The sequence below is a fragment of the Pseudochaenichthys georgianus genome, chromosome 17, assembly GCF_902827115.2.
Source record: "Pseudochaenichthys georgianus chromosome 17, fPseGeo1.2, whole genome shotgun sequence".
NCBI lineage: Eukaryota > Metazoa > Chordata > Actinopteri > Perciformes > Channichthyidae > Pseudochaenichthys > Pseudochaenichthys georgianus.
In genome coordinates, this window is record NC_047519.1 from 5,113,261 (window position 1) to 5,185,349 (window position 72,089).

At 42.6% G+C, this 72,089-nt stretch overlaps 1 protein-coding gene across 1 annotated transcript; it reads left to right on the forward strand.

Annotated features, from left to right (window-relative positions):
- The first annotated feature begins 37,817 nt into the window (after window positions 1-37,817).
- cahz (carbonic anhydrase) lies at window positions 37,818-56,019 on the forward strand. Its single transcript, XM_034105340.1, has 7 exons — window positions 37,818-37,935; window positions 39,401-39,598; window positions 43,826-43,944; window positions 44,964-45,056; window positions 45,216-45,278; window positions 46,678-46,833; window positions 55,883-56,019. The coding sequence occupies exons 1-7, from the start codon at window positions 37,902-37,904 to the stop codon at window positions 56,000-56,002; spliced, it is 783 nt and encodes a 260-aa protein (XP_033961231.1). The 5' UTR covers window positions 37,818-37,901; the 3' UTR covers window positions 56,003-56,019.
- The last annotated feature ends 16,070 nt before the right edge of the window (window positions 56,020-72,089 follow it).

The window sequence follows — 72,089 nt, forward strand, 5'->3', positions numbered from 1 at the left end:
GAGTACTTTTTTAGCGTGTCATACAACAGCAAACAGGCCCAGCCTCAGCCTCTCAGCGACTTAGTTTGTTTCCTGCTGTTGCAACAACCAATACAAGATATTCACTAAGAAACTACACTTTTATTATGAACAGAAAGATCTGCACACTGAATAGTGTGTAGTCAAACAGGACCATCATTTGTTTGTGACAGCTGTGCCCAGTATGGGCTCACAGATGCAGTTAGGTGGTTTCTTCATCAGGCCTGGTCCTCCTCCCAGAGAAAGACCGCTCCACCTCAGTCCTCTCCAGCCAATCCAACAGACAGGACACCCGTCACACTGAGGTTTCTCCCAAACTCTCTGCAGCTCTCTGGACTCCACGCTGTCTCAATTGATCCACACTGTGAATATGAGAAGGGAAAATGTGTGTAATAAATGCTTTAGACAAGAAGAAATTGTTACGGTTGAGTGAAGGAAGCAGGACCCAAATGCAGATAACTCAGATTAACCTTTATTTCAAGGATATTGAAAAATAACTTACACAAAACTAGGGCCACCAGGGTGGGTGGAGGGGGTCTGGAGGACGGGTTTTGGGCTGACAGCCCAGGAGCACAGCGGAGGGCCCGGAAGGGATCTCGGGCGGACGGCCTGGGGGCAAGGCAGAAACCGAGAAGGGGGACTCGGGCGGACGGCCCGGGGGCAAGGCAGAGTCCAAGGTGGGGTTCTCGGGCGGACGGCCCGGGGGCAAGGCAGAGTCCATGGTGGGGGTCTCGGGCGGATGGCCCGGGGGAAAGGCAGAGCCCATGGTGGGGGTCTTGGGCGGACGGCCCGGGGGCAAGGCAGAGACCATGGAGAGGCGAAGACCACAGCGGGCAAACTCAGGGGGCCGGGCCCGAGGGCGAGGACCGCGGCTCTCAGGGGACCGGGCTCGAGGGCGAAGACCGCGGCTCTTAGGGGGCCGGGCTCTCAGGGGGCGAAGACCGCGGCTCTCAGGGGGCCGGGCTCGAGGACGAAGACCGCGGCTCTCAGGGGGCCGGGCAGGAAGGCGCTGACGGGACAGCTCCGGAGGCCGGGCAGGACCCGGTGTCGGCCAGACAGGAACCGGAGCCGGTGGGACAGGCTTCGGCAGGATCTCCCACGGAAGAGGACCAGGCGTTGGCGGGACCCCCGGCGAGACAGGTGATGGCGGGACCTCCAATGGAACAAGACATGGGATTGGCAGGACTCTCAGCGGGTCCTCCAACGGAACAGGACATAGGGTTGGCAGGACCCCCGGCAGTAGAGTCGTCGGCGAGACCTCCAACGGCACAGGACATAGGGTTGGCAGGACCCCCGGCAGAAGAGTAGTCGGCGGGACCCCCAACGGGACAGGACACAGGGTTGGCAGGACCCCCGGCAGGAGAGTAGTTGGCGGGACCTCCAACGGGACAGGACATAGAGTTGGCAGGACCCCCAGCGGAACCTCCAACGGCACAGGACATAGGGTTGGCAGGACCCCCGGCAGAAGAGTAGACGGCGGGGCCTCCAACGGCACAGGACACAGGGTTGGCAGGACCCCCGGCAAAAGAGCAGTCGGCGGGGCAGTCGGCGGGACCCCCAACGGGACAGGACATAGAGTTGGCAGGACCCCCAGAGGAACCTCCAACGGCTCTTGAGTAGGGACTTGAGTGGGGACTCGAGAGAGGGCTTGAGAGGAAACTCGAGAGGAAACTTGAGAGTTGACTTGAGAGGGGGCTCCGCCTGTGCTAATATACCGAGGGTTACAATACGTAACCCAAAGTTATATCACTCACAGGCTCCACCCTCTACTGGACTCTATGGGTACAGTCGGTGGAGCCCCGATGCCTGTACGCACTGTCGTCCAACACCATTCCACCCTACTGCCCCTGACCGGCTTTCCTGGTCAGCAGCTGCTGCCCCACATTCTCCCTTAACCCGGTTGTGACCTCGGAGAAATCTGCGCTGTGGCTAACAGAGCACACCCTGCTGCGCTTACCTCGCAGAAAGTGTGCTCAAAAAACAGTGCCGGGGGACCCCCCCCCCCCCTGCCTATAGACGGATGGGGAGAGCCCCCTCGGCCCCGAATGGGCTTACTACATGCCTGCCTCCCTGAATCCCTAAGGATAACAGGGAGAGTGCCAGAGCCCATGTCTCACACTCAAGCACTGACCCCGTGCAGAGTGTGAGAGGACTAATGTCCGGGGAGGGGGGTCAGATGCCAACTGACCCACCCCCCCCCCTACAAATCCTGTGTTGCCTCAGCAAGCACAGACGAGGAGAAAGAGCCAGACATGTCCAAGAGATAAAACCTTATGAAGGGGCCTGGTGTCGACTAAGACGCCGCCGTGCACACATCTTCCACACTCACACCGTTGAATAAGGTTGTTGATACAGCCACAGCCCGTGCAACCTGATCTCACCAGAATGCGTGACTCCACCACGACTCCTTAACACCACAATGCGTGGTGGAATCACGAACTTTGTTACATTTGCGTGTCGGCACCACGCAAACAACCCCAATGTAAAGTGAATGAGGCTCCTTTGTCGTGGTGCACACACGCATTTCTACAACGTCCCGCAGTGAGCTTTTATTCTATACAACGTTTTTTAAATCTACTTTATAGCTTGTAGTAACTCACGGGAGGCTTCTTTTATTTTATTTGTATTCATAATTATTTTTATTTTTCGTCAGAATGTAAAAATTACATTAGTTACGAATGTGTGTTCTCAAAAAACAGTGCATTGTGTGTAATGCAACTGTGATTTTTATTAAATTAGTTTGTTTTTAAGGAAGGCCAGAGCTTCAGCTGTGTCAAATAGATTGTTCCCTTTAGTTAACGTTATTTAAAAGATAATTATCATGTCTTGTATTACGAGCGTCCATTCCCATTGGATAACGGAGAATTTTACACCCGGAAGTAAGTAGCCTATTCTCCTTACTGTCGATTGATTTTACAGTGATATCTGCACTACTCATCGACTAAAAAACACCAAATTGTCCTTGTTAATTACACAACATTGATTGGTTTGAATTGTGTACAATGCTTTTGTATTTTCCCCCTTCGATTCGGAGAAACAAATATTTTTTCGGAGTTTTTGGACGGCAGAAGACACTACACTACCCAGATTCCTCAGCTATCGTTTGGGACTACACCATGAACCCCGTGATCAGCCCTCAAGCTCTTTGATTGGTTGACCTCCAACTGCATTCCATATGAAAAAAAACGTTTCGTAAAAGAGAAAATCATACTTTATTCAGCAGTGCTTGCTTTACTCTTTGATAGTCATCACATGAATGCATTGTAATAAATGGTTTGGCTGCATTACATATTACACATCTGTCTTAGTTCTTTATTTATCTACAGAGATCGGGCATCAGAATAGACCAGAAACTATTCTTTTACCGTTCTGTTTTAATTTCACAATAAAGTTAGTAGTAATATTTTGTTTTGATATTATTGTTTTTTATTAACTACTAGACGACTGGGTCATGTTAATACCATCTTTTTTTGGTTGCTATGGGTTTTTCCCATCGCTTTTGTGTTACAAATATCAAAACAATAACAAAACAGCAGTATATTTTATTTTGTTAACACTGTAAACTTGACAGCCTTTTAACCCAAACCACCTACTGGTTAAAGCACGTTATTACACGTTTAGAGTAATTGCAATGCAGGAAGATTGTGTTTTAATGACTGTTTAAAATGCCTTTTTCTTAATGTCTTTCATTTTTGTAACGCACTTTTGAATGTGTTATATTTTATGAAAACATTCAAATATTAATAGTACATATAAAATAGTGGGAAAGTAGAAGGTCAATTATATAAATATAGAATAGAAAATATCAAGAAGATACTCAAATGATATCTAGAGTAAAACAGTTTCGTGCCTGATAGGAGGATGTGCTAACTAATAAGGCTTTATTTAAAGACATGTGCAGAATACGACAGTGTAATGGTGGAAGTATACACACATTGATAGATGTCTTGTATGCACTGTTGATGAACCTGTGACCCAAGTTTTTCATTCATTGCATAACTACACTGTTGTGTATATGATAAATAAACCTTAGAACATCTTGAAATCTTGAAAGGGATGTGCAAAATAGCAATTATATACAGTCTTTAATGAACTATTAGAGAATAACGAGTAATGAATATGCTTTAAACGGATCTGCAGATAAATATTTAGTCTTCTCAAGCACCAACTATCAAATATCTCGCCTGATTGTTGGCACTTGACAATCACCTCCTTCACTGAATTTCATTCAGGTGTAACTAAAGTCTGATTTAAGGGTTGTTTATATTTCACATCATTAATCAAAATCTGTAAAGTAACTAAAATAAATGTAGTGGAGTAAAAATACCAGGTTAACCTTAAAGAAAGCCCTCAGGATTATAAAAGACCACCATCACCCCAGCCACAAACGGTTCTGTCTGCTGCCGTCTGGCAGGCGGTACCACAGCATTCGGACTAAAACCACCAGACACAGAGACAGCTTCATCCCACAGGCTATACGATTATTAAATACCTGAACTTAGAAACAACATCCATAACATTCATCTGGCTGCTACTTAGAAATGATTTATCTAATATATCATATTCCAATCACTTGTATATAGACTCTTATTGCACTATTTCACTATTTTTTCTGTGTATCTGTTTTATTGCGTAGCACTGTTGGAGGAGCCTGTGACTTAAGGGGGGGAGGGGGGTAGGACACGTTCGATTCCTGTTTTGAATAGTGTGCCGTCGAGCCGTCGATGGGTTTCATTCCATTTCAAAGTCCTTTTGGACGCTCTGTGTAAACGTCGCGCATCCAATCACAGAGGTTGAGGACTGATCACAGGGTTTGTCAAGCTAAGCACATGGTGTAGTCCCAAACGATAGCTGAGGATTCTGGGTAGTGTAGTGTCTTTGGCCATCCTAAAACTCCGAAAAAATATTTGTTTCTCCGAATCGAAGGGGGGAAAATACAAAAGCATTGCACACAATTCAAACCAATCAATGTTGTGTAATCAACTAGGACAATTTGGTGTTTTTTAGTCGATGAGTAGTGCAGATATCACTGTAAAATCAATCGACAGTAAGGAGAATAGGCTACTTACTTCCGGGTGTAGAATTCTCCGTTATCCAACTAATTTAATAAAAATCAAAGTTGCATTACACACAATGCACTGTTTTTTGAGAACACAAATTCGTAACTAATGTAATTTTTACATTCTGACGAAAAATAAAAATAATTATGAATACAAATAAAATAAAAGAAGCCTCCCGTGAGTTACTACAAGCTATAAAGTAGATTTAAAAACCGTTTTATAGAATAAAAGCTCACTGCGGGACGTTGTAGAAATGCGTGTGTGCACCACGACAAAGGAGCCTCATTCACTTTACATTGGGGTTGTTTGCGTGGTGCAGACACGTAAATGTAACAAAGTTCGTGACTCCACCACGCATTGTGGTGTTAAGGAGTCGTGGTGGAGTCACGCATTCTGGTGAGATCAGGTTGGCCCGTGTGGAGTGCGCACGAAAACCTGTGGGGCTGGGGCAGGCTCTCCCTGCCTGTCCGCAGGTATGTGCAATGCACTCGCAGAGCTAGCCTGCCAGGCGTTTCTTGGACAGAGCGTTCCCGATCACACCGCCCCCGAAGCACACGAACAGCTGTTCAGTGCGTCTAAGGGCAGCTGTGCGCTCCACATAACAAGCTAGCACACGCACCGGGCAGAGGAGGTGCAGTTTAGCCTCCCTGGCCCCACCATGGGGGGAGACTAAAACCCCCAACTGAATAGCCCTTGACCTGAACGCACTCCTTAGGTTTTGGGCACAAAGGAGGGGTTCGGTCTAAGTGTCGCGCCGCTCTGGTTACCCCGAATCAATAAACAGCTCAGGTGCACCGACAGAGCAGTTAACTCGGACACTCTTTTGGCTGACGTTAAGGCAAGAAGCAAAGCTGTTTTCCACGACAATGCTTGCAGAGAGGAGAGCTCTAGAGGCTCAAACGGCCCCGAGGCCAGAGCCTCGAGCACTAGGGGCAGGTCCCACTGCGGGGTGGAGACGTGCACCACAGGGCGCAGCCTCCATACCCCCTGTAAAAACCGCAACATCAGTGGTTGACTAAAGGCTGACCTGCCGCCAAATCCCTCATGACAGGACGAGATGGCTGCTGCATACACCTTCACTGTGGAATGTGCCAGCCCTCTGTCCACTAATAACTGTAAGAAGGACAAAATAGAGCCTAGCTCACAAGATAGGGGCTCTATTCTCCGCTCCTCACACCATCGATGGAACCCCAGCCATCTCTCAGAGATAACACCACCTCTGAGGCCCATAACCACAGCTCCTCCGCTGTGGCCAACAGGGCGGCGGAGCGAACTCCGCCCTGCCTGTTGATATAAGCCACTGTGGTGCTTTTGTTGCTCCTGACCATTAGATTTCTCCCCTGAATTAGAGGCATGAAATGCCGGAGGACTAACACTACTGCCCGTAGCTCTAGGAGGTTGCTGTGTCGAGACTCTGTAGCTCAGCGCCCACCTAGCCCTCTTCAGGCAGTTCCCTCCAGTGGCGTAACAAGGTTGTGATTGGCCCCGGTGCAAATATTGTTTTGCCCCCCCATCGACCCAAACACGCTAATGCGCTCACACACGCACGGACATACACAACAACTCAGAAGCACCACATGTATAGGCTATCAACAACAGCCTGTCCTGGCCTCAAACCACCACAGCCTGACAACGGCACAGCAAATTAAGAAGAGGATTAAACCTGTTTCCTTGATGTTTGTCTCTGGGGAATGGGCCTGCGATGTGTAATTCATGGCACAATTCAAACGGGATCAAAAGATACGTTTTCTCTCTCTATTGACTTCAATACATTATTTTTCCGAAATAAGGTCCCATGGACCGGAAGAAGATGGGCGTGACTTCGTCACTCTATGGCCGGCGGTGGCCCAATCCCACATTCCCCTGATACGTGGAGAGTTGGCCATATAGGCGGAGAACCACTTCTGTGACGTAGAAAATAATTCAAATCTGGATCAGTCTGTATCAGATCCATTGCAGCCCCGTTTTTAGAGATTTGGGTATGGAGGAAAAGAGAGAGGGGTGTGTTTTCTGACACTTGGTGAGTTCCCTGGAACACCGGGGACACATATTCATGTATAAAAGACGTACAAACAGGGCCGCCCCTCCCTACAGGCCAATCACGCAGGCTGCATGGGGCCCCGCCTTGTGCAGGGGGCCCCGCCCAGAGGGCCTCAGCTGCTGTGCGCAGTTCTCGCAGTAACCCAACACCGTTGCAATGAATCGACATCTGACCAATCACGGCTTTGATACGGCCACTAGTGCAGGTGAAGAGATGTTGGTGAAAAGACAGTTTCAGTCCGGAGCAAGCAAGAGGGGAAAAAAACAAAAGAGTATCACTCGAAGGTGGGTTATTGTATGAGTCAAATGTACAACTTGCAAATGTTGTATAAGTCAAATTGCCAATTGCCATATTAAAACATCAGCTGCAATTCACGACATGAAGAAGGCAGTCTCTGCATAGCATACAGGCTAATGGAGATGCAGTTATTTCCAGCATTCTTTATTTAACATTCATTCAAGTATGAGATGCCTTTTATCTGCTAATGTACAGGAGGAAGAGTGATACACTGTCTGTCTAGTTGGCTTACATAACAGTTAAAGTTTACAGCCTAAAAAACATGGAGCATTTTTTCCCCTTTTATGTCAATTTGCACATTTCATGGTGATACCCAGCCTCTCCCCTTAACTCCTAACAGTCATCATCATGGTGATGCTCAGCCTCTCCCCTTAACTCCTAACAGTCATCATCATGGTGATGCTCAGCCTCTCCCCTTAACTCCTAACGGCCCGTCCACACAGCGGCGTTGGAAGCTTCTGCCCATTCACTTTGAATGGGGTGACGTCACTTTTCGTCGAACTGCATTGTGGGAAGCAGAGCGGAGCTTTCCTGGCGTTTCAGGCTGCAATAGTTGAGCAATGTTCAACTTTTTAAGCTTCTGAAGCTTTCGGTGGAAGCGTCAGCCAATCAAATCATATGCCAGTACAAGCTCTAGCCAATCAAACCGCTGCTTGTGTGTCCGGGGCGGGAGATTCATGTGATTGGTTGTTGGTCGAGCTTCAGACACGCCCGCCGGCAAGCTTTTTCCAAAGCCGCTGTGTGGACGGGCCGTAACAGTCATCGTCATGTCAACCACAACACAGAGAAATACTGATTGAAATGTGTGTGTAGTTGTTGATACATTGCTGACAGAAGGAACTACATTTGAATACAGATTTAAGAAATATCAGTTTTTGAGCATGTCATAAGCATGTTTTGTCTTGACTATATTACAACTATATTATAATAAAATATAGTATTTATATTATTGAATTGATTATGATTATTATAATTAGTAGAAGTAGTTTATTTGCATTACTTATATTTTAATCTTTTTGAGGCTAGTATTTGGCAGGAAATGCAGACGTATTCACCTGTAAACGCACACTGAACGACATAAATTCACATTTACCATTTACCTCACTGTATACAAAGTAACTGTGTTGATAATAATAATAAACAGGAATTATATTTGCAAAGTAGCCTACTTTGTTTCCAAAACAAATGTTTTCACTCCTGTCGGTTGGGGGGGGGGCCCTCATCTCACAATGTCGCTTGGGGCCCCAAGTTGGCCAGGGGCGGCCCTGCGTAAAAAAGTGCATTTTGCATGATAGGTCACCTTTAAGCAACGTACAATGTGCTGACCGGGAGCAACAGATTTAGGTTTGCCGGCTAGCATCACAGAACGGCACTGCTGTGCATGTTAGCTTAGCTTGGTAACCTCAGCTAGCTCTGGAACTTCCAGCTGGGTGGCAGGAGGTCCCGCCTCGGCCCGCCTCGGCCCGCCTCTTTGCCCTTATTTGGATCAGGCTGGAGCAGGCGGGAGTTAGACTCTGACGTCACTGTCGAGCCGTTAGTGACCGACACTGCCTACTTTAGGCTTCTCAGAAATTCTGCAGAATCCTATGGGTGACGCCACGGACACTATGTCCATTTATACCAGGGGTAGCCAACACGGTGCCCGCGGGCACTTAGTCGCCCGCAGGGTGGACATTGGTCACCCGCGTGCATGTTCTAAAAATAGCACAAGTCACCATGAAGCTCCGTCTAAAAAAATTATTTAATACATTTTTATTTTAAAATGACAATATTGAATATAACATTTTAAAAGCACACATTTTGTATGTACATATGTAAGTGAAATGGAGATTTGGTGTGTGAAATTGAACTCTGACCCCAGATAGGGTCAGAGTTGAACTCCACGCACCAAATCTCCGTTCCACCTTTAGCTGAGACAAGCTAGCGTGAGCAGCTACTATGGTGCGCTAGCTGCGGGTTTTACCCTAAACATGGCAGAGAAGAGAAAGAAAAATTACTGTTTTCAAGACGTTTGGGAGGAAGAATTCTTTTTTACTATAGTGAAAGAAAAGTGTGTATGTCTCATTTGCGGGGCGACTGTGGCGATCGCAAAGCGGCACAATGTTGAGAGACACTTTGATACGTGTCACAAGAGCTACAATGCTAACTATCCAACCTAGCAGCGCACTACGGGCAGCAACAGCCCGTCAGTTAAAGGCAGCTTTGGGGAAGCAGCAGTCTTTTTTCACGAGGCCGGTGAAAAAGTCACAAAATGCAACGGAAGCCTCATTTAGAGCTGCTAATTTTTTGGTAAAGAACAAGAAAGCTTTTTCGGACGGAGGTCTTGAAAGGTGCAATGATGGTTATTGCAAACACTGTGTTCAGTGACGAGAAGAATGGTTCCGATGTCATCTCCACTCTCTCCGATGTCCAGCTGGGGGCAGTACGATCGTTAGAAGAGTGTCGGCTATGTGCGGCAACTTGACAGAGCAGCTGGACCGGGATCTGGCTACGTGCCGGTGGTTTAGCATCCAGTGCAACGAGACCGTGTACAGAAGCAGTACAGCACAGCTGATGATGTTTATCCGTATGGTGTTTGATGATTTCTCCACAAAAGAAGAACTCTTGACACTACTGCCCCTGAAGACAACAACAAGGGGAGTTGACGTTTACACCGCGGTCTAGAGCTTCTTCGTGGAGAAGAAGGTACCATTAGAAAAGCTGGTGTCGGTGACTACAGACGGAGCTCTCGCAATGACGGGCCGACATGCAGGATTCATTGCGCAATGCAAAGGTGACTCAGCCTTCCCAACATTTCTACATTACCACTGCATCATTCACCAGCAGGCATTATGTGCAAAAGTGACCGGCTTTAATCATGTGATGACCCCTGTCGTGAAAATCATAAACAGCATCCGCTCCAAAGCCAAACAACAAAAGACATTCAAAGTGCTGTTGGAGGAGCTGTCAGCTGAATATGGTGACCTGTTATTACACACATACATCCGATGGCTCAGCAGGGGAAGAGTATTGCAGTGTTTTTTGCCACTTTTGGGTGAAATCAAAGTATTCTTGCAATCCAAAGGGGAAGACGCCTCACTGCTTGAGGACATTGAGTGGATACTTGACCTTGCATTGTTAACAGACATCACTGGGAAACTGAACCTTTTGAACTGTGAACTGCAAGGCAAAGTAAAGACTGTTGCTGACATGATAAGTGCTGTAAATGCATTTAAAGCTATGATGAGCATATTCTCTGTGCATTTACAGGGAAAGAAAGTGTTGCACTTTCCCTCTCTGGAAAAACAGAGGAAAAAACAAGGTTACTCTTCAACAAAAACAGCAAGCTAGGATACTATGACATTCAGCTCTACCGAGTGAGACGGAATTATCTGGCACTGGAGTGTGAACATGACCAGGGTTTTATGGAGGAGTTGATTAGCCTCTGTAGTGGAACATTTTATTATTATCATCCTTATTATTATCCTTATTATATCTTTCATATGTTTAAACCAAATGCTTCTTATTTCCTCTTGTTGTGCTTTTACCATTATTATTCTATTATATTCTCTTATGAGTTTCCCAGTCTCTGCAAGGCCACAGCTGTTTCAGCAGACTGGGAGACTCATACACAGTCAGACACATCACGAACTTCCCTGCTCTGAGAACCGTTATGCTATCTACTCAAGGCCACTGGGTGTCTCATAACAATCTCCCCGTGTGAACAGGGGAGTTATAATATTCCCACTCTTTCCTTATATAATCTCTGCTTTTTCATTGTCCTGCGCACTCTCGCGCAGACTATCTTATACTCTGTGCGACTTGTGACATTATTCAATCATTATATCGTGTATTTGAAGCTTCAAATAAATAACCAAAAGACAGCTTTTCTCGATTCACCATTTATTTGTTATGATCATTTGACTTGTACTCTCCAGCTGTGTTGGGCCCTAGATTTCCATAACAAATGGCGTTGTCGGCAGGATCTCTGTATGTTTGATCGGGGAAACCTCTGGACGCTGGTGGCTGCTAGCTCCGGGATCTTGGATCCTCCTCTACCCCGACATAAAACGTACGGGACGAGGGGACCAGCGTGAGGGGTGGAACCGATTGACTTCACGAGATCCAACGAACTCAAAGGGCTTTCAATACTCGGTGAGATGTGCAAAGTCTAAATTGTTTAAAGTTAAACGTAATTAAAACTCCATGACATCAGGAGAGGGACTGCTCGAAAACAGAGATATTTGGCATATCTAGCATCGACGGATGAAAAATAGTGTTTTGGTGACACGGAGTGTTTTGGTGACACTTTAATAGTGTTTTGGTGACACGGAGTGTTTTGGTGACACTTTAAAAGACTTTGCTATGGGGGCAAAGCAGGGGAGGGGGTATGTACAGCCTCCTGAGGGTCCGATAGTTGATGTCATGCGAGCAAAATATGGTGAAGAAAGTCTGTCTAAATTAAATATATGGATGGAAATGTTCGGATTTCCTAAGGGAGGTTCTTTGAGTAAATTAAAAATCAAAAACCTAAGAGATAAATTACAAGAGTATGGAGATGGGATGAAAAAGAAAAGTACAATTAAAGTAAAAGACTTGGAAAAACTGGACACTCATAGAAAGTGTTTATAATACTGGGGAGTAAAAAAAAGGCAGTTGGCCTTGGGGATTAAATAAAATATTAAGGTTGAAAATGAATGTGAAGAAAAGAAATACATTATTTCCAAAAGACATGTAAACCCCAGACATCTCTGTGTCCTTCCATTGCAGGCCTGAATGACCTCTCCTCGACTGGGTATCCCTTCCCTCCTCCGGCGTACAACCCTGGCAATCTGGTTGGAACACCTCAACCACCTCCACTACAAGCCCCAGCCATGCAGTCAGCGTCAACTCCAAGCTCGACAACAGCGGGATAAACAAACCCGATGCCCTAGGAGACCAAGCAGGTGTTTGGGAAACAAACCTCAGTAATGCCTTTCTCAACGGATTCACAGACACAGCGCAAACTAAACAAAATGCTGGCCGCTCACAATACCGAGGGAGAGGCAGAGGAGGTTTTCAGAGGCAGAGGACAAGAAGCAAGACGTTCATTTGAAGAAAGATGTTTCCAAGTGTGGAAGTGTTGAACATTGGATTATGGGACTGCTCACAGAACACTGGAGTGGAGGCAGAGGGGGACAGCAGGGAAGGGGCCCAATCGAGCGAGATGGAAATTCAGCCAGCAGCATCAAACCAGGGAAGTGACACACACACACACACGCATCATACATGCTATTGAGAAATTAGAAGAATTAGAGGACATGTCTGTAATTAAAAAGGGTACATATTTGAAATATGACAGTGAATGTTTGCGTTAAGAAATGTCCCACACATTTTTGGTTGATTCTGGGGCTACACATTCTGTGGTAAAAAAGGGTAGATTTGCCTGAATGCAAATTTAGTGATAGATTTATTCATGTGCTGGGTTTATGAAAAGGAGAAGTTTCTGTACCACTTCAGAGTGGAGATAACGGTGTTGACAGTAATCCATTTCCCACATCAGTAAAAAACAGTTATTTTATCATCTGTCTGCCCAATACATTTACTGGGCAGAGATCTGGTTCTCCGGTTCGGCTTGGACCTCATTTTTCCACAAATGAGGGTCTTAAAGTCCGACAGCCATCTCCTACGATGGTTCAAAAAGTGTCATTTGATGATAAAGAACTGGTGAATGTGTATCAATGGGCGGCTGACATATCCTGATTTTCAGGAGTTGTTGCATTTGACTGGTCAACGTGGTTTTCCACCTGCTGTGTGGAAACTTCTCATTTTGCATTGTACTGCTAACGTGGTTGAAAGATCCGCGTAACTGCTATGATGAGAGTTTTACTGTTAGAATGTGTGAATGATGAGCTCATATTTAAAAATGTATTGGAATTCGCTGGGTAGCACTATCTCTGTTAGACTCACACACACACAAGACACAACCAGCTGTGTCAAATCCCAGGGGCGGTCCACACATTTCACTAGCCAGGGGGCCCCACTGATAGATGGAGGGATTTGGGTCCAATCGTTAAAGATTGGGAGTCAGTCACTGATTAGACACCTACACACACAGAATATGTCATGTACTCTATGTCACGTGACGTGTATCAAAGGAAAATGTGCACGAACGTAGCCGTTCTGCGCACATTGCTGTTGGTTGAGGATAAGGTAATTCTCATATCTCTGAGCTTCCTGCCGCGCTTTCAGATGTGCCATACTCACTCTGGGCAGCTCACAGATATGACGTAGGGTTAATGTCCACGTTCACGTACCGTACTCATTGAAACGTGAAGCTGTTGATGGCCAGTGTTTACCTCTCTGCTTAAACAAGGGGTCATTATTCCGTGTAACGATTCCAGTGTTTCCTGTCAAAAAGATCAGAGACAAACCTCCTGACGAGTGGAGATTTGTCCAGGATTTACGATGTAAATGCAGCTGTGCATGCACGCTCGTCCGGAATTCTTATCTGATTACTCCAAAAGTTCCAGCCTCTGCAACATATTTACTGCCATAGATGTCTCAAATGTTTTTTTTCCAGTGTTCCGGTACACAAAGACAGTACATTTTTGTTCACATTTGAATATAATGGTAAACCTTACACATTCACACGTTTGTGTTAAGGCTAAATGTTAAAAAAGTCACTAAGCAACAGATGATGTCATTCTTGCGTATGTGTTCATAACACACGGCTGTCGTTATGCTTGCTGTGATGTTACCTCAGTCCGTTCTCTGCTTGTAATTATGCCGTTACAAGCTTCAAAGTTGTATTTATCATCTGAATTTGCCGAAACAAGTTTAATATTCTGAAAGCCAATACTTTGAAGATGTATAAGTGAGGTGTCTTGAGTAGTCAAAATTACCTACAAATCATTGTACACACGTGTACATATTATTCTATTTTTATGCAGCTCTGTGTGATTTTGTAGCTACAATTCAGACTAATACACTACCAGAAGCGGAATAAGTACTCAGATATTGTAGTGAAATTAGAAGTACTCAGATATTGTATTTGAGTAAAGGAATAAGTACTCAGATCTTGTACTTGAGTAAAAGTAGAAATACCAGAGTGTTACAGTAACAGTCCTGCATTCAAAATGTTCTTCAAGTAAAAGTAGAAAAGTATTATCAGAATATAGTGAAAGTAAAGACAGTAAAAGTAGTCGTTGTGCAGATTGGTCCATTTCAGAATAATATATGTGATATGGTTTATAATGATTGATCATGAAAGTGTTCTCAAAGCTGGTGAAGGTGCAGCTAGTTTGAATGGCTTTGTATTCTGCAGAGTAGCTTGTGGATTCACTCCAGGTGGAACTAAAGTCTGATTTAACACTTGATTATATTTCACATCATTCATCCACATCTGTGAAGTAACTAAAGGTATTAATAGTGAAGGAAAAGTACACCATGTACCTATGACTTATGTTCACTTCCAACCTAAAAGGACCTAAAAAATAGTAATCAATAATGTATTGAAAAGTTTATTTGCTGATTGGTTTTTATATCGGCTCAGACAGGTTATATGGGAGGCCCAGTCTACGTACACTCTAACAACAAATGCCTTGGCTTAACAAAGAAAATCAAGGCAATAGGTTGCATCGATGGTTATTGAGTTAAGACAACTTCTATTGAAATGTTGTTAAAGCAACAAAGTTATTTGGGTTAGGGGAGAAGGCTTTTCCTCTGCAATCAGAGGTGTTTTCAATTACCACTCACTTAATAATTGGTAGCATAAACACACGTTTTTAAGTTGATTACTCCAAAAGTTCCAACTTGTTTTACCGTATGATTTAAATCTAATCTTAAATTGTATGTACTTAATTACCACATGTTGAACATGAACACATGTTTTTAAGTTGACAACTATTTATAAATTAAGTTGCTCCAAATAATATTGTATCAATAGGGTTTTTCTCTTAGCTTTTTCATGTTTTTGCCTTTAAAGAAAGAAATTAATTGATTCCACAACAAAAATATTAGGCAATTCATTTTTTTTGAACTGCAGGTGTTTATTTCAACACATGATGTTTCAAAAGGAGAAACTTCATTTAGTTTGAATATTGCCTGAAGACGGTTGACGTAATTTCCATTGTGTGCACACCTAGACCGGACTTAAAGACAGACAGGTTTTTTTTTTTATTGTTTGGACTTAAAAGACGTTCCTCTGACCAACGCTGACCTCATTTTGTATGTTGATGGGTCTGCCTCTCGCGACCAAGGGGGCACTAATTTTTTTTTTTTTTTTTTTTTTTTGTGTTTTTTTTTGTTTTTGTTTTTTTCTGTTGTTTCAGATTCTGCTGTACTCCGTTCTGGACCGCTTCCATGTCACCTCTCAGCACAGGCAGCAGAGCTCATCTCACTAACTGAAGCCTGCACGTTTGCAGAAGGCAAAACCGTGACTATTTACACTGACTCACGATATGCTTTCGGGGTAGTACACGATTTTGGGGCTATTTGGAAGTGTAGACAATTTCTGAAATCTGATGGCAAACCAGTACTTAACCATGTACTGGTTGCAGGCTTACTAGACGCCATTCTGCTCCCATCTGAGGTTGCAGTCTGTAAATGTGCCGCACACGCAAGCAGTACAGACCCAGTTTCCCTAGGAAATGCGTCTGCTGACTCAGCCGCAAAGGCAGCTGCCCTGATTCCTCTCGCACCTCACGCACACTCATTTGTTAAAATCCCTGTCTCCTCCTTTACTGACAAAATGTCATCACTAACTTCCATGCAGCAGCTAGCTACGCCAGTTGAGAAAGCTCAATAGAAGGCTGCTGGGGCTGTTTTTTGGGTTGGCCCAAATTCCAATCCATGTCTTCCCAGACATTTTTTTCCCTCATTTCGCTAAGTTGACACATGGGTGGGATCATGTGTCAAAAGGGGGGATGTTAGAGTCTATAAATCAGGAGTGGTTCACAAGGGGGTTCACAGTAACAGCTCAAAAGCACTGTGAAAATTACAAACTAGCAAAATGCTGTGCAGACACAGGTCTGTCATGGACACAAGCTCTGCCTATTGTGCTGATGTACATGAGGATGCGGAAAAGAACACGGAGTCAACTCAGCCCATTTGAAATCCTATGCTAATCCAGATTGGACTCAAGGCTCCAGGATGTCCTCCTCCCTCCACAACTGTGTGTGAGGATGCTATGTTGTCATATTGTGTTAACCTATCATCCACTTTAGCGACTGCCACTGGTCCGCTTCACCGCCTTCAACCGGGCGACTTCGTGCTGGTCAAGGATTTCCGGAGAAAGAGCTGGAAATCCAATCGTTGGCAGGTCCCTACCAGGTGCTTCTCGTCACCCAGACAGCGGTCAAGGTCGCCGAGAGAGCTACATGGGTCCACGCCAGCCACTGCAAGGTCGTGGTCACAGGAAAGGAGAAACGATAGAAACAGATGACAACAAGTGACATGTCCAAGTCACCAACAGATGACAACAAGTGACATGTCCAAGTCACCAACAGATGACAACAAGTGATGTGTCCGAGTCACCAACAGATGACAACAAGTGACATGTCCAAGTCACCAACAGATGACAACAAGTGACATGTCCAAGTCACCAACAGATGACAACAAGTGACATGTCCAAGTCACCAACAGATGACAACAAGTGACGTGTCCTAGTCACCACCAGCACCACACTTGCACTACATACACCAAAACACACTACACACAAGGTGTCACGAGCGAGTGCCAGCTGAGCGGTTCCATATGCTCTCTGGTTCCTCGTTTGTGTTATCAGTGTGCGAAGTCTGACGGTCCGTGTCACGAAATCGACCGAGAGAATACACTCACACACTCCATGGAACATTTCCCCCTCGTGATGAGGGCTCGCCTGGAGAGACGACAACGCAACCGTGAGCAATGTGAATGCTACTGGAGAGCCTGGACACTCATAGAATGGTTCCTCTGCATACTTGCCATGATAGTTGTGTTAGGACTAGTCCTATATGTTATGTATCCATTTCAGCACACAGCATGTCAGCCAACATCGAGGTATCTAAGAGGTACATGGGGAAAGCAGGGCGAACCACATTTATTTTATTTTGGCGTCTGTATGTATGTATCCGGCGCCGACCCGTGTGGCACATTTTACATAGACATCGCGCCCAAAACTCAGACCCGGAAAAGCGTAAGCAACCTTTGACGCCACTGTTGACATCCATAGGTACATCTACATTTAATCTATACATAGGCGACCATAGCAACATTGATGTGGGTCAGACCAGTAGTGGGATCACCGGTAACGTCTGGTGGCACACTCTGAGATCATTCTTGCAGGCCGCAGGACAACATGGGTCATGTTATGCATGCACTCTTTTCCCCCAGGACTCATCAATGTCCGTGCCAGTTCGTCCGCGCTCTCTGACCCAGGTTGAACACCTCTGCGCGTTTATGGCTCTGACGAGGCCCATCAAGGGTGAAGACAGCGTAACCGAGTGGCGTTATGCTAGGCAGCTTCCCCCACCATGCAGCAATCGGTCTGACTCCTCTTTGCGTGCATCCACGCTTGATACCACATACGCAAAGTACCAACCCGTCAGCCATGTGCACCCCAGTCATTTGAGAGGGATGAAACACAACCTCTGCATCCAGAGAGTTTACCACAAAACGTCTCTTACACCACCTTATTTTTTCCTAGGCACTACTACTGGTTGTACTCGCATCCTACGGAACACATGCGGTGACGGTGCTTACAAAATCTCGTATTGTCACATATCTGGTGCCCCTGAGAGAATCCTTTCTAACGTAGCATTCCCTGATGTTAAACATATTTCCCTCCAACTGGCCTGGCCCAGTGATGCTGGGTTTAGCGCGCCAGAAGATTACGTTTGGTTGTGCGGCAACAAGCTCTATCAAGTTCTGGCTCCCCTTTGGATAGGGACATGCACTCTAGTGGATTTGAATCCAGCAGTCACTGTACTCACGTCCTTAATGCACACGACACATCATTACCCAGAGTTCCAACACCCCGACCACCACAAGGTAAAAAGAGATATGACGTCCGCTGTCAGCTAAATTCATGGGTGGCCTGTTCCCATGGTGGGGTACAGCAAACAATGCCCATAAAATAGATACCTTACACGTCCGGCTAGAGAATCTGACTTATGAGACGACTCAAGGCTTCCAGGCTTTGACCCCATTCATAATAGCCTCTAGGAACATGCTCATGCAGCATCAATTCGCTCTTGACCTTTTGTTCGCCTCAAAGGGTGGCCTGTGTCATGTGATCGGTGACTCCTGTTGCACTTACATTCCCGACGCCACCAAGAACATCACTGACACCGTGCTGCATCTTAACAACCTGTTAGCTTTCGTTCAGTATACTACTATTCCATTACAAGACAATCCTTTGCGCCACAGTGAGATAGATCAGCTAGAATCAGAAGAGTCTGATTCCGATTTATCAATATAATCATGTGTGTATCTCCTCTTTTATGCTTACATTATATTGGAGTCTGTCCTCCACAAAAACAGCCAGTTTTCTATGATATATTTGTGATGTGTTTACTTAAACCAGCGATGGAGTGTATTCATTGATGTGTTATATCAGTCTATCCTATCATTTGTTTTTTCTATTGATCAAGTATGATCAAAAGGGGGGAATGTAGTGGAACATTTTATTATTATCATCCTTATTATTATCCTTATTATATCTTTCATATGTTTAAACCAAATGCTTCTTATTTCCTCTTGTTGTGCTTTTACCATTATTATTCTATTATATTCTCTTATGAGTTTCCCAGTCTCTGCAAGGCCACAGCTGTTTCAGCAGACTGGGAGACTCATACACAGTCAGACACATCACGAACTTCCCTGCTCTGAGAACCGTTATGCTATCTACTCAAGGCCACTGGGTGTCTCATAACAATCTCCCCGTGTGAACAGGGGAGTTATAATATTCCCACTCTTTCCTTATATAATCTCTGCTTTTTCATTGTCCTGCGCACTCTCGCGCAGACTATCTTATACTCTGTGCGACTTGTGACATTATTCAATCATTATATCGTGTATTTGAAGCTTCAAATAAATAACCAAAAGACAGCTTTTCTCGATTCACCATTTATTTGTTATGATCATTTGACTTGTACTCTCCAGCTGTGTTGGGCCCTAGATTTCCATAACACCTCTTAAGCCCCAAGCCTGTTTTTCAGGTTTCAGGCTCGAAAATGACATGCCCAAAACAAAGGACTATAACTTAACTTCTAAAAGGGTTATATTAATAATTTCTTCTATCAAAGCAAGGTCACATCTGTGAGTTGGATGCAGAAGTGTCAGAATCAATAAAGATGTTTCAGTGTCAGAGTAAATCCAGATGGAACATAGTCAAAAAGTGTAAATTCTTGTCTCCGCCCAAATAAAACCCATTACTTATAGTGAAAACCACCCTTGAATGATGGGTTAGTAGCCTAAAAGCTTTAGGAATCCAAAGTATACCATATACTAAGTACCCTGTATCAAGATTGAGGCAAAACAAGTGAGAATTGACCTTTCTAGAGAGGTTTAGCAAAAAAAGGTCCAAGCGGACTAAGCTTTGGGCACATTTGGGTACATTTGGTTCCATCAGTGCCATTTAACCTTTTTCAGGTACCAGACTGTAAAAATCATTGTATAACATTTAATTATCACTATAGGTATTCATTCCATAAAAGAAAAAATAATAATTATTGTAAAAAATAAATAAAAAATATTAGTGTGTTTGTGTGTCTGTGTGGTGTGTGTGTGTGTGTGTGTGTCTTTGCATGAGATGCATGTTACTTGCACAATAAAAATTAGGAAATTTAGGAAACATTTGACTCCAACTGGAGCAGATTTATTTAAAAAAAATCCTCATATCTGTTCAGAAACTGGACAAAAGTTACATGTACAAACCACAGACTGTCTATGTCATGGCGAATACAGTCGCTGCTTTATTTATGTCTGTATGACGTTGTTGTGAGTGTGGACGGAGCAGCAACAGGTTAGTTTAGCCTGATGTATCCGATTCCATTCAGAAAACATGCATTTTAAAAGCTTTTCGCCTGCCGTCTTTTCTGCAGACTTGTCAAAGCGTTAATTCATGGTTTGTACTAACCGTTATCAGTATGTAGTTACTTCGGCATCACTTTGAAACGTGTATTACAATTAAATCAGGGTTAAATATGTTCATTTTGTTGTAGTTGGTATCTCCCATAGGATTTACATGGAGATACGCCCCGACCCCTCTCCAGCGCCTCTTGTTTGAATGACAGGAGCAAACAGCTGACAGCCGCGGTGAAACTCGAGCGATTAGAGCGATGCGAATATTGGGTGGTCTACCATAGTATTTACATGGAGATAAGCCCCTTAAAAATCATGAATTAATAAAGCATTAATTCTGTGTTTACTCCTGTCATTCAAACAAGACGCTGGAGAGGGGGCGGGCCGTATCTGTAAATCCTATCGGCATCGGATCAATCAGGCTAAACTAACCTGTAGCTGCTCCGTCCACACTCACAACAACGTCATACAGACATAAATAAAGCAGCGACTGTATTCGCCATGACATAGACAGTCTGTGTTTTGTATATGTTTAACTTTTGGCCAGTTTCTGAACAGATATGAGGAGCTGTGAGCTCTGAGTGTGTGCTAACAGCTAACGGCTGATGTGTTGGGCCAATCACGAAGCGTCATTTCTTGACTGGCAGCAAAAACAACCAATCACAGCAGTGCTTCTCTGGCTGGCTCTGTCCAATCACAAACAAGAAGTGTTCTCCCTAAGGAATACCCTTTCCGTCCAATGTGAAATGCTGTGGCGTTTTCTGAAATGCTGCTGCGTTTTGTGAAATGCTGCGGCGTTTTGTGAAATGCTGCAGCGTTTTGTGAAATGCTGCGGCGTTTTGTGAAATGCTGCTGCGTTTTGTGAAATGCTGCGGCGTTTTGTGAAATGCTGCGGCGTTTTGTGAAATGCTGTTGTGTTTTCTGAAATGCTGTGGTGTCTTGCACTTCAGGGCCACCGTATAATTCACAGTTTTTCTGGCCCCATAAAATCGTGGTTCTTGGGCCAGGAACAACCAGGCTGAGTCGGGCTGAGTATACTAAACTAGAGAGAGAATCGCTGGCAAGGGGGCTACAACTACAACAAGATGAACATATTTTTACCGTGATTTAATTGTAATACACGTTTCAAAATGATGCCGAATTAACAACATACTGATACCGGTTAGTAAAAACCATGAATTAACGCTTTGACAAGTCTGCAGACAGACGGCAGGCGAAAAACCCTTTTAAAATGCGTGTTTTCTAAATGGAGCTTGGCTAAGCTAACGTTATATATGCTCCGACCGTCCACACTCACAACAACGGCCTATACAGACATACATAAACCAGCGACTGTATTCTCCATGACACAGACAGTCTGTGGTTTGTACTTGTTTAACTTTTGTCTAGTTTCTGAACAGATCGTATCTGTCCCCGGCTGTTTGAAGAGCAAGCATGGGAAACAAAAGACAGCATTTACCTGTTTGCATCCAGCTAGCCATGCCTTTCTGGTGCTATGTGAGAAGCCTCGTTGATACGTTTTGTCTTTTTCACGAGCTTGCTGCGATATATACAAATCGGGTTGGTCCGGTCCAAGGTCTTTAAGCAACAGTTTATCTCCCAAACTTCTCCTTTCGAAAGGATTGGAGATTAGCTCTTGGACGGAATTGGGCGGGGACTCCACCTGCACATGAAGCCATCCTCATCAACTACTGCCGTACTGCGTCACCCCACCGGATACGAGTCACTAGTGTCCAAACTACTCACAGACTGGACCGGGCGCTGACATTGGCACCCGGTGATCATCAGATTTGACGACACTGATTGGCTGAAATTATGTTTCGGCATCATAGTTTACAGATAGCAACAGTCAGCTGCTAGTGGCTGCTGCTGCACTGGTTGAGGGCTCCTTTCTTACCGCCCAGACGAGAGAGGGTAATGACCATTGACTGTATATATAAAGGTAAATGACACATGGGCAAGGACAGGCAGGAAACATGTGACTTATCAGTAACTTTAGACATCGTCGTAACACAATTTTAAACGAGATTTTATTGTAGATTATACATTTTACTGATACCAATTATATAATATTTACCTTGTTTATTAAAAATAAAAATAAAATAAAAAAATATATTTTTAAAATATATATATATATTAGGGCTGTCAAACGATTAAACATTTTAATCAGATTAATCACAGCTTAAAAATTAATTAATCATGATTAATCACCATTCGAACTATGTCCAAAATATGCCATTTATTTATGTATATTGTTGTGGGAATGGAAAGATAAATGAAAGCAGGCGGATATATCCATTTAACATACAGTATGTATGTTTATTATAACATTGTTCTGCATGTCAAAATGAAAGACAACCCACACACCTATCAATCATCAAACCGTGGGGTCTTAATTCATTACGTGTTGATTTCTATCAACGGGGGAGTACTTCAGGAAAGTCGACAGAGGGGGAGGGCGGCGGCGGCGGCTAGTGGAGTACTTCAGAAAAGTCGACAGAGGGGGGGGGGGGGGGCGCGCTAGTGGAGTACTTCGTGACCACAGAGTGTGAACGTTGTGATCAGCTGTTTTAGCGCAGTTCTCCAGTGATGGGGGGAGTCTCCCTCCGCAGCCGGTTGGCGTAGTTTTGGCACAGTTCCGTTGTACAGACCGACGTTAACAGCAGCCCTGTCTGTGCACACGGAGACCGACTCCGTCGTCCGGTGATCTAACCGCCTTCTGGAAAAGCTTCACAAGTACGTCGGTACGCAAATGCGCTTTGTGACACAAGTGACGGTACGCATTTCAGATTACGCACATAACCTGCGTACCAGTTATGTGCACCCCGTACCAGAGCCATATTATTCTCCGTCGGGACTTCCTGCAACAACACCACGCCGTTATCAAAGATGTTCTATTGAGAAGATGATCACTACGTGACAAAAGTTTTCAAAACCGTGGCTACTGAAATCAATCTTACTAACTGCTGTCTGTGCAATTTACTCCGCGCGAGTTGGCAGACTTTATTTTGCTTACTTTAACATCATTTTTCATGGTGGGGCTAAGCCATTTCTTCGTATGGGTGTAGCCTACCCCAGTCATACCCTGGCGCTGCCACTTAATGCCACAATTAATTACCGCCGTTAACGCGATAATTTTGACAGCACTAATATATATATATATATATATATATATATATATATTTGTATGTGGGAAGAGGTGGGGCGGCCCCTAGCGCCCCTGGCCGCCACACTCGATTTCGCCGATTTTTTTGTTGCCCCAGCTGGTCGACACCTCTTTTAGCAGAAACAAAGGCTACATTAATGTATTAAATCGATGTTAATCCATGGGTGTGGTTGTGGAAGAGACACGGCAGGCAAAAACATCGTTTTTCAAGTACTGGTCAATTTTGAGATTTTGTGCTATTTTGATTCTATAACATGTTTTCTTTCAGGCTTTTGGAAGGAAAACATACAAAATACACATTTAAGTGTTTATTTTACTATTGTTTGTCTATTTGCAGATTTCTCCTAAATTCACCAAAAGTTAGCATTCTAACGTAACATAAAGTACCGCGACCGCTGTGTGCACCATGTCAACAGAGATATCGTTGGAAAGCTGTGTCTCTCCTGCACAATCTCATCGGATCCAAATATGGTCATTTCCTTTGTATCAGCAACCAATCGTGAAAGCACAAAGGGGTCTTAAACCAAGAAACGAAATCTCATTGGCTGGTGTCAATTTCTGACAACGTGATTCGTTCAGATGCGTCTAGTGGTGTGCTAAAACACTTCCTGGTTAGCTTTCCGCTAGAAATTGAAATCTCAAAATGGCAAAAGAACGGCGAAAAAAACGTTCACAGAGAAGACGACAACAATTGTCACTTGCACAAAGCAAGGTTATACAAAAAACAAATGACCCCGTTTCATGAAATACCTTCACGGAGTGCGTCAATGTGCAAGCTATCATCCAAAGAACAGGAGGGTTTCGCTAGCGCCTCACTGCAATCTTTAAAGGTCGTTTTCTCAAAATGAGTTTTGTCTCCTACTCTAAGTTCGACATTTCAACTTCAGTAGCACGTAGAGACAGCAAACCTTCCAGTTATATTCCTATCAATATTATGAAGGCTTTTACAGAAGGGTTTGTTCATATATAATTCATAGCCTGAATTATACAACATTGTACACCTAAAAACATGGCGGAAATGGATATTTTAGGGCTGTTGACAGTATTTTCTGATTTATGGAGTGATAAAAAGAGATATCCAAAATCCCTTCTGTAAAAGCCTTAGATACTAATATGACTACAAAATGAAACAATAATTTTGAATCTGGCTTTATCCAAAGTTCAGATTTCGATTCCTGAAATGTGTTAAAATATGTGCATATTTAATGAGATCATGGATAATTTGCATATTTAAACATGCTATTTCAGAAAACTTGTAATACAAAAGACAATTGCCTTATTGTAAGTAATTAACTGGAGAAATGTCTAGCTGATACCTTTAAGTTAAAACAATTACCCTATTCACCTGGGGTGTCTCGCCTTAATGGACGTACCGTTGTGCGAAAATACGAAATACTTTAATGTAAATTTAAATTTAAATGTGAAGGGATGTGTGTAATGTGGTGATTGACATTATTCACCCGAGGATTTATGGGTTGGGGTATTGTTCCGCACGGACATTTTAGTTAACCGGACTTCCTGTTGATGTGAAATCCGAAAACATTTAAAAAAAAAAAAAAAAAATACTTTATTCCGAGTTTGCTTGCTTTTCTCTTTGAAGGTCATTACATAACGGCATTGTAATACACGGTTTGGCTGCATTAAATATTACTGCCGTAGTTCGCTATTTATAGAGCCCATGATGAGAGGACTTCTAGAAAAACTGAATATGTGACGTGAATCATAAATATATCAGCAATCAAACAAAATCTTCAATTTCTCTTCACACAATACATCTCCTTGCAGTATCAATACTAATTCGGCTGACTTTTATATTTTATCCAATCGGTATATTGGTATATGTACACCATAACGGTGCAAAGCTGATAGAAAGGGACACCTGGTGGTTAAAGCACGTTATTGAAATGTATTATTTTTATCATTAGATATTAATAGGAGACACAGACAGACAAACTAATAAGGCTTTATTTAAACATTAACTATAATTTAGGTTACGGTCTTATTTTGAATAAGAAAAAAGCTTTGGGGGTATAAATATCAAGCCTGACAAAGTAGCCTACTAATTATTGCTTTCCTGCAATGTTAACTACTGTATGTTTAAGCACTTAATTTAACTGATATTATACATATGTATTATACTCTTATAAGATGTATGTAGATAGTATAAGAAATGTGCAGAATACGACAGTTTAATGGTGGAGGTATACACAGACACATATTGATAGATGTCTTGTAATGCACTGTTGAGGAACCTGCGACCCAGGTTTTTCATCTCCGACCTTGTCAGGTATTGAACAATCAATAAATAAAGAACACAGAATTATTAAATATAAAACACAGAATGTGTGTGATTATACTAAATGATTTACAAATAAACACCACTGCATATTTACAACTGTTACACATGCTGATGTAAAGCAAATGTTTCCAACTTAGGATCTCTCTTTCGACTCCACTTTGAGCGATATCATTACTAACAAAGCACTTATATACTAATAAAGGACTGGCTTATCTAAAGCCAGTTGAGTAGCACTTGAAATGTTTTAGCTCTATGAAACCTGATGTACTTTATGATTCTGTTTTCTTCAAGTCGTAAGTCACTTTGGATAAAAGCGTCAGGGGACGGGTGGCGCAGTGGTCTATGCATCCGATCATCAGATCAAGGGGGAGTGCTGGGGAACTCCAGTTCGAAACCCGCTCCTGCCGCCACTGCGTCAGGCCGTTGTGTCCTTGGGCAAGACACTTCACCCGGATTTGCTCCTGTGGGTATTGTCCACAGTACATGTATGATACCAATGTATACTTGTAAAAGCGCCTCGATGACTTCGAGGCGTGAAGATGGAAGATGTGGTGCAGTGCACTGTGCAATGATCATCAGATCAAGGGGTGAAACCCGCCGCTGCTGCGTCTGTGTCCAAGACACTTCCTGTGGGTATTGTCTGCAGTTTCTGACCATTGCATGTATCATATATGTATCATATATGTGTAATGTGTGTATATGTAAAGCGCTTTGAGTCATTGAAAAAGCGCTATAATAATGTAAGGAATTATTATTATTAAATGCAATGTAATGTAAGATGATCGATGGCATATTTGCCTCTGAACCTTGACAAGTGCATGTTTCAGGCTTATCAATGAACAACAGGAGGGGTCACAGACATAAGACCAGCTGTTAAATAAAGCTCTTCTGACTGGCATGTGGGTATATATATTAATGCTGTCCATTATGGACACAAGCCATTTTCAACCATTTATTAATTACATGTTTTCAATTTGAGTGTTTCCTATCCCCTAAACCTCCAGGGATGCACACAGTTTAATACTGGCAACTTCTTATTATGGGAAATACGAAAACGTCTTTTAAAACTACAATTCCCAGTAGAGACGTGCCATAGAGCATGTTGCCAAACACACAATAGCCAGCATGTGTAGTTCTGGGGACGGGGTGGGGGAGGGGGGACGGGGTGGACCCATTCAAATCCAGTTTTGGACAGTCTGCCGTGGTTCCATCCCATTTCAAAGTGCTGTTCGACGCTCGGCGTAACCCTCGGCGCACACTCAAACATCCAATCACAGAGCTTGAGGACTATCACAGGGTTTGTCAAGTGAAGCGGAGAGAATACTTACTTCTGGGTGTAAAATTCTCTAAAGCAAATGAGCTGCTCCGACCCTCGGTCCTGATGGACTCCAACTTGTGTTTATTAATCAAACAAACAAATAAACACAAGGATAATTATGTGTTATTGTTGAGTAAATAACAGTGTGTGGTTTAGACAAGAATACAAAATTAGAAGTAAAAAACTATGAAACAATACAGATTTCAGTATTCTGAGCCCCTACTCTCCCCATAACTGTGTGACAGTCGCAGATTGATCTTAGTGTTTGTTATAAACTGTAGGGGCAGGGGAAAGGGTTAAGGCATGTAGTTTAGATTGAAATGAAATGAGAATCTATGATGCATGTGTATTATCCTCGCAACTACAATCGTTAAAATGTCCACTTTTATATTGGTTTGAGGGTGTGGTTCTGCAAGCCTCATTTGCATATTCACCTGTCGCGGCGCGCCCAGAGGCTTTTTAGAGGGCACGTCAACAGGATGCCAGGGGTGGTTCTCACGGGAGGAGGAAGCCTGTGTGTGGTGAATGCGGGTATTCAGCGGGATGGTTACGGTTTCTCAGCATGTGTAAAAATAGGGGAAGTAACTGAAAGTAACCGTATGTGGATATTGCATCGACCGACCTGGAAGCACGTCTCCTTGGAGAGGACGCGCACAGAGAGAGAGATATTCTCTCCGACACAGGGTGAGATCGCTCCTGTGTGCCACGCAGGACCTCGTGTTTCTTTTTTGTGTGGAATATAGCCGTAAAAGGCCTACAAACATTTCTGTTTTTGCCGCCGACGGGCGCAGGAGCAACATTTTTTTCACAATGAACAATAGCCTGGATTAGGCAGTAAAGACACTTTTTATGTATCCCAGAGCGGACTGTTTTGTTTTGTTTGTGTTGTGTGGCTGGAAGACTGTCAATATAATGGATCCATGCATGAAATCTGTCTCTGTTTATTTTGTTTAAAGGAGCAGATTATCCGTTTATTATTTCTGTTTACCTTTATAATCTTATTTCATTCAAGAACCCCTTGTGCGTTTAATTAACACAACTAGTTTAGATAGTTGATCGTTACAGATGGTGGCCAGTATGGGGAATGAAATGTGATTTAAAAATCTGATATTATTTAAAGAGAACATTTTTGGAGATTTTGAAACTGCCAATGTGTTGAATTGTATTGATTGGATGAGAAGAGAAAAACGTGTTCTGTACTTGTGTAAAATAACCATAGTCAGGCAATGGCTTCTGAAGAAAATGTACAACAGAATATGGAAGCACAATTAGAAGAGAATGAGTCTGAAGAAGGTAGTATAGCACAGGAGAACAGTGGGCAACACCATGAGAATAGAGGTGATGCATGGATAACAAGAAGATCTATTACTGATGTTACCTCTTTGATCGGTTCTCTTTATATATCTGATGCAGAGCAGGAGGAAAGTGTAGGAGATTGGGATAATACATCTTACCAGGCATATCCTGCTCTTGCATCTTTCTCCACAGACTTGGGAACAGTTATAGAGAGAGTTAACTCCCTTGAGGCTGATTTTAGAGATTCAGTTAATAGTGCGCTAAACCGAGAAGATAGCATCAGAGGCTTCGTGAATAAGAATGTTGAAGCACTGGAGCATCATGTTATGTCAACTTTGAAAAACTTTGAAGAGAAACTGGTTGACTGTTTACAAAGGCGTGATGAAAAATGGAAGGCAGAAATCCAAAGGCTGAAGCGCGCCAGCCTCCCTGTTGTCCATAGGCCCTTTGTCAGTGCTGGTGCTAGTTTTCAGACGTCTTATGGTCGCACCACTCCAGCTCAAACACCTCTCATTAGTGCCTCTCACACCCATGCTCCTTCTCTTGGTACTGACACTCAGGTGTCCGGTCCTCATATTAGTTATCACACTCCTACTCATTCAGTTCCCTCTGCTGGGGTTTCTGTCGGCCGAGCAGAGATTGCCAGAAGAGAACCTGATACTATTGATGCTGCGCCACACGGCAGGACATCATTCACTGACCTACTTCCGCTGGGACAACCACCAGGAGTCATTGACAACATAAACCCCATCACACCTGTAGAAGCAGTATACCGCCATCCAAGCAGTACACCGGTGGTGTATTCAAAGCCTGTCATTCATATGGAGTTCCCCTCGTTCGGTGGTTCTAGGGAGGTTGGAGAGGTTTTGAACTTTGTAGATCGCTGTGAAACATTCTTTGAAGTTAGGCCATTAACAGATGCAGAGCTAATAGGGGCTTTATCTGGGGTTCTTAAGGGGCCAGCGCATAGTTGGTGGTGTGTAGCAAAAAGCACAGTACACAACTGGCCAGAATTCAAAGAAGCTTTTCATGCAGCTTTCCTACCTCCTGATTACCTCATGGAAGTGGAGGAGAAGTTGAGGGATATGGTGCAGGTACCCGAACAGTGTTTGAGGGATTTTGCCTATGATTACCGAGCCCTTTGTCTACGATGGAAACCCGATATCACCGAGGCGGAGTTGGTGAGGAAAATACTCAACAACTGTAATCCCAGAATAGCTGGTTGTCTTCGGGGCACTGTCAGAACCGTGGACCAACTGGTGTCAATAGGCACATTAGTGGAAAAAGATTGCACAGCTGCAAAAGAATATTGGGGGAAAGTGGATCAACAAAAAGAGAAATTGAACAAAAGGCCCCAGGAAAAATGGAGCGCTAAGAAACCTGCTGATATAGTGACCATAGTGCAGAGAGGGAAGAGAAATCCAGTAAGTCTCTTACATGTCCCCGTAGAGGTGAGAGGAATGCAGTGTAAAGCTGTTTTTGACACTGCATGTACATACTCCCTCATGCGACACAGCCAATGGCTGGATGTAGTCCGTAAAGGAGAGCAACTGAAGCCCAGTGAGAACCAAAGCTTTGCTTTGGCTGACGGGAAGACATGCCATGGAGCCTTAGGAAAGGTACAGCTACTCTACGGCTGGCATGAGATGATGTGGTCGCTAGAAACATACATCATCGATGACAACAACCTGGCATTCCCCATCATTCTAGGCTTGGACTTCCTTACCAAGACCTCAACCATTATCAACCTGGGAGACCGAACATATGGAGTAAAGGGGCCAAGGGATTATGTGTTCTATTCATTCCTTTCTCAACCTGCTGAGATCCCGGCAGCTCTCATAATAGCACTTCCGCTATCCAAGTCATTTCCTATTCAAGAAGAGACTGCCCCAGATTTTTCAGCTCATCCACCAGAGGTTAGAGAAATATTGAAGGCTTGGCCAAAGGTGTGTTCAGGCAGTTTAGGGAAAACTAAGGTAGAAGAGCACAAGATATTTACTACAGACGAGGTTCCAGTGCGCTGCAAAGCATACAGGGTATCACCCCACAAGCGTCAGATCATAATAGACCAGGTAGAGCAGATGCTTAGGGATGGCATTATTGAACCGTCACAGTCAGTCTGGGCGTCCCCAGTGGTCTTTGTGCCAAAACCTGACATGTCCCCAAGATTTTGTGTTGACTTTCGACCTCTAAATGCTAAGACTCGGCAAGATGCCTATCCTATGCCACTTATTCATGAGTTGTTGGAGTCATTGCATGGAGCCGCCTTCTTCAGTACCCTTGACCTAAAATCAGGCTACTGGCAAGTGGCAATGTCAGAGGAAAGCAAGGCCAAGACAGCAGTAATCACACCGATAGACCTCTACCAGTTCAAGTGCATGCCATTTGGGCTGAAGAACGCCGGTGCATCTTTCCAGCGATTGATGGAAAAGGTCCTGGGAGAGCTGAGGGGAAAATTCTGCTTTGTGTATATTGATGATGTCATCATTTTTTCACCCTCACAAGAACAGCACTTCATTGATTTAAACGCTGTGATGAAGAGACTGCATGAGGCTAATTTAACACTCAATCTGAAGAAATGCCATTTCTTCCAGCAAGAGTTAAAGTTCCTTGGCCATATAGTGTCTGAGAAAGGGGTTCAGGTGGATCCAGAGAAAACACTGGCAGTGAAAGAATATCCTACTCCCACAAATATCAAGTCACTGCAACGATTTCTGGGACTTGTGGGATGGTACCACAAATTCATTTCCCACTTTGCAGATATGGCAGCTCCCTTGCATCGCCTGACAAGGAAAGCGGTGGGGTGGATATGGAGCGAAGAATGCCAGCAAAGCTTTGAACACTTGAAACAGGCTATGGTCAGCGCTCCCATCCTAACACAACCTGACCACTCAATTCCGTTTGAGGTGCACACAGACGCTAGTGACGCCGGTTTGGGTGCAGTCTTAGTCCAAGCTACTCAGGAAAGGGAGCAGGTGATAGCTTATGCTTCACGGGGATTGAGAGGAGCCGAGTGTAACTACTCCACATCAGAAAAGGAATGTCTAGCTGTTGTATGGGCTGTTGAAAAGTGGCGACATTTCCTTGAGGGAAAAGAATTCACGGTATACACAGACCATGCTGCTCTGACTTGGGCCTTCAACTGTCCGAAGACCTCTTCCCGGCTTACTAGGTCGATCTTACGACTCCAGCAATTTCAATTTAGGGTCCAATACAGAAAAGGCCTGCACAACATAGTGCCTGATGCTCTGTCCAGAGCGATTGCACATCCATCCACAACTGCGTATGTTGCCTCAAACACTTCTCACTGTGCTTCTGACTTACCAACCACCCTATCAGACATACGAGAGGCCCAGGAAAGGGACCCTGAAATCAGTGACATGTCAAAACAGTCTGCTGCCATTTGTAAGCCAGAGAGGATAGGGTACACTGTGTTACAGGGTATTCTGTATCGGCGGTCGCCTGTGAGAGTAGGGGGAGACAAATATCAGCTAGTGGTTCCCAAGAGTCTAGTAATATCTTTTCTGGAGTACTTCCACAACCATCCCCTGAGTGGACATCTGGGCAGACTTAAGACTCTTCTTAAGATCCTTGAGGTGGCTTGGTGGCAGTCTGTTAGGAAGGATGTGTGGGCCCATGTAAAGTGTTACAACACCTGCCAGGCCTACAAAGCGGATAATCAAAAACCAGCGGGGTTCATGCAGCCTACCCCGGTGGAGGAGCCCTGGGAAAAGCTGGGGATTGATCTTATGGGACCTTTTCCCCGCAGTAAAAAAGGCAATTGCTTTCTTCTCGTGGTTGTGGATTATTTCGCAAAGTGGGTTGAGATGTTTCCCCTAAAAGACAGCAAAACTCACAAGATTGTCGCCGTCTTAAAAGATGAGATCTTCACCCGTTTCGGTGTCCCACGTGAGTTGGTTTCTGATCGGGGCGCGCAGTTCACTGGCCATGAAATGGCCAACCTATGCAAATCCTGGGGAGTCACACAAAAGTTCACCACCAGCTATCATCCTCAAGCCAATCTCACGGAACGGTCCAACCGGACCATCAAAACGATGATTGCTTCTTATGTGGGGACACAACATAAGAACTGGGATCAGTGGATCAGGGAATTTCGTTTTGCTGTCAATGCTGCCTATCAGAAGACAACGGGGCAAACACCTGCAGCCCTGGCACTCGGAAGATCCCTGAAAGGCCCACTGGAGAGGTTGATCAGCCCTCCACCTCCTCCTCCTCCTCATCAACCTACATATACACTACTGGAAAGACAACAAAAGATGGTGGAACAAGTAAAAAAGAGAGTTGGAGTATGCCAAGCCAGACAAGCCAAGTATTATAATACCCACAGGAGAGGTGTACAACTCCTGCTGGGAGACCTGGTCTGGGTCCGCACTCACCCACTCTCTAAAGCATCAGAGAACTTCTCAGCAAAGCTTGCGCCTAAATGGTCGGGTCCAGCTACAGTGGTGAGAAAATTAGGCCCTATCAATTACCAGATAAAGTGGAACGGCCAGAACAAGAAAATGGACACTATCAATGTGGTCAACCTAAAGCCCTACTTCGGGGTGCAGCCCCTCATACCTCCGGTGGGGGGGGGGGGGGATCTGTGACAGTCGCAGATTGATCTTAGTGTTTGTTATAAACTGTAGGGGCAGGGGAAAGGGTTAAGGCATGTAGTTTAGATTGAAATGAAATGAGAATCTATGATGCATGTGTATTATCCTCGCAACTACAGTCATTAAAATGTCCACTTTTATATTGGTTTGAGGGTGTGGTTCTGCAAGCCTCATTTGCATATTCACCTGTCGCGGCGCGCCCAGAGGCTTTTTAGAGGGCACGTCAACAGGATGCCAGGGGTGGTTCTCACGGGAGGAGGAAGCCTGTGTGTGGTGAATGCGGGTATTCAGCGGGATGGTTACGGTTTCTCAGCATGTGTAAAAATAGGGGAAGTAACTGAAATTAACCGTATGTGGATATTGCATCGACCGACCTGGAAGCACGTCTCCTTGGAGAGGACGCGCACAGAGAGAGAGATATTCTCTCCGACACAGGGTGAGATCGCTCCTGTGTGCCACGCAGGACCTCGTGTTTCTTTTTTGTGTGGAATATAGCCGTAAAAGGCCTACAAACATTTCTGTTTTTGCCGCCGACGGGCGCAGGAGCAACAGTTTTTTCTCAATGAACAATAGCCTGGATTAGGCAGTAAAGACACTTTTTGTGTATCCCAGAGCGGACTGTTTTGTTTTGTTTGTGTTGTGTGGCTGGAAGACTGTCAATATAATGGATCCATGCATGAAATCTGTCTCTGTTTATTTTGTTTAAAGGAGCAGATTATCCGTTTATTATTTCTGTTTACCTTTATAATCTTATTTCATTCAAGAACCCCTTGTGCGTTTAATTAACACAACTAGTTTAGATAGTTGATCGTTACAACTGACGGCAACAAAAGTCCTACATTATTCAATTAACACAAAGAAGTAAAAACAATAAGTGTGGCTTGATATTGAGTAAGAAAAAGATTGATAAACGCTGTGAGAATGGATCTGCGGAGAGCATTTCGCCGTGATCCCAACTCGTCTATTACCAACATTCAGGGAGCTCTATGCAAGTCAATGGGACGCCCTGCCCGTTGAAAACTGACTCTCAAAGGGTACCCTGTCCGTAATAGAGTGACAAGGAGGGGCCCTGACCGTCCGTCAACATGTGACAGGTTGGGAGTGAGAACGTGTAGATTAGAAAGAGGTAAGATAACAACACATCCTCACTCCCAGGTCGGCCTATGTCGACGTTATGTCAATTCCCCTGTGTCGGCTTTTTCCAACGCAAGGGGGGGGGGGCCTTAGCGTCCATTTTCAACGCAAGGGGGGGGGCCTTAGTGTCCATGTTCAGCTTTCCGGGATGTCTATATGCTTCTATGGACGCTCATGGAAGCACGGCATTCGTTTGTGTCGGCTGCCCTTAAAGGCAATGTGAGCGTCCATTCTCATTGGATAACGGAGAATTGTACACCCGGAAGTAAGTATTCCCCTTACTGTCGATTTATTTTACAGTGATATCTGCACTACTCATCGACTAAAAAACACCAGACTATCCTTGTTAATTACACAACATTGATTGGTTTAAATTGTGTGCAATGCTTTTGTATTTTTTCCCTTCGATTCGGGGAAACAAATATTTTTTCGGAGTAAAGGATGGCAGAAGACACTACACTACCCAGAATCCCCAGCTATCGTTTGGACTACACCATGTCGTGTTTGACTTCATGTGATCTTCAAATTTCTCCCTGCAGAAAAAAAAAACATGGCCGAACTTCGTTTTATTCTCGGTGGAAAATGCCTATTTTAAAGTTAGTTTGGCTATTAAAATGCGTTTTGATGTCATTTGATGCGAGAAATATGAGTTGTTATTTCAGATTATGCGTTGAAAATAGTGTCTTCTGCCATCCTTTACTCCGAAAACATATTTGTTTCTCCGAATCGAAGGGGAAAAATACAAAAGCATTGCACACAATTTAAACCAATCAATGTTGTGTAATTAACAAGGATAATCTGGTGTTTTTTAGTCGATGAGTAGTGCAGATATCACTGTAAAATCAATCGACAGTAAGGGGAATACTTACTTCCGGGTGTACAATTCTCCATTATCCAATGAGAATGGACGCTCACATTGCCTTTAAGGGCAGCCGACACAAACGAATGCCGTGCTTCCATGAGCGTCCATAGAAGCATATGGACATCCCGGAAAGCTGAAAAATGGACGCTAAGCCCCCCCCCCCTTGCGTTGGAAAAAGCCGACACAGGGGACTTGACATAACGTCAACATAGGCCGACCTGGGAGTGAGGATGTGTTGAAGATAAAGGATCTGCAGTATTTTATGAAGTATTAATCGTACAAAGGTCAGTTGTATACAAGTAGAAGTGTGTATTTACCTGGTAGTAGGCTGGCTACGCCTCTCTATATGGCCTGGTAGATCTCGGCAGACTGGCAACTTTAAAAGTAGCTCTCGGTTCAAAAAAGGTTGGGCACCCCTGGTCTAAGGACAGAGGGTCTAAGGACAGAGGGTGTCGTATTGTCATACTGATATTCTGTACAAACTGTGAAGTCCACTGAAACAAATGTAACATTTGTGATATTGGGCTGTATAAATAAACATTGATTGATTGAGACGTGATGTGTGACAGTTTATTAGATCTGTTAAAAGGACAACAGAGGATAAACAATACATGCAGTCACAGTGTATGCCACCATGCATTCTGAAGAACAGCCGTTCTCTCTTGATTTTTACCCCAAACAGGGCAAGCAGTAACTTATTTATACAGATGAGTACGGTGGGCAATATGTGCAAACGTGCTACAATGACCCAAAACACTTCTATTTGAAGAAGTGCTGCAGCTTAAGAAACAACGCAGTAATCAAAACATGACGACACATGCATGGGCACAACGTTTTATTGTCTTATTTGTTCAATGGGAGATCATTCCTTCCAATATAATAGCAAATCTGCTGTAAGCTAGATAACTAACCTATGAATTCTAAATAGTGGTTTAAGTAACAAAGTAGATTTACTCAAGAACTTAAGTACAATTTTGAGGTACTTGTGTAACCGGTGTCGTTAAGCGGTCTCTGTGTTGTGTTTTGTGTTATTCATGGCGAGACCCGAGCCAGCATACAGTTGACGATCTCGGTTTAATCACTGACAACAGATATAACAATCAATATATTAGCTTTCCCTCACAGTGACTCCTCTCACGTGGAACATTTACAGAAAGGGGCGAGGAAACGTGAGGGACACAATATCAAGGGGGAAGTCCCCATAAAAACAATCCTCTGAGCACAGCGACCACACTTCAGAGGTTCTGCCCACTGATCTCCGACCTTGTCAGCTATTGAACATTCATAAAATGAAGAACACAGAATTATTTAATATAAAACACAGAATTTGTGTGATTTCACAAAATGATTTACAAATAAACCTCACTGCATATTTACAACTGTTACACTTGTACTTTACTTCAGTATTTCCATTTCATGCTCCTTTGTACTTCTACCTCACTACAATTTAGAGGTAAATGTTGTACTTTTACTCCATTACATACCTTAAGTTACTTTGCACATTTGGATGAATGATGTGAAATATAATCAACTCTTAAATCAGTTAGTTACACCAAATATATAGTAATAGTATACAATGTCATTAAAACTAGCTGCACCTTTACCAACTTTGATAACACTTTAATGATCAATCATTATAAAACATATCATATATATTATTCTGAAATGGACCAATCTGCACAATGACTACTTTTACTGTCGCTACTTTAAGTATATTTTTATGCTAAAACTTTTGGACTTTTACTTGTGTATTTCTTTACTCTGGCACTTCTACTTTTACTCAAATACAAGATCTGAGAAGTACACCCACCTCTGCACATTGATACATATTCAAGGGAACACAATGTAAAGGGAAATAACGAGGGGGACCTTAAACTGAAGGAAAACTGTAGCCTATGTATTTTGAACATAATAGATCAGTACTCAAAATAAATTATAGCTTTACCAATAATAGGTAAATATGATTGATTACATTCCGCTGTTTAATAACTATTACCAAAAGTGTGTCAAATCTGTCTTTTTTCAACCACTAGATGGCAGCAAATGTATTGACTGTGATATTCAGTACATTTAGTAGAAAGATTAAGATGAACGCTCGCGGTTTACCCAGAATATATGTTATTATTGCTGGTACAAATGCATAACATGCATGTCAATATATAATACCAGATTGAATGATGATGCTTTACGATTTAGAGACAAGGTACATTTATTAGAATGGCCCCAATAAGTAGCCTACATTCTAGATATGAATAGACATCAGGACAAAATATGACCATAAAAACAAGGCAATAATGTATTTTAAGTAAAAATGTAATTAGAAGAATAAAATGTCATACACAAAACTTAAATTAAATTGACGAAATAGAAAAAGTAGTGGCAACAAAATTGCTTTATTAGAGGGAAATCAGTGTTGGAGCATAATACAACCATACTAATAAAATGTAAGCTGCTTTTGCATATTGAGTAGGCCTACATTCATCTTGAAGGTGTTATTTACAGAGCAGTGGTAAATGTGCATCAGCTGTCTAGATGATTTCAAGGGGGTGGAGAGCTCCAGTCACCATCATCGCGTCTCTAGGTGGAGGCTCCGTCCTCCCGATAGTCCGGCCTGCTGGGGACCGAGAGGCTCCCCCCCGGTGTAAGGCTGAGGGTAGGATAGCCTTTATAAAGCCCCGTGTCAGCAGCCTTATCACTCTCTGTGACCCGCAGGCTGACGCAGATTAATCGGTGTGTGTGTGTGTGTGTGTGTGTTATCAGGAGCAGCAGCCATGTCTCACGGATGGGGATACGGAGCGAATAACGGTGAGTTCAGTATGGTGGGATGTTCAGGAGTAGCAGGTGGACAGGTGTGTGCAGTGTGCAGACCACTCCTCATTAACAATTACATAACTTAAATTATTACAAAGTGGTGTACAAAGTGTTCAGATCATTTAGGTAAAAGTAAAAATACTAGACCTACTGGAAAAAAGACTCCATACAATTAAAAGTACTGCATTGAAAATACTACTTAAGTAAAAGTATTAAGGTATGAATAGGGAAATGTAGTTAACGTTTTAGGATGAAAAGTGCTCAAATGTATTCAAATACAATTCTCAACTATTAAAATATTTCCAAAATAAAAGCAGCAAATCTTCACTTTTGAGAAACTGAAACGTTGTGAAATGTTTCTTAACTAAAAACTATTTGCAATATGACTGCTGATACATTTTTCGTCAACCCACTCATTGGTAATGTTTTGAATCAGCATAATTCCCTAAGATTCTAAGTGTTGTGTGTAAAACTCTGAACTTCTAAAGTACATAGTAACTAAAAACGTAAGAAAAAGAAACTAACTAAGTAAAAAGTGTTTCCCTTTGAAGTGTAGTGAAGTACAAACATGAAGTTGCACAAAAACAAAATACTCAAGTAAAGTACCTCAAATGTGTATAGTACAGTACTTGAGTAAATATACTTATTTACTCTCCACCACTTTTATTACATAAGCCTACTTCAGTAATCAGGACAGGGTTGTTTGTTAACTTTAATATTGTATGTACTTACTGGGGAAAAAAGCAAACATTTTATATTTTATGATTTTTGTTATTTGATTATATATTCATAACTTTTCAGAATCTGCTGGGCAGTTATTAATGTAGGTTTTGCAAAACAAACTTTTGCAAAACTTTTAAAAAGTGGACTTTCCACCTCACAGAATCACCAGCACATTCATTCTTTAACATTAACTTAATTGTTTGTTTATTTGAATGATAACAAAACATATTTAAATGGGGAACTTTTATGATATTATTTAATGTTTTATTCAGATATTGTTTTATTCACCTTATAAGCATCAGATGAAAGACAATATACTTGCTACTATATATACGATGATAAAAGTAAGGTGCATTTATTGTATGACTTAGTGACACAGCAGTGTTTAAATGCTGCTTAAATTGCAATTTAGAAGTAATAAACAGTTAGTAATTAGCCTCCTGCAAGTAAATACCCCTGATGTTTTTACGTTATGAGTAATTTTGCACTGCTGTTATTTTATTGAAATGTTCCTAATATCACACAGCAGCTGAGTTCACTTGAAAATAATATTGAATATGAAACTTATTATTTTCAATTCATATCTGAATATGTATTTCTGCACTAAAAAACAAAGACAAGATGCCAACAGAAGAAGTATTTTCTTTGCCACGTATGTACTCACTTTAAAGAAGCTGGAGCAAAAGTGCTCCACACATTAATATGAGGTATTAAATGTTTAAATATATATTTGTAGGGCCTGAAAAATGGGGTGAAGATTTCCCCGTGGCTAACGGGCCCAGACAGTCTCCCATCAACATCGTCCCTAAGGAGGCCCAGTACGACTCCACTCTGAAGTCTCTGAAACTCAAGTACGACCCCTCCAACGCCAAGGGCATTCTCAACAACGGATACTCCTTCCAGGTGGACTACGAGGACGACGCCAACAGTTCCAGTAAGTTCCACCGCTCAGCTTTCAGTGTTAGGACACTAAGCCACAGAAATATAGTTATGTATATGCATTTTAAATGTAAAACATCTATAATCTTAATTGTCCTTGTTTCGTGTGTTGTAAAGCTGCTGGCAAAACTAGATTTCTGCTGCAAAATAAATCATATATTAAAATATGATATTGTATTGTATAGTATAGTATTATATAGTATAGACTGCGGCGGTGGTAATATATATTTTTTGTCCGACCCAAAAGTTAGCATCACAAGGACTCCCTCAACAAAAAGCAATGAGATCTTTCCAAATACTTTGTAATATTGCAGAATAATTATTCAGCATTATAATCCCTGCGTATTAACACCACTTTATGATTATTGAAGCTAATGTTAGGCTATCAAACAGACTGCATGGGGCCTCACCTCGCGGAGGGGGCTTCACCTCGCGGAGGGGGCCTCACCTCGCGGAGGGGGCCTCACCTCGCGGAGGGGGCCTCACCTCGCGGAGGGGGCCTCACCTCGCGGAGGGGGCCTCACTTCGCGGAGGGGGCCTCACTTCGCGGAGGGGGCCTCACTTCGGAGGGACCCAGGTATGTTGGTTCTAAAAACATTCTTAAAATATGTTGTGATGACCTTCTTCAAATGTTTTTGATAACATTGTTCGATCATTATGCCCTACTGTTCTTAAAACGATTTTTTTATGTTGTCAGAATGTTATTATTTTACAGTACGATAACGTGCTTTATCGTTCCGATTTATCAGAAGTCTTTTCTTCTTTTTTTTAAATGCGACCAGCAGCTAGTACAAGTCACTGTCGGTGTCACATGTACTAGGGGACCCAGAATCAGACTCGGAATCAGCTGGTGAAAGTAACATTTGTTTATTAGAAAAGGGGAGCTGGGAGTGGAGGTTGGTTATGGCGGCAGTGGGAAACAGTTGTTCCAGGGTGGAGAGGCCTGGCTGGTCTGGCTGGGAGAGACATACAAATAAGTATGAGGCAAAAGCAGGCAAATTGGTCAAAGAATATGCTGGTAAAAAGTGAGAGCGGCACGCAACAAACCGTTCACGGCAACAATCTGGCAGGGAATGAGTGCAGGCTGCAGGTTTTCATAGTGTGGCTGATGAGCAGGTTGCAGGCGTGGTTGATTGGAGATTGCTCCCAGCCGTGTAGAGCAGACCAGCAGGCGGGGGGGGGGGGGTGTTTACAAACACTAACAGGGGTTCCAGGGATGGGCTGTGACAGTCGGTCCGTTCTTCTATATGTCTGTCGGTCTCAAATGATCCAATATGCATAAACAGCGGACACTGTTTAAATACGCAGCCCTCACAAACCACGCACTGCCAGATAGCTTATCCAACAGTTAGAACCTTCATACGAGACACAACCTTTATAGTCAGAAAAAAGCGTGATTATTTTCTGATATTTTACACATATGATATTATGAATACTGTGGGCCTGCATACCTTAGTGTGATTATAAGTGCCTGTGAGTGAATATTGGCATACATTCGTTTTTATATGTCCTATTCATTGTCTCAATGATCATCTTAAGAAAGTTATCACCAAAAATGTTAAGAATGTTTTTAAAGAACGTTATCCGACCTTTCAGAAGAACATTCTGGGAACCAAAATAAAACGCCCCGCTGAAAACATTCCTAGAACAACGAATTCTCAGAATTGTTTGTGACAAAAATGTCTAGCTGGGAACTCACACATGCCACCGCAAACATGCAATATCTGCTTACAGATTATCATGAATTACGTGCTTGTTGGTTTTTAAAAAAAAAGAAGGAAAATATGGTGACATCAGATTTTTTAAAAGCGCTCTAGAAATAAATCTGACGTGGACCATGAACGTGTTAATATTTGCCATCACAGGAACGTTTTATAAACAAAGAATAACATCCTGAAAACATATTCCGAATGTTGCTTTGAACATTTTCTTCATTTGTTATCATGTAACATTGAGGGAACGTTTTATAAAGAACATCTTTAATGTGTTACCCAACAACGTCCAAAACACATCCTTAGAATGTTGCAGGCAAAACGTTCCACCTTTGTTAACATATCACATAAAAGGAACGTTTTATAAAAAAAAACTTCTGTCATCTCAGGCCTCAATAACATCCTCAAAACATCCTCTGAATGTTTCAGTTAAAACGTTATGTCTTAGTTAACCTTAAACCTTATAGGAACATTATTTGAAAAAATAAACATCCTAAAAAGGTTCTTTGAACATCAGATTAAAACGTTTCTTTAAAACACTATTAGAACCTGTAGCTAACGTTAGCCAAAGTTGTGAGAACGTTCCCCGCTAGCTGGGGAGCCTCATATTGCGGAGGGGGCCTCAACTGAAGCGCAAATTCGCCGCAATTAAGCGCGCTCGCAGTTCCCGCATGCTCCACTAGCAGCAAACACCCATCCCCTGTCAACGTTCGCGACACAGAGGGCCTTGTCACATAACTTTGCATGGGGCCACAAGTTGGCTAATGTTTCGCAGGAAGATATTTAAAAGCCTCATTTAGTCACTTCTTAGAGACCGCCGTTTGTATGAAACACAGAAGCTTAAGACATTCACAAGTGGGTATTTACTGAGTGATTTTATGTCATTAAACTAATAGTTGCCACAGGCAATAAGACTGTTAAACACCTGAACTGTTGAAACAACATCCACAATATTCATCTGGCTGCTACTTAAAAATGATTTATCTATTTACCTAATATATCATATTTCAATGACTTGCATAGACTCTTATTGCACTATTTCACATTTTTTTCTTCTTGTATTTACTATTTACTTGCACTATATTTTTCTGTTTATCTGTGTTTTGTGTTGCACTGTTGGAGAAGCCTGTGACACAAGATTTTCATCGACACAACTACACTGTAGCTATGTTCGTTTGACAAATAAAGAACCTTGAACCTTGAGTTTAAATCTCTTCATCTTGCATTAACCGCAGTCCTAATTTTAAGCTTAAATACAAATATTTGAGACAAGAAACTGCAAGAGATAAAATGTTGACTCATTCCGGGTAAGGACTCATTCATGCACTCTTTACAGTGTTGTTTACGGTATACACTCGTTATATTATGTATTCATTTCCATAAAGGTTGAGCACTAGTAAGCTTTATCTGGCTGTCCCATTCAGGCCCCCACTACTAAGTAGATAAGAGCGTGTGATAATAATTACATTTGTCAGTAACGGAGTAATGTAACGCGATACTGTTATAAATTCAGTAATCACAAAGTTACTAACTTTGCGCGAAACGCCACACGACAGTGAATAATAAAACTTTTTACTAGTTTAGCTAGTTCCAGGGGTAGATAAGATTGGTAAATGTGATAGGTCTAACTTTTAACATTTTAATTATTTCAAGTCACTACAGGGATTTCCGCTGCAGGTTTATATTTTCGTAACATTTGTGCGACTTGTCCACATGCAGCTGTCCCAGGGGTTGAGCTGCAGACTGAGACATCAACAGCTAAAACTTTCGAGGGGTGGAGGTATGCCCATTATTTTTTATTTGTCAGAAGAATGGACAGGAATGTGACAGTAACTGCTGCAAACACAACTACATCAAACCTCTCCAAGCACCTGCAGAGGCAACATGCTAACACGAAGCTAGTAGCTAAACACCCCCGAACCCAGAGTGATGATGTTGAGTGAGTGCCGACTCCGAACAAGCAGCAAAAACTAGAATTGTCAGCGTTATTAACTTGTGTTATGTCTTCCTTATTGCAATAGTAATTGTTATGTGTGCACATGTAGGCCTAAGTTTTAAGTTTTGGCTATAGGCTGTTGCTGAGTAACGCAAAGTAATGTAAAGTAAGGAGTAAAGTAAGACGTTACTTTATGTAGAGAGTAACGAAGTAAAGTCATATATTACTTTTTTTAAAGTAATATGTAATATATTACTTTTTTTGAGTAACGACCCCATCTCTGGTCATCACTGTGTAAGTATCTGTAGGACATCTGCCTAAAAAGTGTAATCTTTATGATGATGACGTGATCAGTGTGTACTTTTCTCTGACTTTAAAAAGATAAGTGCTGCACATTATAAAGACTAAATTATCTGGAAATTATCTAATTGTAATGAATGATAATTCAGTTGCGATAAAGTTCAGATGATGATTTCTCCATAATTGTTTCCATCAAAGGTCTGTAGAATGTGTAGAACTACAGTATTTAATTCAGACTGACATTTTGCATCTGTAATGACTTTGTGCTCACCAGTCCTGACTGGAGGTCCTATTTCTGGAACGTACCGTTTGAAGCAGTTTCATTTCCACTGGGGAGCGAGTAATGACAGAGGCTCCGAACACACCGTCAACGGCATCAAGTTCCCCTGTGAGGTACTGAAGGAGCTGCTGCTTCACTAATCCTGCAGGAACAGGGCCTGCACAGCCTGTGGTCTGTGGTGGTGGAACTGTCCTGTCTTTGGCAAGAGCATTCAGTAAACATTTAAGAGTAACACTGTTCTTAATGGTTCTTTTTGAAAACACACAATGGCCATTACTTCTGTAATTGTTTAAGAAAGAACTGGGGGTGACTGGAGTTTACATAACTCAATACAAAAACACATTGGGTATTAAATGTATGGATTCCAGTGTCTTTAGTTCCAATATATTCAAATTAGGTTATTTTTAGAACCTATAGTGCCACAGTGACGCGTCCTAAAACCAGGAAGTAAGCTGCGCATGGGTTCCTTCGACAAAAAAGCAATGCGATCGATCATAAATCTATCGATTATAAATCTATCGATCTTAAATCTATCGATTAGATTTATGATTCAAAAATTATAAAAGTCGGGTAGACATGTGGATATTATCCGACTGAACAAAACGTGATCCGTCTCTTAAATGTGTGTCAACCACAGACCTTAGTTCGAGCTATTTTCCAAAATCCTATGGAGAAATTGCATTGCTTTTTTATGGAAGGAACCGGAAGAGGCTTACTTCCAGGTTTTAGGACGCGTCACTGCGGCACTCTATTAAGAAATAAATGAACTAGATGGATCGTTTCCATAAGTGAACAGTAATTCATATATCTGACCTGGGACGCAGTCTGCTTCAAAACATAATGGGTTCTTTCTTGGCCCATGCCATACTATTCCACCAAGTGTCATACAAATCAGACTGGTGGTTTATCTCTAATGATAAAGAAAATGGTATATTTATATTTGTCGGATACATCTGACATTATCACAGATGCGCTTCAAACTCTGGCTGAAACATGTTGCATTGGTCGTCTTTTTAGAGATCTGTCTTATTATTTGTAAGATATCCACGTTATTGCACATGTTACAGTATATTTTGGACAAGATGACATTTTCTGTAGGCTGGGTCTTAAAATGTGTCTCTTTCCCTGTTAGCTTCACCTGGTGCACTGGAACACTAAGTACCCCAGCTTTGGAGAGGCAGCCAGCCAGCCTGATGGCCTTGCAGTGGTGGGGGTCTTCCTCAAGGTGAATCATCAGTGACTCATCCCTGACAAGCTCTCAGTCTGACTGACTGTAGCTTTAAGTATTCATGCCCTTCACAGGACGGTGTAAGCTTAAGAGACAATCTAAATAAATAAAGCTAAAGTTTACTGTAAATGTAACTGTGTTTGTCTCGTCGTTCAGATCGGTGCCGCCAACCCCCGGCTTCAGAAGGTTCTGGATGCCTTTGACAGCATTAAGACCAAGGTAAAAACGCTAGAGAAGCTTCGCCTTCCATACATGATTGGTGGATTTACTACTGTGCTTACCAATGTTTCCTAAAAGTCATACATGCTACTGCTACGATACATTCTGATAAGCCACACGAAATATCAGGTTATATAAGGTTTTTATCGTCAACAAATACATTTAACTGTGCAATACATACTTCCACTTTCACTATGGTTACCTGGCTGCTATAGCACATTACTTAACATGGAGGCGTGTGGCGCAGTGGTTTAGTGCGTTGGTGTTCGGATTAGGGGGTCACAGGTTCAAACCCCACTGCAGTCAGCATGTCGTTGTGTTCCTGAGACACTTCACCCCAAATTGCTCCTGTGGGAATTGTCCACAGTACTGAGTATGTAAGTTGCTTTGGATAAAAGCGTCTAACACGTAACATGTTATGTAATGAAATGTAAAATACTGTTATTGGTTTTTAATGTTGTCCACCTGGATGTGTATTTTTGTAAGTTGTAATTTGTGTAATTTCTATTATTATCTTTAATATTGTATGCATGTCTCTGAGTCAATATTTTACTCTTTCTGGCTCTTTACTTTCTCTGTAACAATGTACATTTCCCCTCTGTTGGACGAATAATGGTATTCTGATACTGATTAATAATCCGATAACTATTAAGAACTTCACGATCAGAGCACTAACTATGATTAACTGTCAGAACAAGCAGAGTGAGGCTCGTACAAACTGCTACAAACTCAACGTACACTTCCAGCAAGAAGATGTATTACATGATATCACAGATTGTATACATGACTTTTTGCACAGTAACGGATGGTGTCTCTGCATTAGCATTGTTTTAGCTCACAGCAACAGTATTTCATAAATCTTCTTTTTCCAATAAACATAGTGTATGAATTTCATTTTTCATTTTCATTTGTAATGTCATGTTTCAATTTCAATGTATTTGCATTGTTTTTGTGAAGCACTAAATCATTTGGTAGCACATTAGCCCGGCATCGTTGAGTCTCGTATTTATCTACCCTTGTAAGCTACCATATTATTATTATTATTAGCATCAAAATGAATGTGTACACCTGGTATAAACATTCTAGCTAGTTATTGTGTTTCAGTAGGTCTATGATATGCTGTAAAACATAATAATGTCTTCTGTGGTGTTCATGTATGAACGTTGGTCAAATATTAGCTTTCCGTATCCTGAGCCTCACAGGCCGCCTACGTTAAAAACACACAAATCCATGCAAATACCAAAACATATTTTCTGAAGACAAATGAGCTTATTCTGTCAATGAAACACATTTGAAATTATTGGAAGACCTACAATTGTAATGGCTAACAATGAGTGACAACTGCTTCCCTTCCTTTCCTAACCCCCTCTTCCCTGTTCCTCCGCCGTCACACCTGCAGGGGAAGCAGACCGTCTTTGCTAACTTCGACCCAAAGACCCTCCTGCCTGGTTCTCTGGACTTCTGGACCTATGACGGCTCGCTGACCACGCCCCCTCTGTTGGAGAGCGTCAGCTGGATTGTCCTCAAGGAGCCAATCAGTGTCAGCCCGGTACAGGTGCGTACTCACTCTCGACTTACATTAGATTTAAAATGAGTACTTCCTGTTTAATACACATTTCAGAGTTGATAACCTTGATTATGACTTACTGTGAATGTCTGTCCTGTGTGTCCTGTGTAAGAGCCGCATAAACAGTGAAACACTGATTCTGCTCTGATCTGCCAACAAGTGGATACTTTTACCCTACTGTATATACCTTGATATAACAACTGTATACAAAAAACTGTGAATGTAACATCCAGATATTTGGACATGCACGGTGCTGTTTTTAACGTTGTTGGAAAAAAATGCCTACGTAGGGTTACAAAACTGCTGCTATACAATCTCTGTTCTTGAATTGCAGAATAATTATAGCTTGTTGTTTTAGTATTCAAATACATGTAATATTGAACTTGAAGTTTGAGAGCCAAACAACTGAAGTGAAGCCACATCTGGATTGCAGACTAAATATAATTTAAATATAGCTAGGAAGGTCATAGGGTGTTTCAGTGCACATATGCACATGTGTGTAAGTATGTGCACAACATAGCTTTGTGGCAGTTCTTAAATACATACATTTGTCTTGAAAGTCCACATACTAGATGCGGGTTGGACATGCTGCTTTTCTATTATGTAGTCTGGTGAGGATGCTGCTGAACTATCCAGTAGAAGTTTAAAGTGTTTCACTCAACATTTGAAAATGCAAGGCGTGAGGTGTTAAGCTTCAGGAAGTCTGAAAAAAACAAAAGAATATCCAATAAATTACTGCCGAATCAACATAGCTGGCTATTTCATCATAACTATATTTTATTTTAAAATACCCTCTAGATCAGGGGTTCCCAAGGGGGGTCGCGAGACCCCGAGTGGGGGTCGCGAGATGATTACAAAATAAAAAAAAATCTGTATAATTTCCCCGCAGCGAGGCTCCCCCTTTGACAATCCACTAGCGCAGTGTTTCTCAAACGTTTTCATACCAAGGCAAGGCAAGTTTATTTATATAGCACCTTGCAGCACCAGGCAATTCAAGGTGCTTTACAAAAATGAAAGACATTCAGACAAAGGCATTTAAAAACAGTAAAAGATAATAAAAGAAACATTAAAAGAAAAACAAAAAATAAAAGACATGAAGAAAATGGCATTTAAAAGCAGTCATTAAAAAGAAAAGCTAATAAAATAAACATTAAAAGATAAAAGTTACAGTGCAGTCTAAGATATGAATAGTTAAACTATTTCGGTTCTTGATTTTTTTATTTATTCCCAGAACCTCCCTTTGGAAATCCGAACATTTCCGTCCCTTTTGTTAATTTAGACTGATTGTTTTCACCATGTTATGCTCGCATGACATCCACAATCGGACCCTCAGGAGGGTGTACTAGCCCCCTACTCCTCTGCTTTGCGTTCCATAACAAAGTCTTTAAGTGTTACCTGAACACCCCGTGTTACCAAAACACTATTTTTCATACTTGTTCCTCAGTACAAATCACCCAAAAACTGATCGTAAACCCTGGCTACGATGGATATCCCAAATATCCTACTTTCGAGCAGTCCCTCTCATAAATGTCATGGAGAAATTAATTACGTTTAAATTTAAAACATTAAAAGAAAAAATACATGGAGAAAATTTACAGTGCAGTCTAAGATATGAATAGTTCAATTAAAAGCAGCGACAAAAAGAAAAGTCTTCAGCCTGGATTTAAAAGTAGTCAGAGTTGTAGCAGACCTGCAGGTTTCTGGGAGTTTGTTCCAGATATTTCGAGCATAATAACTGAACGCTGCTTCTCCATGTTTAGTTCTGACTCTGGGGACAGAAAGCTGACCAGTCCCTGAAGACCTGAGAGATCTTGATGGTTCATAATTTAGCAGGAGGTCAGAAATGTAATTTGAGCCCAAACCATTCAGTGCTTTATAAACCCGCAGCAGTATTTTGAAATCTATTCTTTGACACACAGGAAGCCAGTGTAAAGACTTCAGAACAGGAGTGATGTGATCCACTTTCGTAGTGTTAGTGAGGACTCGAGCAGCGGCGTTCTGAATCAGCTGCAGCTTCCTAATAGATTTTTTAGTGAGACCTGTAAATACACCATTGCAGTAGTCGAGTCTACTGAAGATAAAAGCATGGACAGGTTTTTCCAAATAGTGCTGTGACATTAGTCTTTTAATCCTAGATATATTCTTTAGGTGATAGTAGGCTGATTTAGTAACTGTTTTAATGTGACTGTTGAAACTCAGGTCAGAGTCCATGACTACACCTAGATTTCTGGCTTTATCTGTTCTTTTGAACATTGCAGACTGAACCTCAGTGCTCACTTTTATACGTTCTGACTTTGCTCCAAAAACCATTACCTCAGTTTTATCTTTGTTTAATTGGAGAAAGTTCTGACACATCCAGTCATTGATTTGTTCAATGCACTTACTCAGTGTTTGAATTGGAGCATAGTCTCCTGGTGAAATTGTTACGTAGATTTGTGTGTCATCTGAATAGCTATGGTAACTTATTTTGTTGTTTTTCATTATCTGAGCCAGTGGTAGCATGTAGATGTTAAAGAGAACAGGCCCCAAGATGGAGCCTTGAGGAACCCCACATGTCATATTTGTCAACTCAGATGTGTATGTACCTATGGAAACAAAGTTTTTTCTGTCCTTTAGGTCGGATTCAAACCAATTTAGAACTGTTTCCGAAAGTCCCACCCAGTTTTCCAGTCGGTCTAGTAATATGCTGTGGTCAACAGTGTCAAACGCAGCACTGAGATCTAATAATACTAACACTGAAGTTCTGCCACTGTCTGTGTTTAAGTGGATGTCATTAAAGACCTTTACAAGAGCAGTCTCAGTGCTGTGGTTTGGACGAAAGCCTGACTGGAACACATCGATGATCTTACCTAGAAATGGCAGGTTTGATATGGGCCTGTAATTGTTCATTACTGAAGGATCTAGATTATTATTTTTTAAGAGCAGCTTAATGACTGCAGTTTTCAGGGCCTGTGGAAAAATACCTGAGTGAAGAGATTTGTTTACTATATGAAGTAGATCTGAGGCCATGCAAGGCAAAACATCTTTGAAAAATCCTGTTGGAATAATATCAAGGCAGCAGGAGGAGGACTTCAGAAGTTGTATAATGTCCTCTAGGTTTTTATCATTAATCTGATGGAATTGTGTCATGGAGCTTGAATTGTTATTAGGTGGACACAGAGACAACACATTTGCTGTTCCTGATGCAGAGGCACTGACTGCTTGTCTGATTTTCTGAATTTTGTCAGTGAAGAAGGCAAAATCATTGCACGCCCTGGTGGATAGAAATTCAGAGGCTACTGACACTGGGGGGTTAGTTAGTCTGTCGACGGTAGCAAACAGTTTGAAATTTGTGAAACCTTTATTCTATTTGTGAAAATACAAACAAGGAAGATGTTGCTGCTTTTTTACATGTAGACCACATTAGACCAGGTCCTGATCTAAAACCACAAGACCTAGACTCATCAAATCTGGACTGGATTATCCCAGAGGGTCTAAAGATTCTTTATAACACAATTTCAGATTTGTGAAACCTTAATTCTATTTGTGAAAATACAAACAAGGGAGATTTCAGTGCTTTTTTTGCATCCTGACCACATTAGACCAGGTCCTGATCTGAAACCACTTTACCTAGACTCATCAAATCTGGACTGGATTATCCCAGAGAGGCTAAAGATTCTTTATAACCCAGTTTGAGTTTTGTGAAACTGTTATTCTATTTGTGAAAATACAAACACAGGTGGAAGGCTGAGGTTGCTGCAGCAGGCCAGGATCAGAATCAGAGAGTGAACCTCCCAGCTGGGCAAGCCTTTATGCCTTCTTGTATTTTCACAAATAGAATAAAGGTTTCACAAATCTCAAACTGTGTTAGAAAGAATCTTTAGACTCTCTGGGATAATCCAGTCCATATTTGATGAGTCTAGGTCTAGTGGTTTCAGATCAGGACCTGGTCTAATGTGGTCTAGATTTAAAAAAAAAAAAGCAGCAAAATCTCCCTTTTTGTATTTTCACAAATAGAATAAAGGTTTCACAAATCTCAAACTGTGTTATAAAGAATCTTTAGACCCTCTGGGATAATCCAGTCCAGTCTTTATAAATCACAATCGACTCGAAATGCGGCGCACTTTTTGCGGGCTTCACGTAACTCCCATATTTGCCTTTACATAGTCAAAGAAACGCCCATTCATTCATTTTGACTGACTGCATGAAGAAGATCGCAGGAAATGACGACAGAACAGCTAAAAAAGACATCACACACCGTGTCTGATTTTGGTTATTTTGGGGAGGTCGAGATAAATCACATTGTTTGGTGGATGCCGTTTGAACCAGAGTAGCAGCATGGAGGTCGGATCGTCACCAAAATAAATAAATAAAAGAGGTCCGAAAAAGGTTAATGACAAAAAAAATACACATAGCCTTCCTCAGGCAGTGTGTTTGTACCGGGGACAGGAGACCCCCCTTGATGAGAGATTGTAAGAAATGATCGGGAATCCCTCCGGAGTGGAGTCATGACGACTGGATCTGAATTATGTGTTCGTATTTGGTGGTTTGTGTCCCAGCTGTCGATCAGCTGTGCGCAGCATCTCCACTGCAGCCTGTGCATCTCCACTGCAGCCTGTGCATCTCCACTGCAGCCTGTGCATCTCTCTCAAATGAATTCTTCATATATGATAAATGAGAGGTAACATTTTATTTATGATATTATTTCCACATATTTCTCTTCATTCTTCCTTCTGCAAACGCGGTGTCGCAGTTTCTCGTCTCTCCCGTTGTTGTGCTTAGTGCGTACGCATGGGTTAGAGTTTGCGTGGAGGACCGCACGTTTTCCCGTCAAATTAGTATTTTATAAATCGCAAACATTGCATAGAAACTGTCGTACGCCATTTTTTGAGCGTATATCCCTTTATAAATGAGGACCCTGGCCTGGTCTAATGTGGTCAGGATGCAAAAAAAGCACTGAAATCTCCCTTGTTTGTATTTTCACAAATCTCAAACTGTGTTATAAAGAATCTTTAGACTCTCTGGGATAATCCAGTCCAGATTTGATGAGGCTAGGTCTAGTGGTTTTAGATCAGGACCTGGTCTAATGTGGTCTATATAAAAAAAAAAGCAGCAAAATCTCCCTTTTTGTATTTTCACAAATAGAATAAAGGTTTCACAAATCTCAAACTGTGTTATAAAGAATCTTTAGACCCTCTGAAATAATCCAGTCCAGATTTGATGAGTCTAGGTCTAGTGGTTTTAGATCCGGACCTGGTCTAATGTGGTCAGGATGCGAAAAAAGCAGTAAAATCTCCCTTTTTGTATTTTCACAAATAGATAATCCAGTCCAAATAAATCAGCTATGCAGCGATTTAAGAGGTTCAAACACGGAGGATTGTTCTCTCAGCGCTGTAAATTAAATGTCCCTTAGCTTTCCCCTTAACTGCCGAATCCGATGCTCTGAATCGGAAGCCAACTTCAGCGTCGTATTTCAAATGCTCTCAGGTTTTACACCTCTTATGAAATGTAGACTACATTTATTACGGAGTTTATGTCCAACAGACTCACAGATCGTTGGCTACTGAGAGATATGCAAAATACACCGCATAGTACGACACAAACCTCCGCTGTGGATTTTCAAAAGAAAATACAGTAAAACTATGGTCGCAGGCCCAAGTTTAACTCTGAGGCCTGCATGGTCTGCCTACATAACAAAAAATAAAAAACCGTTGTTGAAGCCCCAACAACAGCCTCTGATCATCAACAGACTTCATGCAATGCTTCATCGGTTGCATGTATTAGATAATAATCTCTATCTCACTCCTAACATCTAAATCTACTTTCAGCATGGATAAATGTTCATAAAATACATCCATTGTTTGTTCGATATGCTTCTTGAAATCCTAAAAAACACATCGTATTTCTAGAACAGATTACAAATCGCCTGAAAATGGTACAAACAAGTGGCAACATGTTTGACGAAGGTGTTGCGCTGGGCTATATCATGCAATCGAAATTGAAACTTTGCCGTTGACTCTGGCACTGTTATTTTTGAGGTCGCGGGCTGAAAAGTTTGGAACCCCTGCTCTAGATCCTCTAATGATGTGTTTGTGCAAGCTTTAAGGAGCCTGGATGTTGGTTTAAACATTGCCAACGTCAAGAGGGTCAGAAGTCATATCATGCTTTAGAGCAGGGTGTGTCTGAGCCCTGAAGACCTTGTGTTTCACTCAGATTAAACTGACAGCCTGTATCTGCAGACTGCACTCTCTACATATTGAACACTGCCAACCTGTACCTTCATGTGACATACCGTAGGCTTTTCCTAAAAGTTTAACACTGTTTGACTATACCCTAACAGATAGATATCAGTTTTAAGAAGTGAGGAATGTTTTTAATGTAGGAATAAATATGTTGATACACAAGTACTGTACAGTTTAACGCTTACTTTGTTATGGTGAAGAAGTGCAGCATTGCAGAGTGAGCCTGCTGAGGCAGTGAAATCCTCCTAAAGCTCACCAGCTAGCTAAAGGCTAAATGGCTCCCAGAGGAAATGTTGTTTACTGCAGCCTGCTGCTTTAGTTTTTTCACACACACACACACACACACACACACACACACACACACACACACACACACACACACACACACACACACACACACACACACACACACACACACACACACACACACACACACACACACACACACACACACACACACACACACACACACACACACACACACACACACACACACACACACACACACACACACACACACACACACACACACACACACACACACACACACACACACACACACACACACACACACACACACACACACACACACACACACACACACACACACACACACACACACACACACACACACACACGTGTACCATAACAGTAAGATAGTGATGGCATTAAGAATAAGGAAAATATACTGGAGATATTTTGGTAGCATGTTTGTTAGCGTGGGAGAAATTGGTAGAGTAGCTAATAATTTTACAGTTTTTGAAAAAAAATTCAGGTGTAATAACTTTTCGGAATGACTCTCCCAACAATGAATAAAGGGGGGTGGGGGGTAAAATTCACATGTGTCTTCACTTGGTTAGTGTTTAGATTTACTTTGTTTTGTAGTGAAATAAGCCTGTTGTAATTGTTGGACAATTACCTTATACTTCATAATGCTACAACTGTACATGTATGTGTATGGGACTACTTTCAGGGTCAGCAGGGTGGTGTTTTGCACCACCATGTGCACATGGGAGATAACAGCAGAGCAGCATTAAGGGGTTTGGGCGTGGCTCTATACACCACTTAGATAAAAGATATACAGGAAGAAGTGAAGCAGCTGATTGCATTAGATACTGCATCGCTTGTAGTTTAACACGATCCAGGTAATGTGTCTTTCCGCCCTAGGGCATGTGCAGTAATAGCACCTAATGCTCACCTGTTTTCTCCCACGTACATGAAAGTGCACCTTGATTTGGCCAACTGAGGATTCAAGAGCTAATGAGAACGTTTCATCACTCATGTTGCTAGGAAACACACGCTCTGTGTCTGTTTGTTTTTTTAACTGCAGATATCATGACTAGGTTTTAGATAGAGGCGAAACGAAAGAGAGACATGGAAGATAACTACACAACAATAAGACGCACTCGCAGGACTAAGAATGCATACAGTATGTGCGGGAAGTTTGCCCACCTAATCAGAAATAGTTGAATTAGAAGGAATACTTTCTGTCGTGACTCTCTTGGCTAACTAACCGTGTGGACATTTTTTTATGGCTCTTCCCCTAAATAACCTTAAATATGTTAATATTCCAATGAACCAAAACAGAGGTTCCAAAGGCTTAGTTGGTGAAGACAGAGATTCAAACCCCAGTAGAAGCCCTCTCCTGGACCTGTTCCTGCAGGTGACAGGTGACGTGGATATTGACCCGTTTTCCCTGGCTCTTTCTGGAGGTGTTGGCCTGTCTGAAACCAAAGAGTTTTTTTGAATCTGTGCAAGTCATGGATTCTTCATAACAAACACCATTTCAAGCATTGGGTACTTATCAGTGATCCAGTATTAGAAAACCTTATGGAGCATGGAGTCATGTGATCATTGGTGTGGTCACTTTGTTAAAGGTCCCATGTCATGGCCATTTCTACTGATCATAATTCCATTGTTGAGGTCGACTAGAATAGATTTACATTGTTCAATGTTCCAAACTCACATTGGTTTCTCACAGCATCTCTGTATAGTATGTGTATTCACTCTCTGTCCTACACGGCTTGTTGGAGCTCCTTCCCCCCCCCTCCCTATGAGCCCACTGTGCTCTGATTGGTCAGCTCGCCCACTCTGTTCTGATGAGTCCACCACCGTTACAGCGGAACATCAGTGTAGTGATTATGTGTTACAATGGCGTTTGTTAGCAACCAGAAAATGACACCAGTAATGACAAACAGATGAGAATGCTGCGTGGGGTCTGGGTGCCGTGTCGGCGGGACGCTGTGCGGCTCGCTGCTGCTGGAGCGGACAGTGTGAGCTGGATTACTGGTGTCGTTTCCTGGTTGCTGCGTGGGGTCTGCGGGACAGAGAGACAGCGAGACATGGCACAATTCAGCCTGAGAACACACATGCAGCCTGGCTGTGAGTTTGCCAAACATTAGATTTTTACTTCAGCCGACTGCAGTTATGCTTCAAAAATCATAAACTAGTGTAGATATGTGGAGATTAACCTGCTGAACAGAATATTTATGTTTCACGGACATGTGTCTGCCATAAAGCCTATTTTCCACTTTACCTCACCACTTTATTGTAGTGGAGCAGTAAAGATCTCAGATGTTCTATTTACGCTCACAATTAATCATTTTTTGGCTCTTGTCTGGCGGTTCCAGATCGGATGACATTTTCATATTGTTGATTGTTTTTCAAGTGTTGGGCGTTTCTTTTTTATGTCTCAAAGAAACATTACAAATAGTAAACAGTGTATACAATCTATATTACACCAACATAGTGTGGTGGGTACGTGTCCAGGACACAGGTTCATTGATTTAAACACTGTGTCTCTCCTTCTTCATCAGATGGCCAGGTTCCGCGGCCTCCTCTTCACCGGAGAAGGAGAGGCTCCATGCTGCATGGTGGACAACTACCGCCCCCCCCAGCCTCTGAAGGGCCGTCAGGTCCGGTCCTCCTTCAAATAAACAGCGCTTCATCTTCATTGTTTCCTCCTTCCCTCCTTACACAAACCTTCATTCTCCTATTATATCCACATGCAGTCAGCTTATACTAGCCTTAAGGAAATGAACTTGAAATAGATCTGCTTAAAGTTTCAATAATATAGACTTACTGGATATATCTTGAACAAAATAACAGATTTTTGAGCTTTGACACTATAAAGACACAAGACATATTTACGCATATCATATCAAAAGTCCAGATGATATTTAAGATATTTTAATTTACATTGAGCCACGGATATGCTCCCGAGACAGACCATAGATGTTTTAATGGAAATCAGACAGTAAAAGGCTATTTTCACAGAGATCCTCCTGGCATTACTCATTGTGAGTAGTAGGGGTGGATGTGTGAAGTTTACATTGGGTCATACGTTGTGCCCTCATGGAATATTAAATACATATTAATAATAATAATAATACATGAGACTTGTATAGCGCTTTTCAGGAAACTCAAAGATGCTTATATTGTCCCCTTGGTCAGACACTGCCTTAATACAGACAAAGGTGGCCTAATATTTTAAGTCTTTATAGGCTACAGAGGGACCCGAGATCTCCTGAAATTATCACAAAGAGAGACAGGATTTGTGGCTCCTAATCTCATAATTAATTATAATTTAAAATATTAGTGTCTATTGATGTGTGCCAATATAATATGCTTTTTCTTTCACAAAATATACTCAAAATAGAAGCCAATATACTCTAAAACTTAATTAATACAATACAAAAAAATGTATATTATTTTTTGTTAGCAGCATTGCACTGAAGGAAAAAGATATACAGAAGATTTGTCGGTATACTATAACTATATGTAAACCCACACCTAGCCTATCTACGGTGAATGTAGCATAAAGGACATGCTGTGATGTTTGTCAAGTATAACAACCAAGATGTCTCCATGCTTTTTAATACAAAAACTGCTTTGAAAATGAAAGCATTTATAAATGTTCTGATGTAGATTGTGAAATTGAAAGTTTGTATTGATGCCTCAGTTTGAAAAGAAGTGATCCTGAGTTTGGGTGTAACCATACAGTCTATGGGTGTAACATACTGCAGTCTGGCCACCTCTGATAAACCAGCCCTTCTACACATGTAGGTTTTGATTTACAGTGAAAAAACTGAAATGTATCAACACATTTCACATAACTATATTAGGATGGTTGAAAGCAATTCTATTAAGTTGAATCTAATAATGTATATTTAAAGGTCCCATGTCATGGCCATTTCTACTGATCATAATTCCATTGTTGAGGTCTACTAAAATAGATTTATACTGAGCAATTTTCCAAACTCACATTGGTTTCTCATACAGCATCTCTGTCAAGTATGTGTATTCACCGGTTTTCACTCTCTGTCCTAAACGGCTTGTTGGAGCTATGCTAATAAGTGTGGCTTGATATTGAGTAAGAAAAAGGTATATAACGCTGTGAGAATGGGTCTGGAGAGCATTTCTCTGTGATCCCAACGTAGTCCGAAAAACGTTTACCCATTTAAACAGTCGTGGTAGATACCTTGTTTGTTTTAAACATCATAAATACACAAACAACAATGAATACTTACAGGCTGTGTCCCCGAAACTCCCGCTGGTCCAAACAAAGCTGTGTGTGTGTGTGTGTGTGTGTGTGTGTGTGTGTGTGTGTGTGTGTGTGTGTGTGTGTGTGTGTGTGTGTGTGTGTGTGTGTGTGTGTGTGTGTGTGTGTGTGTGTGTGTGTGTGTGTGTGTGTGTGTGTGTGTGTGTGTGTGTGTGTGTGTGTGTGTGTGTGTGTGTGTGTGTGTGTGTGTGTGTGTGTGTGTGTGTGTGTGTGTGTGTGTGTGTGTGTGTGTGTGTGTGTGTGTGTGTGTGTGTGTGTGTGTGTTGCAGCCGCGCAAACTGCCCCGCCCCCTCGCACACAGACGGGAGAGAGAGAGATCTCTCGTCTGGATTGGAAAGATCGAAAATACTAAAAATAATCATAGATGCATTTTTACAGGCTTTTTGCATATTAGATAACGGAGTTGACGACACCAAAACTGCAATACAATGTTTGTGTAGCATAATAAATATGACACATCATTCCTCAGTGCCCTACGCTGTACATATCCGGCATGAATTGCTGAAAGGTTTGGGAAGCTTTGTTTCGTGAAAGGCAGGCAGAGGTTGCGGCCATAGCTCTGGGCGTGGCTACTGGGTATCCCTACGTAACAATACCCAGGAAGTAAATGAGAAATCTCCAACGAGGCGTTTTGGGGAGGTATTTTCTGTGCTAGAGTTTTAATCGCTACAGGGTGTACTTTGAGGGTTTTTGACTCTGCAGACCGGTTACATGCATTAAAACCTAACACACAAGGGGACGGGTAATAACCGGAAAAGCATGACATGGGACCTTTAAACTTAATTTCATTTTTGCTTTCAACTAACCTAATACAGTCATGTGAAATCTGTTGACAGTTGTGTACTAACAGTATGATCATCTCATGATGGTAATACTATGCAAAGCTCCAGTATGTTGTTTGACAGTCAAACCTAGAATTGGCCGATGGTACGCACTAATGAATGTAAAAGAAAATGGTATCTAATCATTTTGGTTGATGTCTCTCCATTTTGTATTAATACTATGCCAACTGAACTACCACTGTGAATTAAACATTGCTTAATGTAAGAGCTGTTGAGTTGGAACGAATTGAAAGGATTAATTCATGACTATGCATTACAGTGTCAACATAAAATGTGTCGTATAATTTTTCAGAATGTTTATCTTCATTAATCCTTTAACTTGAACTTAGAGAGACCTGCGCAATGACAATGAGTGTGGCTAGTGGAACCTTTAAAGTGAGCCACCTAAAAACCGCTGTCCCATTACAGATGAAGGAATGTGTTTCAGTCAATCTATCATAATGGAAAAGAATGTTCAATAAAAACGAATAACTTGCAGATATCTCTAGTTGTCCTTCTTTCTCACAACTCCTAGTCACTATAAGTATTGGGGAATCTTATGTGTGTTGTGATGTTTGTGCTGGAGCTGCTTTATCCAAAACAGCACTCCGGTTAGAGAGTTGACACGGAGACAGGAAGTACAGTTGTTGGACTTTATATTAGCTTGGTTCTGATCATCAACACAGAATACATCATGTTTGATGTGGAATCACATACGGTATAGGATGTCGAATGGGTTTGATGAGGATGATGATAATGAGAATGAATGAATGTAGAGATGAATGAATGCATGGTTTATTCTTCACGAACGCATTCTATCTGTGACGATGGTAATTATGCATGTGACGATGTGACCGCAATAATGTCCTGTCATGAACGCACATGTGTAAACCAAGCCCCCAGGAAGTGCGCCGGAGTCTGATGAGAATATTCGTTGTGGCCAAACGGCGGTACTACACTTCCTTTAGGTTGCTGGGCCCGGAAACACTTTGTACGATTGACTTACATTGGGAAAGAGTGGTCTGTAACTCGTTGGATAATTTTTTTTAAAGTAAATAAACAACCCAGTATGAACACTTGTATAGCCCTTATTAAAAACATTTGTTCCTCAAGTTGTAAAAATGTGCTAATAACATTATTCTGAGAGTTATTTCCCTCTGCATTATGAACGCGCATCTAACCCATGGGACCGCGCCACCCGGCACATTCATGTTAGGTGTTCAGCACTACATGCGTTTATCTTTACCCATGGATGCACAATAAGAACGGACCCATATCGCCTTACTGCCATCCCACGGAGCTGTAATAATGGATATTGCACATGTTTGCTGTAATTCATCATTTGTAAAATATTATACTACATGGGCTGTATGATTAAATCTTGTACCGTAAATGTTATATTAAATGAAGTTAATATTACCGACGTTAGATTAACGTCCCTGTAGCTTATTATTGCACTAAGAAGCTTGTTGCACTGTGTGTATATATATATATATATACGCAATAACTCTTTCATGCTAAATGAAGCTCTGTTGGATATCACTAGATCCTGTTACAGCGTAATATAAGTACATAACGATTGATGTGTCATTAGCATAATTACTAGCTAGCCGCTAGCTGCTAACTGCCGCCTCGTTAATATCAAATCCATCATAATAACAATCCATTACCATGCTGTCATGAACGCACGGTGCTGTTACGTGTACGCAAATTGACGTGCTTGATGTGAACGAGCATGTTGGTTAAAGTTGCGCATGCGCTATGAGCGCACATACGGGTACTTCTCAGGCATGCCGGGTAATCTGTGACGTTTCACTCTCTCAAAAGTTGGGCCATTTTATCATCATGCACTAATGAGCAACTCTCATAGAAATGAATGAGGCCCCGCCTCCCACGCTGTATCCAGTTCTTATTATACATCCATGGTGTAAACAGCTCTAGGACCCGAAGCCGCGCTACTTTAGCTGTCCCTAAATGTGCCTGACTAAAACACGAACGATATAACGCAGATCAAGGAAAACAAGGGGAATTTACAACAATAAGCATTGATTTAGAAAACATTCACCAACTTCGAGAAACATCCACAGTGTTGACTCAGGGTTTCCCACACACAGACTTTACTTGGGCCGGCCATCCAGGTATATTAACGGCCACCCAAGTATATTTTGCGACCCATTTAGGTTTTTGTTTTTAAAAAGACATGTTTTATCCATCCGCGACCATGACGCCATCTGCGATCGATTAACTTGTGGACAATGATCCCTCACTCTACGCCTCCTGTACCCAGTCCCGGACTCCCAGCTAGACATTTTTGGTTCTAAAAACATTCTGAGAATGTTACCATTCACTGTTCTAGGAATGTTTTCAGCTGGAAGTTTTATTTTGGTTCCCAGAATGTTCTTCTGAAAGGTAGGATAACGTTCTCTAAAAACATTCTTAAAATATTTTGTGATGACCTTCTTCAAATGTTTTTGATAACATTGTTCGAACATTATGCCCTACTATTCTTAAAACGTTTTCAGCTGGACGTTTTATTTTGGTTCCTAGAATGTTCTTCTGAAAGGTAGGATAACGTTCTCTAAAAACATTCTTAAAATGTTTGGTGATAACCTTCTTAAGATGTTTTTGATAACCTTCTTAAGATGTTTTTGATTGTTAGAACATTATGCCCTACTATTCTTAAAACGTTTTCAGCTGCAAGTTAGATTTTTTTATGTTGCCAGAATGTTAATATTTTAGAGTAGGATAACGTGCTTTATCGTTCCGATTTATCAGAAGTCTTTTTTTTTATGTGACCAGCAGCTAGTACAAGTCAAGAGGCAAGAGGGGTGAGATGGGAGGAAAAGGCTCCCTGGGGGTTACAGGGTGTGAGTCACAGGTGGAGGAGCTGGAGGGGGGAGGGGCGGTAACCTCATCAAGAAACCTGTTGAAAAACAGGTTTAAGTCATTGGCCTCCTGTAGATCTCCTCCTGTGAAGGAATATTTTAATGTGATCTGTGCATTTGAAGACTTTTAGTCTTTTCTCTCTTTGTCTGCTGTTTGTAATTTGAACAGGGCAAAGGTCAAGAGGCCCTGCTTTTCCTGTTGGGGAAGTGTGGACCATGAACGATGGCTTTAACAGACCGGTTCTTTGTCTTCAACATGTCTGGTATCGATTAGGAAAAGCGTGCGAATATAGGCCACTCCTTTATTCATGTATAGATCTGCGCTGTGTTTCTTTGTCTCCTCAGTGTTGGCTTGGTCTTTCCATGATGAAAGTTGTGTGAAATACTTTGTGAATGCTCCGGCCGTTTTGACTCTCAATAAACTTCAGTGGATGATTAAGCGGATTCCAGTTTCCATTCTTTCATCACATTGCTGATCAGAAGTTTTCTTCACACATTGGCGTCATGAACAAGATACCAAAAGATCTTCAGAGGCTGGTAAGTACATTTCTATTTTGAGATTGGCTTGCCAGTGTCTGTGTGTGACGACCCCTCCACACCACGTGGGGTGCCGTCTGGTTGTGTGTGTGGTTTTGTGTGTGATTACAGGTTCCAGCTGCAGCTGTCTGATGAGGCGCACCTGCCGGATGAGTTACACCTGGAAAGGAAGAGGCTATAGGAGGAGCCCAGCCGTTACGTTGCGCGGTCTTCTCTGGGCACTTGTCCTGTGCAGCGTCAGGCACCTGTTGCCGGTTCTTGTTGTTTGTTTGCTTGTTTGTTTTGGAATAAATGAACATTATTTATCATACCCCTCGTCTCGCCTCCCCGCTTTATGTTGCAGCCCAGGAGCCGGGTTCTAACATATGGGGGCTCGTTGCTTTGGACCTGGGAAACGTGTGCGAACTGGGTGTCCGTTGTGGGGACGGATTTCGCGCAGCTGCTGTAGTCATTGTGTGCAGCTGATTGGCTGGGAGTAGCGTTGCGGGGGTGAGTGTTTTGAAGTTATAGTACATGGAGAGTGTATGGCAGCGTGTACGAGCACAGATCGGTATACCGTGGTATCTGTCCCTGTTAGGTTTAATACGGTCTTCCTTGGAGGTCGTAGGGGGGGACTGTTAGTGCGGTGTGAAAGTGGTTAGAGCTATTAGCTCGGGAGCACGCCGAGGCTGCGGGTGGAGTTGCCGGTGTTCTGGTCGCTTCGCCGAGCTTACGGTATTAAGTGGGTAAGTACCCGCCATAACTAGCACCTGAAGACTAGCGGGGAGTTTAGCTAGTTTCTGTAGGCAGTTAGAGGGACGGGCCACGGTAGCGATTAGGCTGGGTAGTAGCGTGGGCGTGCACTCAGTGTTGTCATGATGGAGAGTGTGGAGGACTTTGTGAGAGCGCCTACAGAGGAGCTGCTGGAGGGCTTCTCACGTGAGCAGCTGATCGGTGTTGCTGAACATTTCCGCTTGGATGTTGGGGATAAGAGGATGAAGGAAAACATAAGAGGGATTGTTAGAGCAAATCTGTTCGAGTTGGGTGTTTTCAAAGGGGGAAAATATACTGGTGATCCTAGCAGTGGCAGTACGTCTGGCTGCCGTGATACAGACCTGACTTTTGAGCAGAGAAAGGAGCTGTTGCTGTTGCAGCTAGACATTAAAAGGCTTGAGTTAGAGGAGCGGAGGTTGGGTTTACCTGCTGGGGCCGCAAGTCAGGCCTCTAATTTCCCTGATAGAGCTACTCCATTTGACGTTGCCGGTAATCTGCGGGTTGTGCCTCAGTTTAATGAACGAGATCCAGACACATTTTTCTCCTTGTTTGAGCGTGTTGCTGAGAGCAGAGAGTGGTCAGAGGCTAATAGCACCTTATTGCTGCAGTGTGTGCTAACAGGTAGGGCACAGGAGGCTTATTCTGCTTTAACTGTGGACAGCAAAGTGTATCTGAGGGTTAAAACTGCAGTGTTGAGGGCTTACGAGTTGGCCCCTGAGGCTTATCGGCAGAGGTTTCGGTCCTGGGAGATGTCTGACAAGCAGACACATGTTGAGTTTGCCAGGGATCTGGTTACCTCTTTCGGTAGGTGGTGTAACTCCTTGAAAGTGGATACGTATGTCGCATTGTGTGAGTTGATGGTGTTGGAGCAATTTAAAAATCCTGTGCCCAGTGTGGAAATTGATGTGAGATATTGTACCAAAGAAGTGTTACATTTGAAATGGCAGAAAGTCTTGTTGCAATTTCCAGACACTAAAAGAGGTCCTTTGATTTTCTCTGGTAATTATCAATGGTAGCAGTTAAGTGAATACTGTTCAAACAATACCTGTGTTTGTGTTTTATAGTGATTTCTCTGTTTTATCCTTTCATAAATGTGAGGACTAAAATGGCGATAGACAAAGGGCTGTTAAAAGTAAACTGTGTTTTATTGCCATGTGGGGGAGGGGAAGGTATGTAGGACAGGGTACTTGGTGGGGAGAGTATATTCTGTTTTAGATCTCTGGCAGGCCATGTTTTAAGGAAGTCTACATATCTTTAATGGTATATGTGTGGGTTTATACATTCCTGTGTGTTAATAGTTGAAGGAACAAAAGGTACATTTTTCCTCTCAAATATAGAGGTTTTTTATAGATTCCTGAAACAATGTTCCCTTTTTCTTAAAAGTAGATGAGCACAATAGTTTTTTCTTTGACTTTTTACCTGTTTATCAAAAGGGTGTTTTAAGCTATTTGTGAAGAAGGAAGATGCAGAATTAATGGTGATTTCTGTTTTGAGTGTAAAGATTATCCCTGAGAATGTTTTCTGGGTTAAACCATCGATAGGCTTTGCAAATTGGGAGGGACATTTCCCTTGATTTTAATGAGGTGCATCCTGCAGGCCTTCCCAACACCTGTGGCTTTCATAGCTGCCATGCGCTGATTCCCTGTGAGATAGCGTTTTGGCATCTCCCAAATGAAACGCCACCCCTTCTTAGTATTAGGGAAATGTTTTTCTGGTTGTTGGGTCTCTCTCCATGCGCTGACAAGACGAAAGGATGTCCGCAGCGCGTGAATAAGGGCGGGAGTACTCCACACGTTGCTTATATGATTCTTTGAATTGTATAGTAATGTATTATATTATATCGTATTGCATTATTACTTTGTTTAATTAAAACGGATTATTGTTTAACTGGTATCCTGGTGTCTTCTAATTCCCTCCCTGTTATGATTTCAAGCAGGACTCGTCAAAACAACACGCGGTGAGGAGTTGGGTTGTAAGAACCCCCACCCCCCAACAAGTGGTGACCCGACGTTAGCGAGTAGGAGTTCAAAGGGAGTCACATCAGGAGCCAGCGGACGAAGCAGTCCAGGGGGGCACCTCGAAATACTTTCTGACAACTAAAAACAGAGCTCTATACAAAAACACAGGTAAGCACGGATACCCGTTACACTCGAAATCTGTGATTTGGATATATTCAAATTTTTTAGAGTTGTCAGGAATATTTCTCAGTGTCATAGACTTTATTATAAAATAATGCAATGCATACATTATCATAGATAGGTAACGACGGACTATAATGATGCAATGCATATAGAATAGGTAGGTAACGATGGACTACTCATATTGATAAAGCAACGGTTAGGAACCTCGGGGGTATGCTACACGTGAAGCGACGAGAAATGTAAGAAGATGGTGCAAGGCCCCGTTGGTTTTAGAGAAATCAAGTCGGCAATTTAAGTCGGGGAAGTCCAGTGGGTTTCATAAGAAATGATATCCACCCAGGACGAAACTGAATAATACTTCTTCAGCCTCATAGGACGCTGGAGTGTATTATATGTAATAAATCCAAGAGGAGATACGCACATTTCAAAAAGTCATTTTGAAACGAACGGAATCTCGTTCTCTTGTTCTGTGGGGTTATTAATCTAAGAATCTAAACGTGACGATAAAGGATTCTGTTGACCTGGGTTTCGGCTCCATGAGGATGTCACATAGCTGAAAAGCCGTGTCGAAGCGCATTCTAAGGTCGCATTATCTGTTGAAATAAACATCGCACCAAAAAAGCTCGATAGACTGTACGGGGAATAATTTTATGTGAATAACTACTAATAAATAAGGGAGAAAAGGACAGACAAATACGCAAAGTTTAAGCTGGTTGCTCTCAGAAGCATCTTTCCCCTCAAGTGAGGTGGAACTGGTGAGGTGCCGCCATCTGGTGGAGGTATTTTGTAGTACTTCTTGCATTATTACATTCCATTTGACTGGCGCCTTTAATCCGAAGCGACTCACAATAAGTGCGTTAGACTAGGAAAATAAAAAATAAGAACACAGGATAATGGAAATATATCTGGGTTAATAGAGCCAAAACATTTCAAGTACTACTCAACTGCCTTTCGATAAGCCAGTCCGTTAATAGCATTATAAGTGCTTCTGGTAGTACTTCTTGATTAATATAATATATATATATAAATATACATCATTCAAAGTGGGGGTGTAATACTTCAGTTTTTTACACTCAAAATAGTTACACATTTGAATTAAGGGCAGGACAGTTAAATAAATACATTAACTACGTTCGGAGTAACGACGAGTATTGTACATTATATTAATAAATAACACTAAACACATAGCAACCTAGTCAGATAAATAAGATATAATCACCATGGAGGGACAGTTTGAAAATAAAGATGTACACGTCCCAATTCCCGGAAGTTTCCGAGAGCAATGGGGACAGACTGAGAGATTGATTCTCAGTGGACTCAAACAGGGAGACAAGAAAAAGGCCTGTGCCGACCTTGGGTTCCTCCATAAAAAAAATGATAGAAGAAGACAGAGTGGGAGGAGATGAAGCTCTAGGAAATTTAAGCTCAGCTCTAAATGTTTATGAACGACAACTTGAAAAAAAAACTGGGTGACCTAAACCAAAAAAAGCAAGGATTAGTAGGCCGGAGGAAACTAAACAAAGAAAAGGAGGAGTTAGATAAAATACGGAGGCTTTGTCATAATGCAGCACTCGCCATGAACGGAGTAGCTGTTACCCCCTTCACGGCCAAAACTCCCCCAGTCCTGGTCGCAGTCCAAACCCCGACCCAGGGAGAGGAGTTTCAACGCTCTAGTGACAGTATAGGGACGCACGTGCCAGCACAACCACCTACACAGGAAGAAATACTTCACTTTATTGCAGAAGGTGTCAGGGCTTATGGGAGTATGAATAAAGAGGGAACCTCTGCCACACACAGGGAAGACATGGGGAGGCAAACTCTCAGCAGTGCTGTAAATGACATGTGCACTGTACAAAAGGCTGGCTCAGAAGAGAGGTCTCAGACAGGACCTACAGAGGATCCAGTTCTCCCCTTCAGTTCCCCCCTCATTTACCCGGATGTATTCAATCCAATTAAACAACCTCCCCCTTACTCTCCCCCTGTCCCAAACACACACCCCATGTCTAATCTACAGATGCCACTAAAGACAGGGGCCTGTGGATCAGACCAACAACAAGCAAGTGATAAGGGGGGTAACTTTACAATCATGGGAAAGGTTTCACTGACTCCTTTAAGGAGTCACTCTATTAATAGAAGCGAAGACAGCCCCACAGAGGAAGAATTACTCGCCATTGTAGAACGCCAAGAGCAGAGGGAGAGAGAGGATAGAGTACGATTAGACGATGAAAGAAGGCAGTATGAGAAGAGAAGAAAGGAAGAGGAGAGAGGGAGTGATAAGAAGGAAGAGGGGAGTGGGGGCAGTCAGGAGAGAGAGTGGGGCAGTCAGGAGAGAGAGTGGGGCAGTCACCATGGGGCGGAAAAATCAATGGAATTTGAAAAGGAACGACAGATTCAGAAGGAAAAGGGAAATAGAAGACAAGTAGAAAGAGACAGACAAGACAGAGCAGAGGACAGCCCCTCGGAGGGAGAAAAATCAGTTGACGATCCTTTTAGAAGTAGAAAAGTCCAGACCAGCTATAAACCAAAAAGCAGGGGAGGAACATCTGGAGATGATAGTGATAAGTTTTACTCTGAGGCAGAACACACAGGGTATGGAGATAGCTATCAGGACACTGCTCAGCAAAGGCGAGCAGAGCAGGAACAGGTCAAAGGCAGAAAAAAGAGGACAAAGATTAAGAGCATATCTCTGGAAGGAACAATCACTGAATTGACTGATGAACAGGTTATTGGACTCCCCCGGGGGATGTTAAGATCCCATCACACCTCGGACAACCCCACATCTCATGCCTTTTTGGCCCCAGTATTACAAGCTCCTTTAGTGGCTCTCCCCAGTGGGGATATGACTTATCACCCATTCTCGCTAGGGGACATACATGCACTAGTGGACAAAATGCCGCTGCCTACTGAGGGAGGGAGACAGTGGATGAGAAAGTTTGCGGATATGTCAGTAGAACAAACAATCTGCCTTGGAGATTTCAGGAGGATATTAGCACAACAGACTTCCAGCTATGAGGTAGAGAGAGTTGAGGGAAGATCAGGTACAGGAAGAATGAGCGATGACAAGCCTATCTCTTCCAACGACATACACAGCTTGCTGGGCAAGGCAATGAGAGAACATTTCCCACAGACAGGAGGAGGTTACGGGTCACTTTCGTTCACATTCACACCTGGAGAGGCCGCAGCAACCATGTTGCTCAGGTCACGCCAACAATACACAGTAGCTACTGACTGTAGTCCCGAAAATAATGACCAAAATGTGCAGATGTTTCGTAAAGCAATAATGGCAGCTGTACCTGCCGAGATTAAAGCTCTCATGGAGGACAACCCAGAGGCAGATCACCTAAATACGCAGACATGGGAGCGTCACTTGGCCCATCATTTAGGCAAATTTAACAAACAACTCACGAAGAATAAAACCGAGGAGGAAGATTTAAGGATACAACTACTCCGTACTCAGCTAGAAATAGCCTGTAAAACAGTTCAAAATGACAAAAAGAGTGCCAAACAGCTGATTGTTCATCCCGTGGAGCCAGCAGAGCAGGCACCGAGGCAGCCAAACCAAAAAGGGGGTTTTCCCAACCAAGGTCCGTCCTATAACCAGCCCCAATATGGCTACAATAATGGTTTTCAGCAACAGAGGGGCGGGTTCAGAGGCAGAGCTAGAGGTAGAGGAGGGGGTGTAGCAGCTCCAGGAGAGAACCAAAATCCACAGCAGGGGTGCTTCACCTGTGGACAGGCCGACCACTGGTACAGGCAATGCCCACATGAGCCCCCACCACAGAGAGGGCGGGCACAAGGGGGACAGAGAGGGCATGGACAAGGGTACACAGCAGACGTGCAGCATGTCCAGAAACCGCATGAGGCAGCCCCACAGGCCCAACACCAAGTCCAGGATCACGTTGCACCCAATGCGATGGCCGCCCCCTATGGCCAGTTTGTGCAGCCCGTTGCACCCAATGCGATGGCCGCCTCCTATGGCCAGTTTGTGCCATACGAACAAGACTATTACCCACCAGAATGAGGTCGCCCAGGGAACCCAGAATGTACGGGCCTGGCGGATCCTTACATAGACATGACTGTAAAAGACTCGAAGCTACCATTCCTTGTTGATTCAGGAGCTAGATATTCAACTATCAACTCCCCCAAGTTCAACACGTCCATTTCAAGTGATAAAGTCTCAGTCATAGGGTTTTCGGGAGAAATAGAGCAAGTACCGCTCTCTACGCCATTAACCACCAAAATAGCAGGCCAGATATTTTTCCAGCAGTACATTCTGGCACCTCGAAGTCCGGCTAACCTCATGGGACGGGATGTTCTTATCAAAGCTAATGCCTCCATCCTCTGTTCCCCCGATGGACTGATAATATCGTTTCCAGACGGCACTCGCCTCAATTGTTCAATACCCACCATAAAGTCAGGTTCGCAGATGTTGTTGGGTCAATCTACAGAAGCAGATGCAACTCAGTATGCCACTATATACTGGGGGTTGCTCGACCGGCCCCAGGACAATACACCAGGACTATTTTCCATTTTTCAACAATGGAAGCCGTGGATTAACCTCCTCAGGCCTTATGGTTCCCCTCCAGACCCTCCCCATCTAACGCTAAATTATGATAGAAAAGACGACCAAAGTTATGCATATGCATATGACGCAGAGGTGGCTATGTCCATGTCGGACGTAACCACAACCAATTTATTTATGGGACAAGCGGGGGTGGCTGCATCTGTTGAACTCACTGATGAACAACTCTATTGGTACCGTATTTCATTAACCATCAGGAAGGGCTATGAAGCTAAGGAACTTGGTCCTATGGTCAGAACACTGCTAGAAGTAGAGGATTGGGAACCAACACAAATAGCAGCACTCACATACTCTCCTTCACACAAAGCTTATGCTCTAAAGATTTGCACTCAAGAATGCATCTTCATGGAGAGACACGAAGTGGATAGACATCATGGTAGGGAGAAGACTGACCATTCATTCACTGATGACATGTTGCGTGACCTCCCGCCTGACCTGTGGTCATCTGACTCTCATAACGTAGGTTTCTGCTCAAAGGCTGCACCAATAACATTTCAGGTGAGCAGCGCTATGCCTATAAATCTATCACAGTATCCTGTTAAACCACAGGCCAAAGGGGGGCAAGGCAGTGGAGGGACTAAAGAGGGCGGGGGTGTTGGAACCCTCACAAAGCGAGTGGAACACTCCAATACTCCCGGTATCAAAGCCTAGCGGGGAGTACAGGATGGCTCATGATTTGAGGACCATTAATGCCATCACCACTACAGCGCTGGTACCAGTGCCTAACCCATACACAGCTATCTGTAATATCGCACCTGAACATACATGGTTCACTTGTGTTGACCTGGCCAATGCTTTCTTCTGCATACCTCTAGCAGAGAGTATGAGACCTATTTTTTCATTTACAATGGGGGGGGGGGGGAACTACAGTACACTAGACTACCCCAAGGCTTCAGTTTGTCTCCAGGAATATTTAACAAAATACTCAGGGAACAGCTGGATGGCGTTCCATTGCCAGAGGGGGTGGTGTTGATCCAGTATGTAGATGACCTTCTCATTGCTGCACCCTCCGCAGCCTCCTGTCTAGAGGCCACCAGGAACCTACTGGTTCGCCTCCACGCAACAGGGTTCAAGGTCTCAAAGAAGAAGCTACAATGCACCCGTAAAGAGGTGACATTTTTGGGCAGAGTTATCTCCCCAGCAGGCACGGGCATGTCAGCAGCACATCAAGAAAGCATATTACATCACCCCAAACCCAAGACAGTCAAAAACATGCTATCTTTTCTGGGTCTCACAGGCTACAGCAGACACTACATCCCAGAGTATAACCCAAGAACAGCCAAACTCAGAACACTGATCAATGAGAAAGGCATGCGCAATCTCACTGCCACACTGAAATGGAAACAAGCTGCAGAAGCTGCGTTCATTTCTCTCAAACAATCCATGTCCCAGGTCACCTCTCTCGCCTCTGCATCCTATGCATTACCATTTTTCCTTGATGTTTCTGAAAGAGAAAACACAGTAAATGGTATTTTGTTTCAGAAAAAGGGGGGATGTAGGTCAATACTGATGTACATTAGTATCACACTGGACAGAGTGGAGAACAGAGAACCTCCATGCACACGACATGCAGCAGGTACAGCACGTATCTTAAACAAGATTTCACACATTGTGATGAGACACCCATTGACAGTACTGACAACACACAGCATTGTCTCTTTTGTGAACTCAAGTGCATTCACAATGACTTCCACAAGACAGACCAGGCTAGAGAAAACTCTGACACAAGCACACATCACATACACACATGAAGGAGTTAACAGTGCAGACACCATAGGCAGTGGAGAACCCCATAGGTGTGAGGAAAGAATCATCCAGGATGTGAAGATAAGAATAGATCTCAGAGAAGAGCCTATGCCACATGCAGAAAACCTGTTCACAGACGTCTGTTGTTTCAGACACCCCACCGACGGGCTCCAAGCAGCCTACGCAGTGGTGGCTCAAACAGCGGAGGGACAGTTTGAGGAAAGAGCAGCAGGAAAAGTAACAGGGAAAGTCTCAGCACAGTTGGCAGAAGTAATGGGAGTCATTGCAGCATTAGAGCTATCAAAAGGAAAAGACGTAAACATCTATACTGACTCAGCATATGTTCATGGTGTCATACATGTGGAAATGCGCCAGTGGATGAGAGCAGGATTTGTAACATCCACTAATACCCCCATCAAACACGAGAGAGAAATCAAAAAGCTTGCAGAAGCAGTAATGTTGCCAAACAAGCTAGCTTTACTCAAGTGTAAAGGTCACAGCACAGCAGACAACTATTTGTCTTGGGGTAACAATGCAGCAGACAAAGCAGCTAAAGCCAAAGCAGGGTATACACCCCAGTTTCAAATGCTGGTCTCAAAATCTGCTGACTTACTGCCCGCAGTAACAGATGATACACTCAAAGAAGCTCAAGCAGCAGGGTCTCCTCAGGATAAAACAGTATGGTTAGACAGAAGAGCTACCAACAAATATGGGATATGGTACTCCCCAGATGGGAGACCAGTGATACCCCCAGGATGGATAAGATCAATGCTTAAAGAAGCACACGGCCCAACACATTGCGGTAAAACTCAGATGAGCAGACACCTGACTCACTGGTGGCACCCTTACCTACCTGACATGATAGCTAATCACCTGGAAGAATGTGTAATTTGCCTAACCCACAACATCAGAGCTACTGTAAAACCACACCAGGGACAGTTCCCTTTACCTAAGATGGCAGGAGAATAAATCATCATTGACTACACTGACATGATTG

What these genes read in the sequence shown, in the direction of transcription:
- cahz (XM_034105340.1), top strand. Translation starts at nt 37,902, where the DNA reads ATGTCTCACGGATGGGGATACGGAGCGAATAACG. An exon ending in GCATCAAGTTCCCCTGTGAG is followed by an intron (nt 43,945 to 44,963) that starts GTACTGAAGGAG and finishes TTTCCCTGTTAG; the next exon opens with CTTCACCTGGTGCACTGGAA. An exon ending in TGGTGGGGGTCTTCCTCAAG is followed by an intron (nt 45,057 to 45,215) that starts GTGAATCATCAG and finishes CTCGTCGTTCAG; the next exon opens with ATCGGTGCCGCCAACCCCCG.